The 70,052-nt window shown below is 51.8% G+C and overlaps 1 protein-coding gene across 1 annotated transcript; it reads right to left on the bottom strand.

Moving 5' to 3' along the window:
- Positions 1–9,908: 9,908 nt before the first annotated feature.
- On the bottom strand, positions 9,909–40,267 carry NAT8L (N-acetyltransferase 8 like). The gene is made up of 3 exons (XM_064151565.1): positions 39,890–40,267; positions 38,361–38,525; positions 9,909–10,304 (listed from the first exon to the last, which is right to left on the bottom strand). Exons 1-3 carry the CDS (start codon positions 40,224–40,226, stop codon positions 9,937–9,939), a joined length of 870 nt encoding a protein of 289 aa, XP_064007635.1. The 5' UTR covers positions 40,227–40,267; the 3' UTR covers positions 9,909–9,936.
- Between the last annotated feature and the right edge of the window lie 29,785 nt (positions 40,268–70,052).

Raw genomic sequence — 70,052 nt, 5'->3', positions numbered from 1 at the left:
ACCAAGGGCATTTTTGCTGCAGTTTAACGTGCCCAAGTGCCAGCCATGCAAGATTCTGCTGCACAAAACAGCTGCTGGAAGTTTTCACACCATGGCATTCACAGAAATCAGTTTTCAGTGTGGTGTTCTTTCCCTCTTTCCTCTCCTTCCCCCTCTCCCCGTCTCTGTTTTCCTCTCATCTCCCCATCTCTTCCCCTCAAGGCTCTTCAGTTTTACATTTGCTCACCCTTTTCTCAGCTCTCCACCCTTCCCTAGACACTGGCATCCCCCTTAGCCGACTCAACTAGAACCTGATGAACAGTGCTGACTGTTTGGGTGGTTTGTTCTGTAGCTCTATGGAACAGCTACCAAACTTAGGAGGAATCACTGAAAGTAGGTTTGTTTTGTCCTCTGCTCCAACAGGACATCTCTGAGTCTCTCAGGTGGCATTCTGGGTGCAAGTTCTCACTAGGCAAACAGAGACAAGTGGCCTCCGACAGAACTGTGCTGGGTGGGCAGGGTCTCATCATGAGCAAGATGGTCTAGGGGGAGGTGTCCCTGCCCATGGCAGAGGGGCTGGAGCTGGATGACTTTTAAGGGCCCTTCCAACCCAAACCATTCTATGAATGAATGGCTCCGCATCTGCTGCAGACACTCTGAGTGTGTCAGCATTAGTCAGAGTGCTGGAACAGTGCAATCCAGGGACAGGCATGACACAGCCCTAAGGACATGCCAGTTCATCCATGAGAAGAGGAAGGGTGGTGCCTGCCTGTGCTGAGTGGGAGCCAGGGGGAGATGTGGCAGCGTCTGGCAGCAGAAACTTGACAGCGATGCAGGTTAGCAAAAAAAGGACATAAGTTTGAGATTTTATTGGTACATTATTTACAGCAGTTGCTCTCATATTACAATTCTCTTTCATCTTTTCAGTTTTCACTTATAAAAAATTAACCAAATAAACCTTATATAACCAAATTTATCACAGCAGGTCTGGTTAGTTTTCACAGTTACAGCGGCCATCAGGAACAGAACCGAAGTACCTACAAGTCAGTTGTCCTCGCCTGACCCACCCTGCCTGGGGACACCCTGCCGTTCCTCAGGAGCTGGCTGGCTCCTGATGGAAGCTGGAGAGACCACGTTGCAGCAGGATACACCCTCCAGGCTGGAGCTCACCTGCCTCAAGCACGCCAAGGGCCATCTCACACACGACCTGCCAAGCTGGAGGAACTGCTTTGTTCCGTGATGGCACCCATCAGCTTTCCACCAGAGCTGGCTCCTGCTTCCCTCCCTAAGAAAATTCCTCCTTTCTTTTACTTTCCACCACTGCTGAGCCCCAGTGGGGGTGAGCCCCGGGGGGGTGAGAGTGCAGCAGTGAGCAGGCACCTTCCTGGGCGATGCTGACAGCTCCTCTGCTGTCTCTCTCCCACTAAGAACAATTTCACTCACCCTTCAAACTGCAGCGAGAAACCTGCACTGCCTGAGCACCTACAGTGCCCAGGAGGGACTCAGGCAGAAGCATCCTGCACGGGCAAGTCTCTGCCAAGGTGAAGTCCAGTCCCAGAGCCCAGTGGCCTTTCCTAGCACTTAATTCTGCTGCCCAGGCGCGGCAGCGGCACTGACACCAGCGTGTTCCTGATGGGATCATCTTCAGTCCCTCCCTCCAGGCGCTCATCTCTTTACAGTGGTTAATTATTGCTGTTTTAGAATAGGATGGGTTTGCTTTGAGGACTTGTAGCCACTTCCCATGACAGAGTACAGTACACACTGTGCTGAACACAGAAAACACAAGACTCATCTCACATTGGTCTTGTACAAGGGTGAAGAGATGCAGAGCAAGAGGCTGTCTGGGGGAATCCAAGTTTATTCTAACCCACGATCTAAAAAGCCACTGCCTTGAACGTGAGCAGTTCTGGTGAGCAATTTAGCCCCAAGTTCTTGTTTTGTTGTTGTTGTTCAACTGACACTGGACATTTTCCAAATGCATTCCACACATCTGCTTAGCACTACCAAAAAAAAATAGTGTTGGTTTTGTTTCTTTCTTCCCCCCCTCCCCCCCATTACCTCATTTGTCTCAAGATTATATTTCTTTGCTTTAATAAAACAACACAAGCACACAAACTGCTTCAAGCTAACAGCCCAGCAACCCTCACAAGTACAGCTCACAAAGCACCAGAGGCTTTGTTAAACCTAATTGTAGTTTCTTTTTTTAATGCCAAAAAAAAAAAACAAACCCAAAACCCAAACCCAAAACAACAAAAGAAGGAGATAAAAAAAGAGCAAAGATAACTATTACAAGTCAAAAGGACTAAACTCTGGAGGGAAAGAATCTGAAAGCAAGGTTAGCTCTATGCTTGTCACACTTAGCTGTAGCTGCTTCTGCACCCAGCCATGGTACTTGTAAAGGAGTTTACAGCTGCACCATGGATTTGTTATGCCCTTGGTCTCAACCAGTCCATCTTCTACCATGTAGGTGTAGCTGCTCTGCACCCAGACATGGTACTTGTAAAGGAGTTTACAGCTGCACCATGGATTTGTTATGCCCTTGGTCTCAACAAGTCTATCTTCTACTATGTAGATGTAGCTGCTCTGCACCCAGACATGGTATTTGTAAAGGAGTTTACAGCTGCACCATGGATTTGTTATGCCCTTGGTCTCAACGAGTCCATCTTCTACTATGTAGGTGTAGCTGCTCTGCACCCAGATATGGTACTTGTAAAGGAGTTTACAGCTGCACCATGGATTTGTTATGCCCTTGGTCTCAACAAGTCCATCTTCTACTATGTAGGTGTAGCTGCTCTGCACCCAGACATGGTACTTGTAAAGGAGTTTACAGCTGCACCATGGATTTGTTATGCCCTTGGTCTCAACAAGTCCATCTTCTACTATGTAGGTGTAGCTGCTCTGCACCCAGACATGGTACTTGTAAAGGAGTTTACAGCTGCACTATGGATTTGTTATGCCCTTGGTCTCAACAAGTCCATCTTCTACTATGTAGATGCTGGAAGCATCTTCTCTCCCACCGCTCACCCTTGTCTCGTAGCATCGTAACACAGAATGGGTTGGGTTGGAAAAGACTTTCAAGATCATGCAGTTGCAACTCCCCTGCCATAGGTAGGGTCACCTCCTGCTAGAGCAGCTTGCTCAAGGTCTCATCCAACCTGGCTTTGAACACTGCCAGGCTTGAAGCCTCCACAGCTTCTCTGGGCAACCTGTTGCAGTGCCTCACTGCAAAGAACCTCCTCCCAAAGTCCACTCTAAACCTATCCTGCTCCAGGCATACAAAGCCAGCACTGAGCAGTGCTGGGAACAGTGACCAAGCTCCAGATGCTGGCTCGCAGCTTGTTGGTCTAACTGAGCTTTCACTAAACAACCTGTCCCAGTTAGTCTTTTGTGCTATTTTGCAGTGCCAGGCTCTCCAAATGACCACTTAGGCAGCAGCATTTGGATGAGAGAGAAGCAAGAGCTCTGTGCAGAGTCTCTGTTACAGAGGCATGCAGGAGCAGAGTTACTCTATTTTTCAAGGTTCTGGGTGGATCTATTTTGAGGGAAGAGGGGAAAAAAGGAGAGAAAACTTTCTTCCTGCATTTTAAAGCTTATTTAATAGTTGCACCCCTCTGCTTTCTTCACATGGTACAACACAGATCATCGCTTCCAACCTTCCACCCAACATCTCCATGACCACTAGACCAAGTGCCACATCTACTTGTTTCTTGAACACCTCCAGGGATGGTGACTCTGCCACCTCTCCCTGGGCACCCTGTTCCAGTGTCTGACTGCTCTTTCTGTAAATAAATTGTTCCTAACATCCAACCTGATCCTCTCCTGGAACAATTTCAGGCCATTTCTTCTTGTCCTGTCATTGATTACTTGGGAGAAGGGGCCAAGACTGGCCTCACTCCAACCCCCTTTCAGGTAGCTGTAGAGAGCAATAAGGTCTCCTCTGAGCCTTCTCTTTTTCAGGATAAACAACCTCAGCTCCCTCAGCATCCATGGGGATGCACACAGGGGGGAAAATGGCCATCCAGGTCCCAGCCCTGGGGACAGATGTCCCTAGGGTTCTTTACTCTCTACAACTGCTGATGGATGGAGCCGTCCCTTGAGATGTTAGGAATTTAGGTGCTTCCATCTTGCCTGTAGTAGAACAACCTTTGCCTTGCAAGCTGCAGCTCTGGCTTTGGGTCTTCAACTACCTCTGCAGCATGGCCAACGCTGCTCCTGCTTCTGTACCTCAGGCCATCCCCCTGCCTGCTGCCAACCAGCTCAGCCTTGCCATGCTGCTGCACCTCAGGCCCACAGGGCACAGATCATCCTTATAGCCTCCTTGTCACACCATTAAACTCATCCTGCTTTCAACAAAGCTCTAAACCAGGCCTGCTTCTCCCTGACAAGGTTGACTACCATGCCAGCTATCTCCTTCCATGATGGCCAAGCCTAAAGAGTCCCTCAGCCAAGGTCCCCCATAGCCATGCATCTCTGCTGCAGCAGCCCCTGGCAGCTCCCCGAGCCAAATGTGCCACAGAGATGGGAATGGATGGACCATGGAGAGGAGAGTCCAGCTCCTGATGCTCAGTCCAGTGCACAAGGTCAGCCTGCAGGGAGAGCTCAGGGCTTAGACATCACCCCACACATTGCCCCAAGACCTTCTGCATCTCCCAGCAGAGATGAATGATGGCTGCTGCCATTTCTAAGCATCTTGCTCTCCAGAGAGCAAACACAGTATAAATCTACAACAAATACCAGTTTGAGGGTTTCAAGTATGATTAGAAACCAGTTTCTGTGCTGGTTTGATTGCTCAGCATCGCTGGTCTGGAGCCATTCAAGGGCCATAGAGCTTACTGCCGAATATGAGACGTGCTGGAGATGCTCAGGATGCACCCAGTGTGCCCACTCACTCCAGAGGGAATGGCCCATCCCCTTTCTTTTGTTCATTTTCTTTATTTTTGACCTTTTAAAACGTTTGGACTTCAGACCTGGTGCCCTGCCCAGGAGGGCACTCCAGCAGTGCCCACTGCACAGCACTTATCAGAAGCCACAACACTAAGGAGAGGGCTGCTAGGGGAGGAAACTGCATCTAGTTAGGCAAAACAAATACAGGGAAGATCCTTCACATCTCCAGCACCCTCTCCACCTACATCTGAAGCAGCCTTACCATCACATTTACCAGCTGAGGCTAAACCCCAAGAGATGCTCCACTCTTCCCCACAGCCCAGCTAGAAGTGTCCTTGGAAAAAGAAACCATCAGAATAAATCAGGAGCATCCCTTCCCACCTCACACTGCTGCTGGAATTAAGAGTCAGCAACTGGCAGAAAGATCTGCCAGATCACCAGCTCTTAGGCTCAGGACCAAACCAAGAACCATCTCATGCTGCTCTGCACCCACCCAGGCCCTCTCCTAGGATGGGAAGAGTCAGGAGAGGATATTCAAGCAAGGTAACGGCATGGCCCCAACTGACCATGGCTATGTGGTGCAGGAGAAGCAAGAAGCTCCCAGAGGGAGTCTACAAAGCCACTGCTGAGGGGGCACAAGCAAGGAGCTGTGAGATCTTTTCCATGCAACATTGCTTAAACCAGCAGGCCCTGAAGAGACAGAGCAGACTCGTGGGTCTGCCCAAGGCTGTCCAACCTCAGCATGAGCTGCACCATGCTCTACCAGCACACTGGCCCAGGCAGTAGGGGCAAGACAAACTGGACCCCAAGGAGTGTGCCTGGTGTGGTCCAGAGGCCTTGCACAGCAGTGACCTTCTGGCCTGAGCCATCACATTTAAGGGACACTTTCCATCAGTGCAGATGAAAGAACAGCATCACTTGATGCTTTTAAGCCTGACCTTATCTAATCCTATTCACAACAGCTTGTGCAGGGAAGCAGCAGTGCCAGAGGTCCTGTACCCCCACTGCAGCTACCAGGCACGAAGCTCTGGCCACCACATGAGCTGCCCCCTGAAATGCAGGCTGGCATCTGCGGTGCTTCACCCTGCCCAGCCCTCTCCTTCCTCCTCCTGAGGAATGCAAGATGCAGCCGTTTTGGCAGGCAGCCCTTTCCTCCAGAAACGAGCTGTCCTGGCTGGAGAGCCGGGAGCAACCAGCTGGGTGCTTTCCAAGGAGCCTGGGCACAAAGCAGCCGGCAGCAGGCTTCGGGGAAGGAATTCGCTCAGCAGCTAGCGGCCGAGCGGCAATGACTCCATCCTTACTGGTGCACCGCCAGCACCCGGCGTGCCAGGGGGGGAACACAGACAGCACCCCACAAGCTGCACTCCTCCTGCCCAGGGTCTCAACAGGCACCACAAGCAGACACTGCAACAGCAGCACTTGAGGTTTACACATAGCATAGAAAGTCAAATCCTGGCGACCTGATGGTACCTCTGCAGCTGTGGGGTCTGGTGGGCTTGATTCCAGGTTTAGGCTTTCCTGACAGGATGTGGAGTTCTGATTACAAAGGCACAGGTTGCAAATAAAACCAACAACATTCTGTTACATTAAATACCCTAATAATAATAACAATAATAAAAGAAAAGAAAATTAATGCTCTGTTTAGGCTTTAGAATCATAGAATCACCCAGGTTGGAAGAGATCTCCAAGATCACCCAGTCCAACCTGTCATCCAGCCCTAGCCAATCAACCAGACCATGGCACTAAGTGCCAGGCTTTGATTGAACACTTCCAGGGAGATGGCAACTCCACCACCTCCCTGGGCAGCCCATTCCAATGCCAATCACTCTCTCTGCCAACAACTTCCTCCTAACATCCAGCCTAGACCTCCCCTGGAACAACTTGAGACTGTGTCCCCTTGTTCTGTTGCTGGTTGCCTGGCAGAAGAGACCAACCCCACCTGGCTACAGCCTCCCTTCAGGTAGTTGTAGACAGCAATGAGGTCCCCCCTGAGCCTCCTCTTCTGCAGGCTGCACACTCCCAGCTCCCTCAGCCTCTCCTCACAGGGCTCTGCTCCAGGCCCCTCACCAGCTTTGTTGCCCTTCTCTGGACACCTTCCAGCACCTCAACATCTCTCTTGAATTGAGGAGCCCAGAACTGGACACAGCACTCAAGGTGTGGCCTGACCAGTGCTGAGCACAGGGGCAGAATAACCTCCCTTGTCCTACTGGCCACACTGTTCCTGATCCAGACTAGGCTGGCACTGGCTCTGCTGGCCCCCTGGTCACACTGCCCATTCCTAGTTTTTGTGGTTTGTTGTTTGTTTTTTTTTTAAGTTTTGTTTGTATTTTTGTTTGCTTGGTTGTTTGTTGTTTTTTTTTACCCCCCCTCTGGAAAGATTTTAGTGCAGCGATTTTATAGCAAGAGAAAAACAAACAAACAAACAAACAAACAAACCCACAACAAAACCAAACTGGGAAAAAAAAAAAAAAAAGGCACAAACTGTTTGGTGTTTTTTTTTTGTTTGTTTGTTTTTGTTTTGTTTTTTTCTTTCCTTTTTTTTTTCCCCCCCTTTTAACCTTTTGCTAACACTTTATAGTTTTGTCTATTTTTCCTTCGGTTCATTAATAAATCACTGAACGCAGCAAGAAAATAATCTGCCAATTTCTGTACACTATACAAACCACCCCCAGCAGGACCCTCTCCCCTCCCTCCCCACCCCCCACCTCTCCCCTTCCCCTCCCAACAGTACATGGTTTCAGCTTCAGGACAAATGTACAGCATAGAAAGACTTTGAAAAATAGAGTGCCCCCATACACAAATTCTGTTAATTAAACCCAAGGTCTCTTGCTACAGTGCCCTTCACCATCCTCGTATCCCTCCCCCACCCTGCCCCTTATTGCTGGGACGTGCACTGGGATTCTGCCCTTCCTGCTCCTAAAAGCTTGGATCGAGGCTTAGCCCAGCACTGAGAGACCTACTGGAGTTGTGCCAAGTGGCTCCTCCATTCCTGGCTTCAGCGCCTGCTCTGTGGCCCTGGCAGGGATGAGGTGACCCCCTCCCTGCTGCGCTCATTCAGCAGCGCCACAGCTCAGTGCTGGGAAAGCTTTAGGCTGGACAGAAAGAGGATATCTCAGTACCAGTGAGACACAGGTGGGTCCATGCCATCTGCCCCCAATCCAGCCCACAGCTCCCTCTCTGGGACTCTCCCATTGCGTTAGGTTAACACACGCTCTACCCTTCCATCCAGTGAGACAGGTGGTGCTTGTCACCTCCCCCCCACCCCCATATAATACTTCATAAAATAGTAACTTTCCCCCCCACACACCCCCACCCCAGGAACTAAAGGAGTTTTCCCTATCAACGTATGAACAGAGCTGAACCCCTCCACCCACCCCCAATTAAGTGCAGCCAGAAACGGTTCTCTCTATACCTCCGATACCAAGCTTGACAAATTCAAACCTACCAATCTTCTGTTTGTTTGTTTGTTTGTTGCCTTTTTCGCTCCCCCCCCGAGACTTAATTCATGCAGAGTTGCTATTTTGTTTAAGTAAGTTATAAAAGTTGATATCTCAGGCTAGAAGAAGCTGTAGTCTTGGTTATTCTTTAGTTGGCAGGCACTGTACATACATACCGGGTACAGACACATGCCGAATCTGCTTTGCATTGCTTTTTGCATTGTACAATTCACAAATCTGACATCATTAAAGCAGTTAATTACCTTTGATGGCAGGCTGCAGTGAGGCCATCTACACTGATCGAACAAGCAGCTGGTTAAGATAGTGAGTACGCCCCCGCCCCGAACCCCTCGGAGCTCCCTCCCCCCTGCCCCCCAGAATGCGAGTATCTGTCACAGGTTGCTTCTCTGAAGCGGTTGGGGTTTGGTGTGCACAGGAATTCAGTGCAAAATGTGTTGCCATAGGAACTGCAGCCTCCATTACGCCTCAACGACACCACCCAGCAAAAGCCCGAACTAAAAATAATGACAGCGGCGGCGGCGGCGGCGGCGACAACAAAAAGCCCTTCAAAGATAAAACAGAAAACAAGCAAACAGGAAGGGAAAAAAAAAAACCCAACCAACCCAAAACCAAAACAAACAACCAACCACCTCCCCAAAACCAACCAACAACAACAACAACAACAAAAAAAAAGGAAAAAAAAACCCCAAACCCCAAAAAAAGGCAGCAAAGTCCCAACGCACATGCGGAGTCTGGCCCAGGACTGCGGGTCACAGGTGGCTACGGAACAGCGCAGGGGGAGATGGTTGGCTTTGACCTCACACCATGGTGCGACGGGGCTCAGAGTTTGGAGGCTGTGCTGGCTTCAGGAAGGAGGTGGAGACGAGGGGATGGAGTCGTGGTTAACTTGGATGCACCCAGGGTGCCTCAGAGGTTTGGGCAGAATGAAGCACACCCCTCCCCATCCCTCCCTCCCTCCCCCCGGGAAAAACAACCCCAACCCAGAAGAAAGTGCAAGGCCGGGTGCCGCGGCGGCGGAGCGGCGAGTCGGAGGGCGTGCAGCGCGCTGTCCTCTTCATGCAGCGGAGCAAGCAGGCTGGGGAGGAGGAGGTCTGTCCTCCCCCACACACACCCCTCTTCTTTGAAGACTACTGACCAGTAAATGACGGTGAGACGAGTGTGAATTCTACGTCACTGGCGCGTGGAACACTGCAGACTGCATTCAAGTAAGGTTTCTGCGCTATGGTGGATGCGTCGCTACGTTACCTCACACCTGGAGAAGGAGAGGACTATGTACACCAGAGCAGTGGCACTGCGACTTTGCGGTGAGGTCTCTGTGCTTTACGGAGGAGGTACCTGGGATGGAGAGGTCACCGCGGGTCGCAGGCAGGACTCCCAGCACCACCACCTGCAGCATGCGAGGAAGGAGCCGCTGCTGGGCCGCTGCAGCCAGCCGACCGAGACAGGACGTCAGGGAACCAAGGGGAAAGGAAACCTCAGCCCTACATTGGCAAAATCAGCAGTGGTGAGAAGGGGGGGGGGAGGGCGTTCATTATTTTTGAAGGGGACAAGGATGGGGAGGGGGAAGGAAATTAACAGAAAAATCAATTTTTGTGGCTGTTTGGTCGGGTTTCTTTTATTCTTCCCGCAGCTGCAGGCGGTAGCGGTGGTAGCGGACCTGGAAAAACATTCTCTCCAGCAAGGAGCGTGTCATCCCCGGCAGGGCGTAATGTTCAACCACCCCCATGTGCTTGAAGCCCAAGGACTCGTAGAGCTTGTGGGCTGCCATCTTGACAGCCGTGGTTCCCAGCACCACCGAGGAGTAGTTGTTGAGCACAGCAAACTCCAGCACTTTGCGGCCCAGGGCCTTGGCGATGCCTTTGCCGCGGTAGTTGGAGTCGACGGACATGCGGCGCAGCTCCACGGTGTTGTCTTCTTCGTTGCCTCGCGCTGCCACGATCCCCACCACGTTGCCATCCAGGACAGCGACCCAGAAGCAGGAGCCTGCAGGAGAGAAAGCAGCAGATGTAGCCAGTGGCCACCTCAGAAGGACAAGGCAGGCAAAGCAGCCACTGAAGAACACACTGATGGGAGCCATGCTTGGGGTCAAGAACCACCTCTCTGCCACAGCCTCTATGAACCAAACTCTCTTTCCCTCTGACATTGTGAAGGGGATGTTCTTCTCCCAGGGAAGACAGGCAGGAAACTCACTACAAACTGTAAGGGTGGTGAGACACTGGAGCAGGTTGCCCAGGGAGGCTGTGGATGCCCCCTCCCTGGAGGTGTTCAAGGCTAGGTTGGATGAGACCTTGATCACAATCTGGGCTAGGGGGAGGTGACCCTGCCCATGGCAGGGGGGTTGGAACTGGATGATCTTTAAGGTCCCTTCCAAGCCAAGCCTTTCTGAATCTCTGACCATGCTGGAGAGAGACACCAAGACCCTCCCACCCCACTGCTTACACTGTCCAAACATTAAAGCTTTAATGGTGCAGTTAGCAACTGCTGGAACTCTGGAGTAGCACAGCAGCACCTTATGACTTGGCAAAGTCATCAGGAAGAGGTAACCAAGGCCTTCTGTGCTTCTCTATGGCACAGCCCAGCTGCAGAGGTTGGAAAGGACCTCTGAAGATCGAGTCCAGCCTCCCTGCCAAGGCAGGCTCATCTACAGAAGGTCCCACAAGAACACGTCCAGGTGGGTTGTGAATGTCTCTAGAGAGGGAGACTTCACTGCCAGGTACAAAGTGCAGGGAACCAGCCCAGGTTCAGCCCAGCACATCAGGCTCACCCCCACTGTCAGTGACGTGCAGCTCAGTGATGCTCACTGTGGTCCCCACTGCAAGTCACACTCCACTGGCACTATCTAGGCCAACAGCTAATTTCTAAAACACTGAGACCTGCCTTGACCCACTTCTCAGGAGCAGTTTAGATGTCTCTCCTCTGCTGCCATGCTGACAGTGACTGCATTCACCTGGATCTCAAAACATCAGTTGTTCAGACATGACCCCAGACGAAGACCTGCAAGAGCTGGAACCCAGCAGCCACCCTCTCTCTGCACATGAGTGGCAGGGCTGAGCTCACTGCTCTCTATGCTCACTTTAAACAGCTCATTGAGTCAGGGCTCTGCTCAACATTCCTCAGCTCCTGTAGTGTGGCCCAAAAATGGGGTTCCTGAGTCTCCTCCATGTTTGAAGACCAGCGGTGGGATGGTCCCACAAGGGTATGCACTCCCATCTGCCCAGCCCAGTCCTTAAGCAACCCCCAAAAATGCCACAAAGCAGGCATCAACTGGCTGCTGCTGGGCTGCAGCTGGTGGCATGGCCACCACATCCTTCTCAGGTAGCCCTACCTGCAGAAACTCCTCCCGGAGCTGCTTCTCCAGCAAGTCTGTCTCATTTTCCTCAAACCACAGATACCAACCAAGGGTTTCCCCGCAGAGGTGGTTGAATCCCCATCCCTGGAGGTGTTTCAAAGGGGCAGGGATATGGTGCTGAGGGCCATGGTTTAGCACCAGCCTTGGCAGAGTTAGAGAATGGTTGGACTGGGTGATCTGAAAGGGCTTTTCCAACCAAAATGACTCTGAGTCTGCTCAGCCCCAGATTCCTGATTCCCCAATCTTAGCAAGCATGGACCCACCAAACCCAGCACAGGCTGCTGAAGCTCACTCAGACACACTGCCCACATCTATAAAACGAGGACAAATTCTAGTATTTTGGGATTTGATGCCTACTTCAGACCCAAATCTGGGCACGACCTTCAGAAAAGAGCCCACAAGGCCCTTCTTACTTCCAACCCTTTCTGACCACCCACCAGGCCAAGAGCTTCACATTCATCCAGCCCAACAGGGACCGGCCACAGCTGTAAGCAACCTCCCCACTCCTCCTTAGCTTTCACTTACAATGGTTTTGAGTTCAGTGTGAACAGAAATCGCAGCTGGCACATCTGCCAGCGCCTGTTGTGCACACAGCGCTCGCGGTTAGCAGCAGACAGGGTACAGCTGCTCAGACGGTCCCAGGTGTACCCAGCTCTCACACCAGCACCACCAACCCCCAGCACCTTCACCCTGAGCCCCACCTTCTGTCTGCATCTGCTCTCAGTATGGCCAGTACTCACTTCTGCCTCCTAATGACATCTCAAGCTTCTAAAGGTGGCCAGATCCCTCAGCCTCCTAATGACACCTCAAACCTCCAAAGGTGGTCAGATCCCTCAGCCTCCTAAAGACACCTCAAACCTCCAAAGGTGGTCAGATCCCTCAGCCTCCTAAAGACACCTCAAACCTCCAAAGGTGGTCAGATCCCTCAGCCTCCTAATGACACCTCAAACCTCCAAAGGTGGCCAGATCCCTCAGCCTCCTAAAGACACCTCAAACCTCCAAAGGTGGTCAGATCCCTCAGCCTCCTAATGACACCTCAAACCTCCAAAGGGGGTCAGATGCCTCAGCCTCCTAAAGACACCTCAAACCTCCAAAGGTGGTCAGATCCCTCAGCCTCCTAATGACACCTCAAACCTCCAAAGGGGGTCAGATGCCTCAGCCTCCTAATGACACCTCAAACCTCCAAAGGGGGTCAGATGCCTCAGCCTCCTAATGACACCTCAAACCTCCAAAGGTGGCCAGATGCCTCAGCCTCCTAATGACACCTCAAACCTCCAAAGGGGGTCAGATCCCTCAGCCTCCTAATGACACCTCAAACCTCCAAAGGTGGCCAGATCCCTCAGCCTCCAAATGACACCTCAAACCTCCAAAGGGGGTCAGATGCCTCAGCCTCCTAATGACACCTCAAACCTCCAAAGGTGGCCAGATGCCTCAGCCTCCTAATGACACCTCAAACCTCCAAAGGGGGTCAGATCCCTCAGCCTCCTAAAGACACCTCAAACCTCCAAAGGTGATCAGATCCCTCAGCCTCCTAATGACACCTCAAACCTCCAAAGGTGGTCAGATCCCTCAGCCTCCTAATGACACCTCAAACCTCCAAAGGTGGCCAGATCCCTCAGCCTCCTAATGACACCTCAAACCTCCAAAGGTGGCCAGACCCCTCAGCCTCCTAATGACACCTCAAACCTCCAAAGGTGGTCAGACCCCTCAGCCTCCTAATGACACCGCAAACCTCCAAAGGGGGTCAGATGCCTCAGCCTCCTAAAGACACCACACAGAGCCTCAGCTTCAGAAACTCACAGGCAAAAGTGACAACAAAGGAAGGGTATTTCTTTGTGATGAGGGTGTTGTGAGAGACTGGAACAGGTTTCCCAGACAAGTTGTGGATGCTGAGGAGAGGGACTTGGGGGTGCTGGTGGCTAAGAAGCTCAATATGCCATCAGTGCACTCTTGCAGGCCAGAAAGCCAACCAGAGCCTGGGCTGCAGCAAGAGAAGTGTGGCAAGCAGGGTGAGGGAAGTGATCCTCCCCCTCTACTCTGCACTGGTGAGACCCCACCTGGAGTACTGCAGCCAGTTCTGGAGTCCCTATTACAAGATGTGCTGGAAGGTGTCCAGGGAAGGGCCATGAGGATGATCAGAGGGCTGGAGCTTCTCTCCTGTGAGGAGAGATTGAGGGAGTTGGGGCTGTTCAGTCTGCAGAGAAGGTTCTGATGTCTCTGCAGGTGGCACAGGGGCTGGACAAGATGCTCCTTCAAGGTCTCTTGCAACTCAAAGCATTCTATGAAAACAGCCACCTGGGATGCAGGCACTGATGAAAAAGGCATAAGGCAGCTGGGATGTGCACGGTGAGGAATGGGCTGCCCAGAGAGGTGGTGGAGACACCGTCCCTGGAGGTGTTCAAGCAAAGCCTGGATGAGGCACTTAGTGCCATGGTCTGGTTGACTGGATAGGGCTGGGGGATAGGTTGGACTGGATGATCTTGGAGGTCTCTTCCAACCTGGTTGATTCTATGCTTCCCAGCGAGGTCAGACACGGCTCCTGAGCTGATGGCACTCAGGACCTGAAGGCACACGTGATGGCAGTGTCTTTCTGCTCTAAATTTAAGGATGACTCTCAGCTTTTGAGACCCAAAAGAGAGCATTCATCTAATCCACCCACTCCTCTCCTGCCCTCAGGCTCCACACACCACTGCCAGCCCCATGCCTTGAGGACTTCCCTGGAGCACCATGCTGATGGCTCATTCTCCACCCAAAGCAGCCGGCAGCCCTGCCCAAGGGGGACACGCTGTGTGAGCCCCTGGCTGTGCTCGCAAGCCCCCCCTCTCCTTCTCCCCACCAGCACCATGAGCCGCACAGCTCTCCCCCGCACAGCCGACGGGGCTGGTGGGTGAAAATAAATGCATTTATTTTTGCTGCAAACTCTTCTCCAGCCTTTGGTGAATAGAAGGCTGGTGGGTGGATGGGTGGAACGGCTGCAGCCAAAAGCAAGAGCGGAGTACTGCTAGAGAAGAGGGGGGGAAATGAGATGCCAGCCCTCCCCACCGGCACGAGTCCTGCGTGACTGACTACAGCAGCTTCTCACAGCCTTCCCAAGTCCTCCAGCACCTCAGGAATGCTGCTCAAACTCCACAATTGCTCACAAAAAGCAAAGCTTTGTCTGCCAGGTCCTTCTAAAAGCCATTGTTTTCTAGTAAATTCCAGCACTTCCACTGGAGCTGGCAAAGCTCTGCCTCCCCAAAGCACGCTGAAGTCACACTTGGGTCCAGCACTCACAGAGCCTGATGATCTCAGAGATCTTTTCCAACAATTCTACAAGTCTGTGACTCATGAACTAAAGCATGAAGGGTTGAGCCAGGCAGAAGCTAATCCCTGCTTCCCACAGGGCTGGAGAGAGGACAGAGCAGCTCCTGTGGGCAACACTGACTGCTGGTGCTAATTTTGCCTGGGTGGGGTTGGCCCCTGTGGGAAGAGCTTTCTGTGGCAGCTCAGCACAGGGCAAGGATGCAAACCTTGCCCAGAGAAGGTCTTCTCCCTCTTTCTTCATGGGTAGCACTGTTACCTCCCACAGCTGAGCTCTTCCCAACTCCCTGAGAGTTATTTGTGGAACACAATTTCCAGGCATGCAACTTCAAGGCAGTGCCTCTTATGGGTTGTGACCTTCAGTTCTGCTCTAGCATGTCACAGGCATGCAAACATGAACAATTCCCCTCCTGGCTCAAAGCTGTCCCAAGGGACATCCTCAGGGCACTATCCAGAGGAGGGGACCAGCAAAGCCACTCAGCAGCTGCCACCACCACCACTGCTGGGAACCCACCAGGTGAACACTGGCTCCTCTGCACTAAGCTGAGCCAGGAAAGCATTTGAGGACTGGCCACCAGAAGAGAAGGGAGCTGATATTGAGAGAGCCTTCTGGCCAGGCTCTAAATGAGAGTGAGGAAGCTGCAGAGATGTGATGTGCAGGTGTGAGCTCTGGGAGCGGGGATGCTGCCCACAGCCTGAGGGAGAGGCAGCTCCCTCCCACCCTGGCTAGCTGAGCAGCTGCAGTCAGCAGCAGGTACAGCTGTTGCTGTCCTTGGTCAGTCCCTGTGCCCAAGCTGGCCGTGGCTGTGGCCAAGTGGCAGCTGATGTGCCCTGAACTCCTCCTGAGGCACCGTTTCTGTCAGCTGTCCCTAGAAGAGCCTCGTTTCTCCCTTGACATTAATGTGACTCGGATGGGCTGCCCCGTGCTTTACCCAGGGTGGAGGAGGAGGAGGAGGAGGGAGAGTTGCCTGGAGTGCTGAGTCCCTCTGCTCGTTTCCAGAGCCAGATAGGGATAAGGGCAGGGACTGAAAAGGCATCAGCAGTGCCCAGCTGTGGCACAGCCAACTCCAGGCTGGAGATTGTCCCCTTGCTGCCATGCAAGACCTGTCTCACTTGAAGGGACAGGTACAGACAGTGCTGGCTGGAGAAGAGGTGAGACACTGAAGGCAAAGAAGGCCACCAGCATCCTGGTCTAGATCAGCAACAGTGTGACCAGCAGGAGCAGGAAAGGGATTGTGCCTCTGCACTCAGCATTGCTCAAGCCACACCTTGAGAGGGCAACAACTGGATGATGTTGGGCTGGATGATCTTGGGAGTCTCTTCCAACCTGGTTGATTCTATGAAAGCTGGTGAAGGGTCTGGAGAACAGGGCTGGTGAGAAGCAGCTGAGGGATTTGGGGTTGTTTGGTCTTGACAAATCCTCCCACTCTACAATTCCCTTAAAAGAGGTTGAGGCCAGGTGAGGATTGATCTCTTCTCTCCAGTAACTAGCAATAGGGCAAGAGGAAGTGGCCTCAAGTTGCACCAGGGGAGGTTTAGGCTGGATGTTAGGAAAAAAATTCTTTCCTGCAAGAGTGGTCAGACACCAGAACAGGCTGCCCAGGGAGGTGGTGGAGTCACCATCCCCAAAGAGGTTCAAGCAAGCTGTGGCCATGGCTCTTGGGGACATGGTTTAATGGCCACAGTGGTGGTGGTTGATGGTTAGACTGGATGACCTTAGGGGTCTTTTCACAACCTTAATCCTTCTCCCTTCCACCCTTCCGAGTCCCCCTTGGCTTCCAACAGGGCTGCGTAGCAGCTGCCACAGCTTGTGCTGGTAACACTGCACCTGACCTCAGTTAAAAGGCATTCCCACAAATTAAATGGCACTGCAGAGTAGTTTATGGCTATGGAAACTTGGTTAGATGTGAGAGACCCTGACTTGGCACACCCCTGACAATGCCTCTACACCAGACAAAGCTCAGGCACGGAGGAAACAAAAACGGCAGGGACACACAAGAATTATTCACACATGAAATTAGAGATGCTGGTGGACCTCTTCCTCCCCATAAATAACTCCACAGAAGCTACCAGCACAAGATTCACTGCCCTGTGATAAATAATTCCCTGCTGGAAGAGCACAGGGCAGCAAATCCATATGCCAAGGGTGGGTGACACCTCTTGATGCATGGGACACCTGGGCAGCAGGCGATGAGATCACCCCCAGAGCATGAAAAGAGATGGATGATTTGCTTGGGACCAACCAGCTCAGCCATCTCTCCGTCTGCCTTCTTTTCCAGCATTGCTACCTTTCACCTTGGTTGTTTAGGGAGGGCTGAAGCTACTCTCAGTTACCTCTGAGCTCATGCAAAGCCTGCAGAGCTGCAGTCAGCTTTGGCTGTCACTGTGGGGTGAGTGACACCCAGCATCTGACCTGCAGCACGGCCAGGGCGCTGCTCCATGCGTGCTTACCGCCAGAAACGTTGTCACTGTCACCCCCAAACTGACTCAGGAGACAGGAACTCAGAGGTGGCCTCTACAGCTGATAATCCTGAGCATAAAGTGAGGTGTGAGGGGTGATGGGGTTTGGATTGCAGGCAACAGCTGGCCTAAACATCTGTGCAACCCCAAAAGGTCGTTTGGATTCGGGCTGCAATATACCCTGACATGCCTCTGCTGATAGAGCTGGACAGCTGATGGGCTCACCAGGAGGCTGTGCTGCAGCCCAGCTGTACCTCCAGCAGGGAATGGAAAGGCTGGTGGGCTGGCAACTTACAGTACCAGCACAAGAACTGCCTTTCATCCGTGTCTGCTCCATGCCTGCTGATGCAGCTGGTCCATCACAGAACCACAGAACCAAGCAGGTTGGAAGAGACCTCCAAGATCACCCAGTCCAGCCTATCCCCCAGCCCTGTCCAGTCAACTAGACCATGGCACTAAGTGCCCCATCCAGGCTTTTCTTGAACACCTCCAGGGACGGTGCCTCCATCACCTCCCTGGGCAGCCCTCAGCTACTTCCCTCAGAGGATTTTAGGGTCTGCCAGAGCCCCTGAGAAACCCCCCAGGATGTTGCCAGCCAGCTACAGTATACTTCATGTCTTGAGTGGAGAGAAGAAAAACACATTCTGCAGCAAGTGGACCACAGAACACAGCCAGACCTGGTCTTAAACAGCATCTCCTGTCTCTGTCACTGCTGGGCATGTAACTCTGCAGGCAGTTCTGAGCTCAAAGCCTTTGCTTTAAAGATGCCTCCTGCCCTGAAACACCCAAAGACAGCTCCTACCCTTGCTCTTTGCTCCTCCAAAGATTCAGCAGGACGCAGCCTGAATGTCTGGATCAACACAAGCTGTTAGCAGCCATAGCCCACATCAGCACTTCACAGGAGGGTTTTGTCAAGCAGGCTGCAGTCCCACAGGACCCAGGCTGTCACCAGGCGTGACAGCACCCGAGGAGCTCATCAAAGCCCCGGGAAGTGCTCGGCACATCTCAGGAACAGGCTTTTGATGAGACAGCTAGAAATGTGCCACCAGCAGGGCACAGAGAGCCCTTCGTGCACAGTTCAGAGGGTGCTATATTAAGAACTGCAACAGCAGGACTTGAAAATCTTCTCTCTAGCTGTTTCTGTTGGCTGTGATGCACTCTGCAAAGCAGAGACCGTAACAAAGCCAACGTGCAACAACTGGTCAAGGAAAGGCTGCAGGAGCAATGGTGGGGGATTAGCAGCACCCTGGCTCTCAGAGAACATTTACCCTGCCCCACTGCTCTGCTCCCTGCTGCTGAAAGGACATGCTACAGAGAAAGGAGAGACAAACCTACCCATGGGGGTCTGCCTGCTGGGCCAGCAAGAGAAAGCACAGCTGAGAAACGAGGCCCTGCCAGGGAGGTTTGCACGCAAGCAGTTGTCATCGATGAGCAAAGTATTAATCAGCTTAAAGGAGTGGATGAAGCCTGGAGGGTGTGATTTTGGCCTGGCATTGTCCTCGGGGCTAGCTGGGTGAGGAGTCCCAGCTCAGTGGAGCTGGCTCTGCAGAACGGACAGGTCTGCACAAATGGGCAAGCAGAGGAAAAAGTATTTAAAGTCCTTTCACAGAGGAGGCTCCCTGTTCAGCCCAAATCCACAGTAAGCTCATCAACTGCAGAGCCAGAGCTTCAGCAAAGAAAAAGCTAATCTTCAGAAGAGGAGGCTGAGGGGAGACCTCAGTGCCCTCCACAACTCCCTGTAAGGAGGCTGGAGCCAGGTGGGGATAAGTCTCTTCTCACACGCAACAAACGACAGGACAAGAAGTGGCCTCAAGTTGTACCAGAGGGGGTTCAGGTTAGAGATTAGGAAAAATTTCTTCACAGGAAGGGTTCTGAGGCACTGGAACAGGCTGCCTGGGTAGGTGGTGCAGTCACCATCCACAGAGGTGCTTAAAGGACACAGGGATGTGGTGCTGAGGGACATCATTGCTGTCTAGAACTACCTGAAAGGAGGTTGTAGCCAGGTGGGGTTGGGCTCTCCTGCCAGGCAACCAGCAACAGAACAAGGGGACACAGTCTCAAGTTGTGCCAGGGGAGGTTCAGGATGGATGTCAGGAGGAAGCTCTTCACAGAGAGTGATTGGCATTGGAATGGGCTGCCCAGGGAGGTGGCAGAGTTGCCGTCCCTGGAGGTGTTCAAGCAAAGCCTGGATGAGGCACTTAGTGCCATGGTCTGGTTGATTGGACAGGGCTGGGTGCTAGGCTGGCCTGGATGATCTTGGAGTTCTCTTCCAACCTGGTTGGTTCTATGATTCTATGTCTTAGCAGCAGGATTGTGAGCTCAAGGCAAGTGGTTGGACTTGATCTCAAAAGGTCTCTTCCAACCTCAACACTTCCACGTTTTTAAACCAACACTTCAGAATTCAGACTGCTTCTTAGCATTTTTAAGGGGGAAAAGAAAAACCCAAACCACCACCAAAACCCACCAACAAGGAATCAAACCCTTCTAGCAGCTTTGCTGGCCTGTGTCCTCCCAGCAGCTGCTGCAAAAGACTGATGTGACAATTAGCTCCTTGTTAGTTAAATTAGTTTACAAGATTAAATGTGCTGCTGCTGGTGTTTTCAGCCAGTGCCTTAAAAGGACATCGTTAAGGCTCAGTCTCCTTACTCCACATCAATCTCCCACTACACGGCTTGACTGCTTTCAGGAAGGCACTAAATTGACTGTGGCAACACTTTCCACCTCCAAACACTGGGGGGGGGGGAGAGGAGGGGAGGAAAAATAATTCACAATTACTAGGTGTTTTTAGACTCCTTTGCTGGCTGCCTTCTGCTTCATATGCACTGCTGCAAGAAGGCACCCAGCAATCACCACCACTGAACGACTTCCTCTTAGCAGCTGGCCCAGCCATAAATCACAGAGGGAAACTGGAGAGAACTGATCTTATGTTCACCATCCATTGTTACTTTTATGGTCTATATTTAGCCCAAATCCCCTTTATTTCCACAGGAGTGTCTGGATCTACGCAGGTACCGCACCAAACGTTGCAGCAAAGAGAGAAACTAAGGCATCAGTCCAGGCTGAGGGCTGATCTGTTGCAGAGCAGCTCTGGGAGGAAGGACCTGGGAGTGCTGCTGGACCACAGGATGGCCATGGGGAAGCAATGTGCCATTGTGGGTGTGATGGGTTTGGATGTTCCCTGCCCCCCCACACTTTGGAAATCACCCAGACTAGACTCAGCCAGCTCTGGAGACTGGAATGAAGCTTATTTTTACAGCTTAGCTCAATATACAAGCAGATAGTTACAGTATATACAGTTATAGACAGAAACAGACAAGGGAAAAGGTAACACAGAAACACAACAGCCCTCCCAGAAACCTGAGTCCCCAGGAGGGGCTCCCAACTGCCCTTCCACCTTCTCCCACCTCTCTCAACCTCACTCCAGTCCCAAGGAAGAATGGAGGTTCAGCCAGGGGGTTAGGAAGCTCAGAGAGAGGCTGGAGAGAGAAATGCAGCCCAGAGCTCCCAAGCAGAAGTGCCTTATCTATGTTTGGATTCTTGTTCTTATACCCCTCAGCAAGCCTGTAAGTGAAGTAGGCATCACCCTTGTTTCTCTTTGACAGCCTGTAATCTAGTTCTTCTCACCAAAACATTTGAGCTAGCTTCAAACTAGCACACTGGGCAAGAAGGCCAAGGGCATATCATAGGGTGCCTCAAGAAGAGTGTGATCAGCAGGTCAAGGGAGGTTCTCCTCCCCCTCTACTCTGCCCTAGTGACTCCCCATCTGGAGTATTGTGTCCAGTTTTGGGCTCCCCAGTTCAAGAAGGAGAGGGATTTCTGGAGAGGGTATAGAAAAGGGCTACAAAGATGCTGAGGGGACTGAAACACAGAACCATAAAGGTTGGAAAGGACCTTTAAGAACATTATCTTATGAGGAAAACGTGGTTCAGGGCACAGATTTGGTCCAAACTGCAGGCTGAAATCAGATGGTACCTGGATTGGTCTCCTTGAAGCTATTCCAAGGCATAGACATTTTTCTCTTTCTAGCACAGCATCTTGCACTGGTGCTGCACACACAACGTTCCCAGAGCTCAGGTAGCCAACAAGGACACCAGGTGTAACCAGCTGAGACCAACCCACACTCCTCTCACATCACAGCATGTGAACAGTCACCATCTGCCACACCGAGGACAGCCCTGAAATCCACTGCAATGGAATGGGGAGAGCTCAGGAGGTGAGCAGTGAGGGTGGCACTGAAGCACAGCTTCATTATTCTGTCCTCCAGACCTCTGTCCTCCCCAGCTGCTCACTAAGGCTGTTTCTTTGGGTGCTCCTCACCAGGACCAGTCATGTCTGACCTGTCAGTAAAAGTTCCTCCACCAATGGGGCAAAGCTGTTCCCCTAAGCTCTGGGTAAGGAGTAGATCACTGAGCAACAGGAAAACTGAAAATGATAAAGCTGTTTAAGGATAATCAGGCTTGGGTCAACCAGGCAAACCTACTACCACTCTGCCTCGCTGCCATGGAAGTGGCAGACCATCTTCATGGAGATGTTCACCCTGGCATGGGAGGTGATCATCATAGAATCATAGAATCATCATAGAATCAACCAGGTTGGAAGAGACCTCCAAGCTCATCCAGTCCAACCTAGCACCCAGCCCTAACCAATCAACTAGACCATGGCACTAAGTGCCTCATCCAGGCTTTTCTTGAAGACCCCCAGGGACGGTGCCTCCACCACCTCCCTGGGCAGCCCATTCCAATGGGAAATCACTCTCTCTGTGAAGAACTTCTTCCTAATATCCAGCCTATACCTACCCTGGCACAACTTGAGATGGAACCACCCAAGCAGTTTGTATCTGCAGCACACCAAGAAACAAGACCTTCTCCTTGGGAAGGGTTCTCCTGGGGGCTTGTAACATCCAAGGCCAGAGGGAGCAACGGGAGTAGCCCTTTGGTTTGTAGAGATGCACCTTGGGTGTAGAATCATAGAAGGATTTCAGGCCTTTTCACAGGGAGTCCAACCATTATCTGCCTCTGCAACTAGTGGAATTCCACTGAACTCCACTACAGCAGCCTGCAAGTAGCCCATTCATTGAACGTGGCAGCCCAAGAAAGCTCATCAATACATCAGCATCTGTGGGTCTGGGCACAGACAGTAGACCTCTGGCGGTTGATGCACTAAGAGGAAAACTACATCTGTACATTTCTGCCATCTCTAAAATTACTTTGCCACAAGTTCAGACTAATCAGCCCAAAGAAGTCCCTGCAAAAGCCTAATCCAGGGATTCCCAGCTCTCCTCTGGTCACCACCACCTTACAGCCTTCCCCCATCCATGTAAGTGGGGTTCCCTTGAGCCTCAATCTCAAAACCAGAGCAGGGGATTTGAAAGAGATTTGCTACATTGTGGTGGGTTAAGAACTTCTCTCCCCCCCACTGCTGGAATTCACCAGACTAGCTCAGGTGGCTTGGAAGCAAGATGAAGCTGTATTTACAGCAAAGCTGTATTCACAAGCATGCCAGATGCTTTCAGAGCAGGCTCCATCAACCTTTGGCATGCCAGATGCCTTCAGAGCAGGCTCCATCAACCTGTGGCATGCCAGATGCCTTCAGAGCAGGCTCCATCAACCTGTGGCATGCCAGATGCCTTCAGAGCAGGCACCATTAACCTGTGGCATGCCAGATGCTTTAAAAGCAGGCTCCATCAACCTCTGGCATGCCAGATGCCTTCAGAGCAGGCTCCATCAACCTGTGGCATGCCAGATGCTTTAAAAGCAGGCTCCATCAACCTGTGGCATGCCAGATGCCTTCAGATCAGGCTCCATCAACCTGTGGTATGCCAGATGCCTTCAGATCAGGCTCCATCAACCTGTGGTATGCCAGATGCTTTCAGAGCAGGCTCCATCAACCTCTGGCATGCCAGATGCCTTCAGATCAGACTCCATCAACCTGTGGCATGCCAGATGCTTTAAAAGCAGGCTCCATCAACCTGTGGCATTCCAGATGCTTTCAGAGCAGGCTCCATCAACCTGTGGCATACCAGATGCTTTCAGAGCAGGTTCCATCAACCTCTGGCATGCCAGATGCTTTCAGAGCAGGCTCCATCAACCTGTGGCATGCCAGATGCTTTAAAAGCAGGCTCCATCAACCTCTGGCATGCCAGATGCCTTCAGAGCAGGCACCATCAACCTGTGGCACACTCCTTGGCTTCACCAAGTGCCTGCAAAAAGTGGACCAAGATAAAAACATGGACAGCACCTACAGCAATCAGAGCCAGGATCAGACAGCTTGGGAAAGACCTTTGAGATTGAGTCCAAGCTACTACTCTGCTACTCTAACCAACTAAACTATGGTACCAAGTGCCACATCCAGTCTCTTTTTAAACACCTCCAGGGCTGGTGACTCCACCACTTCCCTGGGCAGCCCATTCCAGTGGCAAATCACTCTTTCTGCAAAGAACTTTTCCCTAACATCGAGGAAACTCCAGACAAACCTGAGCAGAAATGCAGAAATATGAGGAGCTGTTGCGTCTTGCCAACCACTCAACACTGAGCCCCCTACACCCAATGCTGAGAGAGAGCAGAGTATCACAGAATCACTGACTGGCAGGGGATGGAAGGGACCTCTAGAGATCATCTCAGTCCACCCCCACTGCTAAATCAGGCTCCTCTAGATCATCTCACTCAGGATCACAATGTCCAGGTGGCTTTGGGATCTCCTCAGAGAAAGACTCCACAGCTTCTCTGGGCAGCCTGCTCCAGAGCTGCAGCACCCTCACAACTAAGAAGTTTCTCTTCGTGTTTAGGTGGAACCTTCTGAGTTCTGGTTTGTGTTCAGTGCCCCTTGTTCTGCCACTGGGCACCACTGAGAAGAGCCCAGTCCCGTTCTCTTGTTTGGTTTTAGGGTTTGGTTTCCTCTTTTTCGCTTGCTTGGTTTCCTTTTATTTTGGTTTTGGTTTGGGAGGGGGGTTGGAGGTTTGGGTTGAGCTATTTTTGGATGCTTTGTTTGTTTTTCTGTCTAGTTGGGTTTTTGTTTGTTTGGGGTTTGTTTGGAGAGTTGATTTTTTTTCTTGGCTAAGTTTGGAGGTTTCTTAGGATCCTCTTTAGCTGCTTATATTCTCCATGGTGGTGGTGGGGTGGTAAAAACAAACGTTTCCACTCCTGAAGGAATCCTTGCAGATGCTTTGATGCTTTTCAGACTACTGATAGCCCAAAATAAAGCTCCATAAAACCTGCTGATGGCTTATTCCCAAAGGAGGGAGAAAAAAAACCAAGGGGGAAATAAATCACTGCCCGAGAGGCACAGCTTGATGTTATCCTCTCAACACTTGCAGGTCCCAAAAAATCACACCAGATGTATATTTTCATAGCCATTAAGTGAATCTAATTGACTTTACAGACAGCAAAAGCTTGAAGAGGTGTCTTACAAATCCTGCCTTTTAAACAGCTAGGATGCAAAAACCATCTCACAGCAGCAGCACTTCCCTACAGTAACCTCCCCACCCCAGCTCCTTTTCCCTCTTTTATAACAGATCCCCCCCAGCTGAGGATGGAACTCTCTCAAAGAGGACTTCACCGAGATGCCCACTGGTAAGTGGGCAGCAGCTGGGCACCTGCCCTGCTTTTACTGCTCTGCCTTCAACTCGCCACCAGCCAAAAACTGCTTACACATGGCAGGGGCTCCAGACCAGACTATTCCCAAAAGCTTCTCGTTGCAGTTCTACTATTTAACATCATTTTCAGCTGAAAGACTCCAGATTTAGGTCTCCCCTGGCTTCCCACTAGGAAGTGTTACACAGTGTTTCTGATGCCGTTAGCTAGTTCCAGAGAGGATGAACAGATTTGGCACCTCCAAAAAAAGAACAAGAAGCCCTGATCTCAGCAAAGGAAATGTTGATTTGGTGGGGGTGGATTTTCTTTTTTCAGTTGATTATTGTTGTGGCTTTTTTTTTCCCCCTCCCTCTTTGCCTTTTTTTCCCCCCCCTGCACTCTGACTGCAATAACGATTTTGTACATCCTATTAAAACGGGAAGAGAAAGGTTTGTAGGGAAGAAAAATAACTGGAGAGATCAATAGGCTGTGCCCAGCTACATCTGGGAGAGAGGCATGTCAGATGCTCTCAAGAAGGTGTAAGAAATCCTGTTGTTGGAAGTTGATTTGCCTTTAGGCAAAACGTTCTCTCCCCACCAGGGCTGACACATGGGTTTGGGCACCAACAAGCTCTGCTTTCAGCTTCACAGTCACAACCTCCTCCTGCTGCTGACTTCTATTTATTTGCTCATCTTATTCTCAGTGTGCTACTAAAAAACAAAAACAAGAATTACCAACCCAAAACTTGTGCTCACCACACAAAACAGGTGAAGGTCAAACTAAGGAGAAGCAAGGGCTCACAGTGTGAAAATAACGCAAGGAGCATGAAGTGTAAAGGGAGGAAAAGGAAGGGTAGAAGGACACAAAGAGGGGTGCTGCGTGTGGGATCATCATTCCTGGGAGATACCAGAAGTGCTGAGTGAAGAACCAGACCAAAGCAGGAAGTTCTTGCCAGAGAGAGTGGTTTGGCATTGGAATGGGAGGTGGTGGAGTCGCCATCCCTGGAGGTGTTGAAGCAAAGCCTGGCTGAGGCACTTAGTGCCATGGTCTGGTTGACTGGCTAGGGCTGGGTGCTAGGTTGGACTGGATGATCTTGGAGGTCTCTTCCAACCTGCCTGATTCTATGAAAATTGAGTCTCCCCCTCTGGAGATATTCAAGACTTGCCTAGATGTATTGGTATGTGATATGGTATAGGTGATCCTGCTCTGGCAGGGGTGCGGTTTGGGCTGGATGAGCTTTCAAAGTCCCTTCCAACCCCTAACCTTCTGTGATTCTGTGAAAAATTCAATACAGGGATGATTTAGCACCAGACTTGGTAGAGCTAGAGAAAGGTTGGACTCTGATCTTAAAAGATCTTTGGCCTTAAAGGTCTTTTCCAAGCAAAACAATTGTGGGATGCTAAGTTTTGGGGTAAGATGCTAGGTTTCGGGGTAAGATGCTAGATTTTGGGGTAAGATATAAAACAGAGGTAAGATGTAAAGTGGGGTGAGGTGCTAAATTGATGTCACATGTAAATTGATATAAGATGTGTCCCTGCCCATGGCAGGAGGGTTGGAACTAGACGATCCCTGTGGTCCCTTCCAACCCTGACTGATTCTATGATTCATTTTATGGACAAGAAAGCCAAGCAGAATTCAAAGGATGAAAAAAAAATCAAGCAATACTGCAGTGTGACACAAGTGCAGAAAGCACAGAACTGCTGTGGCAGGAGAAGGAAGAGGACCAAAAAAACAAACCAGGAGGAAAAAAATGATTCAAAGAGCCAGTACTGGCTGCCAATAGTAGATGTTATTATCTGGGAGGCGCTGAAATGGGTGCTGTGTGTGAGGTGCACTGAGGAGCCATTCATGGCTGGACAGCTGGTCCATCACCACCCCACGCCCTCCCCCATTTCAATTAGCTGCAACTGCTCAAAGCAAATAAACTTGGGGCTCTGGTGCTGGTTTCCAAGTCAGGATGCAAGCACCCTGGCAAGAGAGAGCGGGAGCAGCTTGCGCCGCCGCTCCTGGCAACCCAGGGCGAACGCAGGCGAGCAGCTCGCTTACAAGTGTGCTCTTCTGTCAGCTCAGAACCCTTTGCCACGTCTGACCTGAATCCGCCAAGGATCTTCAGCTGGCAAAGAGGAGGCAGAGGAAAGTCAGGCTGGCACTAACCCTAGCACAGCTCACCCCCAGCGCTGCTGCCCCAGGCACCTGCACACCCTCCCAGGGATCGCAGAGGATGCCCTGGCTGCTGAGACCTCAGAGATGGTCTCTCTCAACAGCACCTCTTTGACTGCTGCCTAAACAGGTAATTGAAAGAGGACCTGGGAGCCAGGCAATCCCAGCACTGGCTCAGTAGAGAGTTCATAGTGCCATGCAACCAAAAACACAGGGACCTTCCTGGGAGGCAGCCAACATTGAGCCTCTCACAGCTCTACCACAATCAGGACTTTTAAAAGCACCATAGAATGGCGTGGGTTGGAAGGGACCTCCAAAAGTCACCTAGTCCAACCCCCCCTGCAGTCAGCAGGGACATCCTCCACTAGATCAGGCTGCTCAGAGCCTTGCCCAGCCTCCTCTTGAGTATCTCCAGGAATGGAGCCTCAACTACCTCCCTGGGCAAACTCTTCCAGGGTTCCACCACCCTCATGGTGCAGAACTTTGTTCCTAGCATCCAAGACTGTTCCTAACATCCAATCTAAATCTCTTCCCTGATTTCAAACTATTGCCCTTGTCCTGTCACTGTAGGTCTTTGCAAACAGTCCCTCTGCAGCCTTCTTGTAGCCCTCTTCAGGTACTGGAAGGCTGCCCTAAGGTTTCCCTGGAGCCTTCTCCCAGCTCTCTTAGCCTGTCCTCACTGTTCCAGCCTCCCAGTCATCTTCAGAGCCTCCTCTGGACCTGCTCCACCCGATCAATGTGTTGAGGGCTCCAGAGCTAGATGCAATACTGCAGGTGATGTCTCACCAGAGCAAGGTCAAGTGGCAGAACCAAGGTGATCAAAACTACCCTCCCTTTTATCTTCCAGTTCCTGAACTGAAAAGAATAATTGTTTCATAAAGCCTCCAGGCTTTCAGTTTTGCCACCTGGATAAATCCTAGAAGCAGCAGATGAATTTCAGAGTGACAACTACTACTCAGAAGTCATCTTTTCAAGCAGCACCCACTAACCTGCAGCTAATGGGTTTTTCACTCCTCTATTAGCTGCAACTCCTATTTTAAAGAGCCATAAATATCTCACATGGCCACTCAAAAACACCCCTGGAATTGGTGCTTCCTGTTTACCTATTTCAAACAGCCTCCTTTTTGTTCACAGAATCCCATTTTAAAGCAGAATCCCAGCTGGGTGCTAAACCAGGCAAGCCTCAGGTCTGAATTTTAGAATTCTCCTGGAAGAAATAAATTCTTGGAAGAAAGAAGCAGCTACAGAGGACAATGAGCAACATCAGCTCTAAGTAGTTCAATGATTGCTGGGGCTCCAATGGGTCAAGAGACGACTCCAAAGGATGGCTCAAAGCCATCTGTAACAGATTACCATGGCTTGCACTTACTCTAACCAGACCACTACAAATTGATTTTTGAGGCAACCCTGCCAAAATGCATGAGGTTTCTCGGTGATTTCACTTGGCCCTTGGAAAAGAACACCACAAAAACAACCCAACTCCCAAAGGGAAAAGCAAACCCCAAACTTCATTATTTGGTTACAAGTAAATAGAACCTTAATAGAACCTTACAAGTAAATAGAACCTTACAAGTAAATAGAACCTTACAAGTAAATAGAACCTTACAAGTAAATAGAACCTTACAAGTAAATAGAACCTTACAAGGGGCTTGGAACACAAACCCTATAAGGAGAGGCTGAGGGAGCTGGGGTTGTTTAGCCTGCAGAAGAGGAGGCTCAGGGCAGACCTCATTGCTGTCTACAACTACCTGAAGGGAGGCTGTAGCCAGGTGGGGGTTGGGCTCTTCTGCCAGGCAACCAGCAATAGAACAAGGGGACACAGTCTCAAGTTGTGCTGGGGGAAGTATAGGCTGGATGTTAGGAGGAAGTTCTTGCTAGAGAGAGTGATTGGCATTGGAATGGGCTGCCCGGGGAGGTGGTAGAGTTGCCATCCCTGGAGGTGTTCAAGCAAAGCCTGGATGAGGCACTTGGTGCCATGGTCTGGTTGATTGGCTAGGGCTGGGTGCTAGGTTGGCCTGGGTGATCTTGGAGGTCTCTTCCAACCTGGTTGATTCTATGATTCTAAGTAAATAGAACCTTACAAGTAAACAGAACCTAAACCACACTGCTGTCTCTAGATTCAGTAGCTGAAGGGGGGCTACAAAAAAGCTGGGGAGGGACTTTTTAGGCTCTCAGGGAGTGACAGGTCTAGGGGGAATGAAGCGATGCTGGAGTTGGGTAGGTTCAGCCTAGACGTGAGGAGGAAGTTGTTGAGCATGAGAGTGGTGAGAGGCTGGAATGGGTTGCCCAGGGAGCTAGTTGAGGCCCCATCCCTGGAGGTGTTTAAGGCCAGGCTGGCTGAGGCTGTGGCCAGTGTGATCTAGGGTAGGGTGTCCCTGCCTGTGGCAGGGGGGTTGGTACTAGATGATCCTTGTGGTCCCTCCCAACCCTAACTGATTCTATGAATCTCTTGCAGACTGCTTTCATTAGCTACCTGTCAGGAAAAAAAAGAAATGATTCCTCAGCTTCCTACAAGGCAAGGGAAAAATGAAAGGGAGAAAAAAAAATACCCTTTGAAGCTCCCTGTTTCACTGATGCAGAAAGCAACAACAAAGAGCAGCGCATCCCTCAGCTCCTCGCAGAACGAGATACCAGCAAAACACTCCAGGTCTCTCTTTTTGCTTTAGCCTGGAAGGCAGCAGCACCAAATGTGATTATTTGTAACAGATTCCCAGCACTGCATCACCAAAATAAACATGTATGCTCTGCAACATACAGGTAACCCAACACACAAGGGGCTGCTGCCCACCTGGGGTCCTCACCAGCCATTCCCATCCCAGGTCACTAAACAGAACCTGCCTGAATAAAGATTTAAGCTACAGAAGGAATTTCAGCAACTCACCCAAATTAGGAGACATTTGGAATGGTTGATCTTATGGGAAAGAAAAGCAGGCTTTTAGATAAAATTGCCTTTTTGGATGTGTTTAGAGATCTTAAGATAGAGCAATGCCTAAAGTGTTTGGGTCTCTGGTTGTGCGCACTGGGAAGAACCAACCTAAGCACAGTTGGTCTCAGATAGTCCTAAAGAGCTGAACAAAATGCTCAGTAATAAATAAACCTCAATAATAAATAAGCCTAATATTATAATGTGCTTAAAGAGTAAGAGTTTTTTCACCTCAGGTTCCTATACAGGAGGTGGTGGAGGCAAGAAACATGTGGACATGGCACTTTGGGATGTGGCTTAGCAGCCACGGTGGTGATGGGCTGATGGTTGGACTTGATGATCTTAGAGGGCTTCTCCCACCAAAACAATTCTCTGATCTGAAATTCAGCATCATCAGGGACTCAGAGCTCTGTACTTTTAACCTCTTGGCTGCTAGAGAGCTGACAGGGAGCCTAAATTTAACCTATCACAAAAATCTTAACCTGAAGCAGACTTTAGGGGAGTTGTTTCACATCTGGTCCACGCCTCAGAAAGCAAGAGGAGGAAGAAGAGAAGTGACTGAAGCCCCATTGTAAGAGTAATTCTTTTTAAACTTGAGGCAAACTCTGTGGCCCTTAGTAGGTTTGCTCACTGCAAGTCATGAGAACTTGCATAGAGCTATGGCAGAGATTACTCAACATGACAGACAACACTAAAAAAACCCCAAACAACCCAAATGCTGAAAGGCAGGAAAAAAAGCACCAGAACAGCTGAAGTTTCTGCACCCTTCATGTTCATGGTCATAAAGGTTGAGAAAGGCCTCCAAGATCATCAGATAAAGGTTGAGAAAAGCCTCCATGATCATCAAATAAAGGTTGAGAAAGGCCTCCAAGATCATCAAATCCAACCATCAGCTAACACCACCATGACCATTAAACCATGTCCCAAGGTGCTGTGGCCATAGGTTTCTTGAACGCCTTCAGGAATGGTGACTCCACCTCTCTGGGCAGCTCCTTCCAATGCCTGATCAATCAGGAAAGATGTTTTAACCCTAACATCCAACCTAGACCTCCCCTGGCACAATTTCAGGCCATTTCCTCTCCTCCTGTCCTTGAGAGAAGAGGCCAACCCCCACCTCACTCCAACCTCCTTTCCAGGGAGTTGCAGAGAGCAACGAGGTCTCCCCTCAGCCTCCTTTCCTGCAGGCTAAACCCCAGCTCCCTCAGCTGCCCCTCCTCAGACCTGCTCTCCAGATCCCCATGCATGCATTTGACAGCCACAAGGAGTTAACTGTGCCTAAAAACAATAATGATGCTCCATTTACACAGCTTATTACTTCTTGCATTGAAGATGAATGAACAGCACTTGCTTGTACCAGGGGTATTCACACCTGCAGGCAGAACACACTTACACAACCATCACAGGAGGGTTTAAGCTGGAAAGGACCTTAAAGATCATCCAGCTCCCACCCCATCACAACCATCCAGCTGTGGCTACAAGTCAGATACTGCTGCAACAACTGATGGCCATGACAGAATTTTACCTACAGGGAGGATTTTTGAATGCACAGAGGGGAGAAGGAAAACAAACAAAAAAAAAGAGTGGAGGAAAGTCATGCTGCTCTGCAAAATTTACTATAAAATCTATTTTCATCTAATTTTGACATGGGAGTGTGGCTAAGCTGGTGGATCTGAAGGAAAAGCTATTTTTGTCTTACAGAGATGCACGTGGAGGAATGGGTCTGGGCATATGTTGCTACTCCAGTGATAAATAAATCTGGGGTGGAGGAGGCTGCAGCAGCTCGCCCATGGATGTGTTTGTCCCATCTTCTACCCCCCTCTAACCACCAAACTTCAGTTCTCCCATGTGCCAGCCCCTGGTGACTGCACTGCCAGGACCTCTCAGAAGTGGCAAAAAGAAATCTTTGAATGATAAAGATTTTGTAGGGTAGAAAAACCCTGCAGACCCTCGGGTGGGTTGAGCAGAGCCGACCCGTGTGGCATGGCACTGCAAAGGATGCAGGCTGTCACCTCCAGAGCTATCCAGAGCTTATCAGCAGGGCTGCAGGGTAGGGCTGGGGCCCAGCAGAGCTGCCTTCAAATCATCCTTGCTGGTGGAGCCCAGCAAAGTTGTCTTCAGGCTTGCCCTTGCTGCTGGGGCCAGGAAAAGCCCTTGGTCAGCTCCGGGAGGGCAAGGTGGAGGTTAGGAACTCTGGTGCAGGCTGGTGCCTTGCTCGCTGTGCCCATGCTGAGTGCCTGCAGGATGGAGCTGCCTTCAGATGCAAAAGCCAAGGCTCCTCCATGGCAAGGTGGGTTTTAGGAGAGGCACCCTGACTTTAAAGGTGTTATCTGTGATTTGGTCAACCCCAAAACATTTCAGTCCACTACTAATGGTGGACAAAGCACATCCCTCACACTTGGAAACAGGGGTTGTCTTTCCTACTGCTTCCCAACAAACTCCACCCTGGAGATGACAAAAACGCCAAAGCAGTTCCAGTGCTGCTAAAGTGCAGAAACCCAAAAGCAACGATGGGAATTGTTTCAGCAGCAGCATCCCTGGCTGTCCCCTTCCCAAGGGGTCTCGGCTTTCAGATGTAATCCCTCCCACTACAGAATACACTGAAGGTCTCTAATCCTAATCTGGTAAGATCTCTCTGATATGGAGATGCATCCCCTGAAGCACCCTCATTGAATTGCAGTGAGATGCCAGCAGTGAAAGGCTCACTGGGCAAGGCCCTCCATTGCCCGAGGACAAGACCTGAGCTCAGTTTCCAGGAGCAGAGCTGGGGAAGCAGGGAGGCAGAGATAAGGACACAGCCTCTCCCTTGGGTTTTGCATCTCCAAGCCCCACACTGGTCTCCTCAGAGAGCTGTGAGGAGAGGCACACCTCAACACCCCCATGCAGGACACCCAGCTCAGGGCACAGCCCAAGGTAGCAAGAAATGCTTAGGATAGGGATGCTTCAGATTCCAGCTGCCTCTGGGGCACCTCACAGGGTAGGGCTCTCCAAAACTAGGCTCCTCCACCGGGAAGCAGCAGCCCTGAGCCCTTGCCCTGTGTCAGCTAACTGAGCCCCTCTTTGCAAAGCAAGAGCTGCTCTGTTCTTGACAAACAATGTTATCACCTGGCAGTGGAGCTCCTGCTTATCTGGCAGCTTGAGCATTAGCCAGAATGTGGAGGAGCTGGGCTCCAGGGTTGCCCCTCTGCCCTGGGGGCTCTGGTCAGGAGAAGCTCCTGTGCTGGCTTGCAAAGGGTCTGGGCATGGCAGAGCAATCACAGCATCCAAGGTGAGGATCTCCTCTCAAGGTGGCCTGTGTGTTTTCCCTGCATCTCAAACTCCCTGCTGCCCACCCCACAGACCCCCAAGGCTCAGCACCTGCTGAGCAGGGTTAGCAGGAACCACACTGCTCGAACCCTACTGCTTTCCCCTTTGCAAACAGGTGGGCTCACCTCCCCTGGCATCAGCTCTGTCCCTCAACATCAAACCCACTGTGAACAGGCCTGATCCTAGAGCACAAGTGAAATACTTGATGTTTCCCAAACATCTCACTGAAGGTGAGGAACAAATAGCAAACAGGATCCTGATTCCCCTCAAGAGGAGCAAACAGCAAGCAGGGTCTCACCTCCTCACAGTCCAACTCTGGCCCCACTTCAACTGGTGTCCTTCTGGCAGAAGGACACGATCCCAAAACCTCTGCCAAGAAGGGCAGGACATCCCCTCTGAGTTCACCCGAGGAGTGCACCACCCAAGAGCTGTAGAAACTGAGCCCTAAGGAACTGCTTCCCTGTGACCTCTCTTCCTTAGCGCCCTGTCCTCCGCGGAGGTTGGGATATCACTGCAAGCTCTTCCTTTGCACCCTCCCGTACCAGGGGACAAAGGGCAGCAGGACAGGGAGGCTCTGCTGACCCCTGGATGGATGGAGGCAGGGGAGCAGAGGCACACTTCCCTCCCAGCATGAGGGAGCCAGAGGCACCAGTCTGCCCGAGAGCCGCAGATGTGCCGCCTGCCACTGGGCACAGCTGCCAGCCTGGCGTGGCTAATGCGACCCGACACCTCCTGCAGCAGCCACTCCAGCTTCATCTGCTGTGTTATGCAAGGCAGATGCCCTCAAGACTCCACTTGGTCCTGCGGCCAACAGTTCTCCAGGCTGCCCCCTCCATGCTGCCTGCCCGTCCTGCCCTGCGGCACCGAGCACTGCAATGCAGCCGCCCGGCTCATCGCTGGCGCCCAACACCACTGGCAGAGGCCAGCTCCCACCACCACCAGCTCTTTGCACCACCACCACACACATGCATGCCCCTCAGCAGACCCTGCCAGGGGAGCCAGCAGCAGGAGAGAACCCTTCAAACCACCACAGAAACGACATCCTAGCTCCCAAGCCCAATTTGGAGAGCAGAAGTTTTAGCACTGGAGGCAAAGAGTCCTGGTTTCCATCAGGTCTCAACCTTACAAGAATCACTCCAACACACCAACCACTGCAAAAAAAAACCAAACCCACAAAACCACAAATGACCAAAATCAACACCAAAAAAAAACCCAACCCACAACATGAGCAGTGGGGACAGAAGCTTGAAGAGACACTGTAAAACTGATTAGTTGTCAAAATCATCAGACCATAAAAGCAGCTCCAGCTGTGCTCCTCTTATTTGCGTAGGGAAGGAGGCAGAGTTCTATTTTAAATCAATTCCTGCTTTTTCTGTCATTTACTAGAGCCTGAGTTACTCTGGTTGACAATTAAGCTCATTATCCAACCCCCTTCTTACCCACCACCCCGGTGGCTTTTTTCATACCCTATGAAGGAGGAGGGGAGGTAAAAAAAGAGGCAGTAAGTGCTAATTTAAAATGAAAAAGACAAGTTTACAAATGGCTCTGGAAGGTGTAGGAACCATTCAGCCTTCTGCTTTAAGACCCCAGTACAGGACTTGACACAATTCCCCTCCAATCAGCAGCAAATTCAAGTCTCCCCACTTGGAATGAGCTCCAAGCATGAGCTTCTCCCTAGGATCAGGTGATAGGACAAGAAGAAATGGGCTCAAATTGTGCTAGGGGAGGTTTAGGAAGGATTTCTCTGCTGCAAGAGCAGTCAGGCACTGGAACAGGCTGCCCAGAGTGGTGGCAGAGTCACTGTCCTTGGAGGTGTCCCAGAAACAGGGCACTTGAGGACATGGTTTAAGGGCCATGGTGGGTCTTAGGTTAATGGTTGGACTGGATGATCTTAGAGGTCTTTTTCAACCAAAACAATTCCATGATTCCACGCCAAGTGCTGGCCCAAACGTTCTGCCAGATCCCTGGCATAAGTGTGGGAGGGGCAAGAGAAAGCAAAGATTGAAATTCTGGCTGCTCAACTTCTGCACAAAGTATTTCTCAGCTCACACAAAAACCAGCTGAGGAAACTTCAACAACAAGCAATTCAGAGGTGAGTGGTTCAGGAAAACTGCAGAGGAAAACCCACAGCACGATGTAAAGGATGGAACTGTCCCACACTGATCATTCAGCTGGGTGCTTACGAGGCATCCCGCTGCAGACTGGGTCCTTTTGGTTCCATTTTCACAGCTGCTTTGGCAAAACCACCAGGAATGATCTGTTGTGACAGTTAAAATACTCCCTCGCTGCAGACCCTTGCCTTGTCAAAGGCTGTTTGCTGGAGACTCTGCTACAGCATCCCCAACCCCAGACACCATACAGAGCCCACTGCCAACAATAGCTTTTTATGGCTGGCTACCAGGGATGCCAAGAGCAAAACTTCAGCAAAGCCACAACCACCATCATGGTCTGAGACCTTTAAGACCACATTCCAGTCCCACTTCTGCCTTTGTCACACTAAGAAGCAAGAATTCATGAACCCACCACAAGAGCACTCCACTTTCTCTATTTTCCACACTGGGGAGAAATAACCTAAAACACTGAAGTCAGTAAACAAGGATTCCTCAAGGAGGAGCCAAAAGTTGCTTGGTCATACTCCCATCCAAAGCCAGGCTAACCTGCAGTTACATCAGGTTGGGTCTTTTTAACTCATCTAGTCAAGCTCTGACCACTTCCAGCCACTCTGGGCAGCTGTTCTCATGCCTGCTACCCTCCTTGCGTTCATTTCTTCTCTAACACCTCAATAAGGACCTCCCCCTAACTGCCCAGCTGGAGCAATGCAGAAGACAAGGAGCCCTTTTTCTCACTGCAGTCATTTCTGCCTGGGTGCTAAGCTGCAAAGTAGCCAAAGAGAAGACAATCTCGGAGCTGGAAGTTGTTTTACTGTCATTTTTCTGTCCTTTGGGTGGGCTGGGCAGCACCAACACGGTGATGTGCCTTTCCCCATACCTTCCAGCAGACAAAGTGGTTCAGACAGATGGCCTCTGAAGCCCACAAAGCTCTGGGCTTTTCCCAGGTGATTAGTTATACTGCTATCCTACAGGGAAGAGATCCAGCAACTCTTATTTTGGGAGGAAACAGGAGCAAAACACAGGATTCACATCCTGCACATGGTGCCACCAAATAGCATCAGACAGCACATGGACAGGTACCACTGGTGGTCAGCCTCAATCCATGGACACTTCTCCTCTCCAGTTTCCAAAGCCTCTTTGGTCTTTACCTAATTACAGTTCCAATCAATCTGCTTAACACCCCTATCATCATCATCATCAAGGAACTCCAACAAGCACCAACGATCCCATAAATCTGCTTTTTCATGGTGTGGCAGAAGCCTAATTACACAATAAATCCTGCCAGAAAGCAAAGCCCCCACGCTTGCTCTGTCACCAAATAACAGCAGTGTGAATGCTCCAAAGCCATGGCGGCCACACAGCTGAAGCAGACAACATTGCTGACCCCAAACAAATCCAGGGCATTCCTCTGAGCCCCTGCCCTTTGTTTTCTCTGTTAGCATGATCAAAACAGGCACTCTGATCCATGTCATGAATCCCAACCATGAGTGATGCAGCTCAAGCGTTCTGCTGGAGTCTCCTGCTGCTTTCTCCAGCACAGCACTACAGCTGAACATCAGCAGAGAGGTTCAGAAAGAGTTCTGCCACCAGTCCTTTTATTTTTGTGACACCACCTTTAATGAAGATTGAGGGTTTTTTTAAACACCAGGCACACATTACTTCATTGTTGCAAAAGCAAGGACAAGGAGGAAGTGCAGCACAACCTGTGTGTAAGGTGGGATAAGATCTGGAGGAGATCCACACTATGACGGGAAACAAAATCCAAAGCAAACACATGTGAGGTGTTTGGGGGGGGATTCTTATTAGAGGAGCAGCATCATTTTAGCAGTACTATTGTGCATTGGAAGTCAAAGAAAGTTTGTGGCTGTGGTAGCTCCTATGAGTCTCCTCATAGCACCCGAGAAAGGGTTTGTCACACCTGAGGGACTGCAATGATACAGCAAAAACTCAGAGATAAACAACCCTGAGAAGATGAAGCTATGGTGGGGTACTGGCATTGCCTTGCTCTCCCACCTCACCACCAGTACTAAGCAACCACCAAAAGCACACCTCAGACCCCCAACAACTGCCCAGACAACCCCTTGCTTTGGTCCCCAGTGTGCATGTCTGCCTACAAAAAGGGAAACAGCAGCTGACTAGTTCTAAAGGCTCTTTTAAACAATCACATCTGACATCTTTAAGAGCTCTGGCAAGGAAATGTTATCACCAGCTACTCTGTTTTTAATTACAGGCATGTTTGTCATAAATGGAGGAAGGCATCACATCAAAGCCAGGCAGCATCTCTTTGCATACCTGATCTGTGCCTTTTCCAAAGCATTAAGTAATGCTGCTCTTGAATAATACAAAAAGTTGGAGCAACTAAACAGGTTCCTTGATGTGTTTGGGGCTAAGATCTTTTCTCTCTCACTCCTCCTGCTCTCAGAGCGAATGCCAAGTCAAGAAGCAAAGAACTAACAAGCTCAAGAAGTAAGGGCTGGAGTGGACTGTGCTTGCAATAAATAACCCCCAACATCCAGTCCCTGTGTCCCCAGGCACTCGACACCTCAGTCAGCAGACAGACCATGGGACTCAGGACTGCTGCACTCAGGGGGTGGATGGAGGCTGCCTTGGATGACTAGACATTTTAGGGAGGAAAAAAGGGAGAAAAACTACCAAAACCTACAAAAACCCTCCAGAAAAACCTAATTAAAAGCAAACCAGAGATGGCTTAGTGCCTGAGATGGCTAAAAGAGCTGCATTCTGGTGACTGGAGCTTGCGGAGTGCTGCTGACAGGAGGGAAAAGGCTCCAGGAGCAAGGAGCAGGGAGCAGCCATGTTCCCCGAGCAGGGCTGGAGGGAGGCTGCCTCTGGGGAGTGGACACTCACCTGGTGGTTTCATGTAATATTGCTCAATATCAGACATGTCCGTGCGCAGGGCGCAATCGAGATAGTGGAGGATAACTTTTCTACTGAAGTAGTACCTCATGCCCATCAGAAAGATGGGCAAGCAGCAGGTCAGCAGGAAGGACTTGGTCACAACAAAGCATATTACTATGGAGATAAGGAAGAGAAATAAACGACACCTGTCAGAAAAGAGAATTTAGTGTTGATTTCGGAATGCAAACTCATTAAAAATCAGCTGAAAACAAACAAATCAACCCCCCCCCCCAGGCAGAACAAACAGGCAAAACGCACGTTTGCAGCAGGCACACGATTCACCCTCTCGAGATGACCACACCGAGACAACCCCGGAGGAAGTTTATGGGCTGCTTGGAGACAGCCACTGGAGAAGCCGCGGCAGAGCCCACCGAACTGCCCAGGAAAGAGGCTGGTGGGGACAGGCGCTCCCCTCACGGACCTGCTTTGCTTTCCATGGTGGAGCCAGAAGGCAGGCAGGGCGGAAAAGCCACGCTGCAGGCACGGCGCTCCGCAGCCACGCGTGTGGCACTGCGGCATTGCTGCTCCCATCACGGGGAGCACCCGCTCCCGGGGGGGATACCCTGCCTGCTGCGATGCTGCTGGTGGCCTAGGGGGCTTCTACAGATGCCCCCCGCGATGACAGCTTCCCCCAGCATGTCTCCAACCTCCCAGAGCAGGCCAAATGTCTACTTGGGGAGCGAGGGATGACTCTCCTCCAGCACAGGGCCCCGTCCTCCTTCCTTGCTGGGGCACGGTGGGGACAACCTGCTTGCATCCACCAGAGGTATGAGAAACCAGCCCAGATCTTGCTCCAAGGGGTGGTGGGCACATAGCCGGGGAAGGGGATGCACATTACCAGTAACGTGGGACTCAGTTGTGTGCAATTATTTGCACCCTGGTGCGTGATTATTCGCACCGCGAAGAGGACACCTTGCGGGTGCTGCTTGGAGGGCGAAACTCTAGGAGGTGACCCCCCCCGGCCCGGCCCTGCTGCAGGGGTCACCCTCCCTCTCCATAGCTCTGGGGGAGCTTAAAGGCAGGGACGCTCTGCTGGCGGCTCTGGCCGTCTCCAGGCAACGCCGAAACGCAGCAGTCCCCCCTCAAATCACCGTGCTGCGCGGGGGCAGCGCGGTTCCCCTTCATCGCAACTCCCCCCGCACCCCCTCCCAGGGCTGCGGGAACAGAAGGACAGCTCCACCTTCCCCTTCCGCGTAACCTGCGCGCCAGACCCCAAACACACACAGCATTCCTCTCCCTCAAAACCCGCGCAGGGTCGCGCATCCACCACACACAGCCCCGGCGCTCCGGGCTGCCCCCGCCTGCCGCCGCAGCGCTGCGGCTCCGCACCGCACGATGCCGTGGCGAGCCCGGGGCGGCGGGGCCGCGGCTGCTCTCGCTTCTCCGACCATTTTGCGAAGACCCAGGGGACGGAGGCCGGGGAGGGGGGTAAAGGAGATCAGCCCATCGTCCCCCCCGAAAAGAGAGCAGGTACTCACCGGCCAGCAGCCCGTAGAGCAGCTGGGTGCGGGGCTGCTGCCGCAGCCCCCTGAAGGCCGTGTTGGGGATCCGCTCCATGATCCCCTCGTAAAAGATGCGGCGCACAACCTCCTGCTCCGAGGGGTGGAACTCGCGGATATAGACATTGTCGCGCCTAGGGTCCTCTTTTGGGGGAGTGAGGGGAGGTGGGGGGGATGATGAAGGAGAACCCGCCAAAGACGGCCACATTTGGGAGGAGGAAACAATGATCGTGTCCTTTTTAGAGCCCGGGATTGATTCATGATCTTCTGCCACAATCTTGGTCTCACAAACCATCTTGGGAGACAGACAATGCATGCAAACCGAACACGGGGAGGGGAGCAGGAGAAAAACGGGAAGGGGGGGGGAGGGTGGGGGGAAAAAATATATTTAAAAAAAAATTAAAAAAAAAAAAAAAAAAAGGAAAGGGGGAGGGGAAGGAGCGGGGCGCGGAGCAGGGACGGAGACCCGCCGGGCAGCGGCTACGCGGGGTGCGGAGCAGCGCGGCCGGGCGGGAAGGGAGAAAGGACTCTCTCTGCATTTTGGAGAAGCATTTATAGTGCGGGGGGGAGGCCGGCCCGCAAGTCCCCCGGGTCCTAGAGCCCCCCGCATTGGCTGCGCAGGGTCGCCATGTGATCGGAGCGGGGACGGCTCCCTGTTCTCCACCCACCCTCCCACCGTCCCTGCACCGCCCCTTGCAAATTACTACGGCGCGTCCCTAGGCGGTGGGTTCCTACCGGGGCGATCGTACATCGTTACCGCATACACCCGTGCGTGGCCCGTGTGTGTGATTTATTTATATACAGTCAAAGCACCCTACGGTTTCTGGAACAGTCGCTGCGGGAGCCTGCAGACCATCGTAGCGAGTTTTGGGAGGTGGGTGGCGTCCCGGCAGCGTTGGCCCCGCGCTAGTCTCCGCATCCCGGGGAGCTGCGACGTAGGCTGCTCCGCAGGGAGTCATCCACTGCCCTCGGCGAGCCGTGGAGGAGCACCCCTAGCCCACCCTGCGAGGGAACACTACGAGAGGGGTACGGGTGAATGTGTGCAGCCGTGGTGCTCCCCAGACACAAATAAAGCCCCCTCCCCACCGATCAGCTCTCCCCGGCCGGTAGCTTTTTTTTTCCGTGGCCGGCTCAGCACCGCTGCGTGAGGTGGAGAGAAGAGGCGGAGGGATGCGCAGAGGAAGAGGATCGGCTCATCCTCACACCACCCGAAAAGCTTCGGCCTCTCCCGGTTGGAACCGGCCGGCATCTGCCCGAGGCATGCGCCGTGCACGGCCGGTGCGGGGACGGGGCGGAGCGGGGGGATGCTCCAGACCACCCCCACCCCACTCAATCCTCTTCCCTCCGCCGGACAGGTCTGAAGAGCTGTGCTGACCTCCCACTTTCTGCTAGTTGCGTCCCCCGAAAGCTTTATGCGTGCTTCGTCCTGGAGAGTGCAGCCGTGACTCCGCACACACACTTCACCTGTGCCTCTGCCTGCAAGGTGCAACCCTGCACCCCCCGGAAAGTTTCATCTATGTCTCTTCCTCCTGCAAGGTGCATCCCCCTGCCAGTAGGCGCCCTGGCTCCCACCCTTCTTTGAGTTACATCCCTGAACCACCCTGCAAGGTGTAACGCCGCACCTCTCTGTCGGCTCCATTCCTGCTCCCCTCCAGAAGCTGCTCGCACTCCTCTGTCAGCTCCATTGCTGCTCCCCTCCAGAAGCTGCTCGCACTCCTCTGTCAGCTCCATTCCTGCTCCCTTCCAGAAGCTGCTCGCTCCTGGCACCTCGCAGGACTTGCTGTCCCCGAGGAGCTCACAGGGGACATTTCGGTCCTTCAGAGAAGACACAGCGAGCAACTGGGTCTTTGCTTCAAGCTGAAGCTTGATGTCACTGCATTGATTTAATTGTGGTTATTTTGCTTCGCTTTGCTATTAAAAATCGTTCAGGAGTACAAGAGATGGGAGAGGGGGAAGCACTAGATAAAGGCTTGGAAAGCTTCACACTTGGAGCAGTGATGCCAGCACCCCACAGGCTTCTGCTGCATCGGGTGTCCCTGGTGAGAAGCTGCTTTTGGGCAGCTGTGGGATCTAGCCATGGTCAGAAGCTGCAGTACTGCCAGGCTGCTTGGAGGGGCAAGCACAGCATGGACTTGGTAGCAGCAGAGTTTGCGTTTCCAATCCACATCTCCTGCAGCTGCAGCCAGAGCAACCTCCAGCTCCTAAAACCTGCAACTCCAGAGAGCAAAATGTAGGGCTAGAAAAGATGGCACAGTGTGGGTATGATGGAGGTCTTGCTGCTTTGTTGATGGGTTAGCCAACAGAGTAACACAGAATGGTAGGGGTTGGAAAAGACCTCTGGAGATCACCAAGCCCACCCTCCCCCCGCCAAACCAATATCACTTAGGACATACAGGAACACGTCTGGGTGGGTCTTGAAAGTCTCCAGAGGAGACTCCACAACCTCTCTGGTCAGCCTGCTCCAGTGCTCCATCACTCTTGCAGTGAAGTTTTCCCTCTTGTTCAAGAATGAAGCACAGCAAGGAGATCCCTCCATGGCATCCTTGTGTGCCCCTGACACTTTTCAGTTTGGTGAGGATCAGCTGGACTCTGTACTCAGAAGATGCCTGGCAGCCCCAAATTCACCAGCACGAGGGTGAAGAGTCTGTGGATGGGGGAAATAAATACTCAAATCAGGGTGGTGCTTGGCTTTGAATATCGAAAGCTCAGGGCCAAAGATAGGAGGTTGCTGTTTCAAAAATATCATTCAAATGCTGCTTAGTTTCCATGTGCCTGAGTTAAGCAGGCAGTTATTTTGGTTTGATCCTTTCTAGTTAGATGTGTTGCTTATTGATGAAATAACCACAGAAATAAAAATCAGCCCATTCCTTAAACAAAACCCCAACCCACTGCAGTTACATAACAGCCAGGGGAGCTCCCCAGTCCCAGGCTATAGACTTGAGTGCTTGCAGAGGGTTCTCTTTAGAAAGGCACTAAATCCTTGTTTACTATTTATGCTGCTGCATATGAGCATCTCCTGAGCAGCAAGGAGCAGCTCCTGCTCCTCCAAGGTGAGCAGGTACCATCAACCCCATCACAGTGAGGGACCCGAGGCGCAGAGGGATGTGGTGATTTATGCACCATCATGCGGTGACTCGAAGAAGAAGACACAAGCACTGGACCAGACTTCCTGAGTCCCTGCTGGCTGTCTGAATGCCAAATTTTGCCTTTCTCCTTGCAAAGCCAAGATTTCAGCTTTCTCTGTAAACTGGAGCTGGTGAGGAGGCTCTGGGGGTGTTGCTGTGTGATGAGGAAGAGGGATTGGTGATGAGCAGGTGGCTGTGACTGAGCGAAGCAAATGTCAGTGAGAATAGAGGGCCTGGCTGAAATCAATTGCAGAAGCCAGTCAGGTTTGCAGAGGGCAGGTTTGGGCCCCTGGAATGAAAAGGACATTGTTAGCAGCCTGCTGGCACAGCAACTGCTCTGCCAGGAGCTCTCAGTCTTCACACAGTTGTCATCCCAAGTTGCAGAGGATTTTGATCCTGGGGTTACTCCTGTTCCTCCAGGACCTAAGGGGAGATCTCACACATGCCCTGACCGACCACTGAACCCTATGGATAGAACTAATGTAATTAAGATGGACAGGTTAGAGCTGGAATGTTGTGCCAGTGAGCTCAGCAGCTCTTGCTGTTGGGTGTAAAGAAGGGGCTTGTATAGATGCTCCCTTGTTGATATGGCTGGGAAAGAGCCCTGGGGTAAGCAGGGCAGATCGTGTGGCTCTGGGGGCTGGGGTTGTTTGAATATTTCAGTGAGAACCATGCTTTGCCTTCAGCAGGTCTGCTTTAGGCTGACTTTGCTTTGGATTAGCACATCAAACCAGTAAGCCTCAGAAATGACATTATTCATCCTTCCCAAAGCAGCAGCTCTCTTCTTGGGTCTAGAGAACTCCTCCTGCTGAAGTGTTGTAGGGAGCACCCAGCAGCTTCCTCTGCTGGGAAGCTCACAGTGCTCTTGATCTGAAACTTTTGGGCTTCTTTCCAGCTCTGGACTTTGACTCGAAACATCTTCTTCCAGCTAGATTTTGCTGTTCCTCTTGAAGTAATGAGAACCATATGTCTGCAAGTGTGGTGGAATTGCAAGCTCTAAGCAAGTGGTTGGATTGGATGATCTCAAAGGTCTCTTCCAACCTCAGCAGTTCTGTGATTCTGTGATTCTAAACAAAGCAAACTGTTTGGGCTGAGCAGTTACTCCTGCAGAGCACCTACACTTAAGGACCTGGGAACAGCAAGGCAGGTCCCCTGCAGAGCTCCTTGGCCCACTGCTCACTGTCTGCTGGGCAAGGAGAGACGTGCTGCTCTGCTCTTTCTTCTGTGAAAGCCTCAAGCAGCTACAAGCCATTGCTGATCAGGAGCTGTTATCAATCAACCCCAGCAATTAACTAGTTGACAGCAATAGCTGCCCCAGGTTATGTGAATGCAGTGGTTCCAGAACAGCTCATCCAAGTGGCATGAGGCTGTCTGGCAGGGATGGCTCCCACCCTGGCCTTTCCAAACTCTCCATCACTGAGTAAGTAAGGAAAGTGTCCAGGTTTAAAGCTTTTCTTCTGGACAACCTCCAGTTCTCCTCCAAGCTGGACCTTGGTCATTGGACCTGAGACACCCAGCACAGGCTAAGTTCCCCCAGTGCTGCCAGATGTCAGGCCTCAGCAGCCTCCCACCTCCTGCTCTGCTGGGTTGGGAGAAAGTAAAAGCCTCTCTGTTGGCTGCAGATGTGCATATGAATGTGAGGCGTTTGCCTAATAAATGTCTTCCTGAAGGGGGATTAATTAGCATCCCTAGATTTGCTCTCACAGTGCTCCCTCTGACGGCAGCAGCTTCTCTGAGGGCCATTTCTTTCCTGCTGGGAGCTGCTGGCCCCTTTCCCAACACAGAGACCCTCGAGGATTTGCTGCAGATTTGCAAATCCTTTGCTCAGGAGCTGTCACCATGTCCCAGCACCCATGCTGTGGGAGCACTAACTGTGCACACATCCCAGTTTCCCCAGCCCTGCGGTAAGCTGCAACCCATTGCAGTGGTGATCATGGAATCATAGAATCCTAGAATGGTTTGGGTTAGAAGAGACCTTAAAGATCATCCAGTTCCAACCCCCTGCCATGGGCAGGGACACCTTCCACTGGCCCAGTTTGCTCAAGGCCTCATCCCACTTGGTCTTGAGCACCTCCAGAGAGGGGGCATCCACGACCTCCTTGGTCAACCTGTTCCAATGTCTTACCACCCTCACTGGAAAGAATTTCTTCCTAATCTCCTGTCTCAATCTCCCCTCTTCCAGCTCAAAGCCTTTGTCCTCATCCCATCGCTGCAAACCCTTTACAAAAGTCTCTCCACAGCCTTCCTGTAGTCCCCCCTCAGGTACGCCAGCACCTTCTCTTCTCCAGGCTGACCAGCCCCAACTCTCTCAGCGTGTCCCCATAGAGGAGCTTCTCCTCTGATCATCTTTGTGGCCTCCTCTGGACCCACTCCAACAGCGCAATGTCCTTCTTGTGTTGGGACCCCCAGAGCTGATGCAGGCTCCTTCTTTCTGCTGTTTCCCTGGTGCCATGAATAACGAGGAGCCCCTGTGTGCCATGTTATTGCCAACTCGTAAAACTCCATGGATTGGTAACCAGAGGTGAGATCTGCTTGGCCTTGGAGCTGGCAGATGGGGGGGGGGGGGGGGGAGGCATGGAGCCTCCTGATCCAGTGTGGACCTCTAAAACAGATGGTATGATGACTCATGTGCAGAAAGTGGTTGGGTTTGTCTCCAAAGGAAGTGCAGGGTGACCAGCTTAGCTCTGGAAGTCTGCCCTGAGGGATGTCTGAAGATGAATATCTTCCTACGACTCTTTTTCAGGTTGAAAGAATTCTGTGGGTTGTGAATAAAAGACAAATGTTTCCCAGACTGTGTCCCAGTAGCCAGTTGTCTTTATCCTCTTCCCAACAGGGATTTTGGGACTGCATGTGCCTTTAATGGACAGTAACATCTAGGGTGAAGGAACACCACTCTGGATCACAGCACCAGGAAACACAGGGATGCTGCTCAGGGAGGTGGTGGAGTCACCATCCATGGGAGGTGTAGGCATGGCACTTCAGGACGTGGTCTGGTGGTCATAGATGTGTTGGGTAGAAGGCTGGACTTGATGATCTTAGAGGTCTTTTCCAGTCTTAATGATCCTATGGCTCTATGATTCTATGACATTACAATCTGAGCTCTCCAGCAACTATTTGGAGGTTCATCTAGAGCAGCTTGGTGCAAGTGTGAGGAATACTTTCAGACAAGGAGAGCTTCTCTAGAGATTTAAAGCATCTTCAGCTAAGGAGTAGTTTGCTTACAAATTTTTAAGGGCTAGGTGTCAGGAAGATGGAGTCAGACTCTTCCTCATTGGTCCCCAGTGAAAGACCAAGAGGTAATGGGCACAAACTTGAAGAGAGGAAGTTTCATCTCAACAGAAGGAGGAATTTCTTTACTTCGAGGGTGCCAGAGCACTGGAGCAGGCTGCCCAGAGATGCTATGGAGTCTCCATCTCAGGAGGCATTCAAAACCCTCCTGGAGACGTTGCTGGGTGATTTACTCTGGGTGATCCTGCTGTAGCAGGTGAGGTGGACTGGATGATCTTCAGAGGTCCCCTCCAACCCCTACCGTTCTGTGAGTCTGTGTGTGAACATTTCCAGCTGAGCAGAGCTGCTGTGGAGATTTGAAGCATCTATCCTAGTTAAGGAGCAGTATTCTGTGGTGAGGGGTGTGATGGGAGGTGGTGGAGGCACCGTCCTTGGGGGTCTTCAAGAAAAGACTGGATGAGGCACTTAGTGCCATGGTCTAGTTGATTGGATAGGGCTGGGTGCTAGGTTGGACTGGATGATCTTGGAGGTCTCTTCCAACCTGGTTGAGTCTATGAGTCTATGGCTTGAGGAGACCACACAGCTTTCCTCCTGCTAACGTCACTGCTGCAAGCTGAGATTTTTGGGGCAGATTCTACCTCAGATTTTTCACTTCAGGCAGCTGCAAGAGACAGAGCTGAGCATGCACAGCACAGGACAGGCTGGGTGGGAGATGTGTTGGGAGCGCAGGAAGGACCAGGGCTATGTCTGACCTGAGAGTGAAGAGCACAAGAGCTCTTACACACGTGGGAAGAACACAGGTGGTAGGAGGAGCTGGGGAATGCTCATTTCTGGGGGTTTCAGTGCAGGACTTTGCACTTTCCTTGTAAATTAGCAACAGTGCTGTGGAAAAATACCTGCCTCCATGGCCAGGTCCTTCTCTTGCTGTAAATAACCTCCAGCCACCCGAATTTTGGCTACCTGCTTGGGTCAGCAGGGTAAGGCTGCCACAAAATTTGCTGTATCATGAGCAGCTCTGTCAATGTGTATCCATCTTTCCTAAGGAAGGAGAGAAGAACATAAGGTTAATGGCTGTACTTTCGACCAGCAGCTCTTTTGCTGGCATTTCTAACAGCCACCAAAGTCTGGCTGTAGCCTCTTCTGATCTTCTAAGGAGCCTGAGGAGACTTGAACAAGCAGCATCTTATTTACCCCTCTGCGCAGCAGGCACTGCAGCCTGACAGCAGACAGAGGGAAAGGAGTTTGGAAAGGACCCAGGGGAGGTAAAAGGAGGAAAGCAGGCAGAAAATTGCATCAGAGATGAGGATAGTCTGTAGCAAGCAGAGGGAAATGAGATGTCAAACCAGCCACAGGTGGGAAAAAAACAACCCTCCAAGTACCACTAAACAAATGCCCCTGTCCAAGGATGAGCACTGCGATGAGAAGGCAGGAAAAGATGTGAAGAGGTTATTTGGGGATTTTTTGGCTGCATGTGGGAGTTGGTTCTGCTGCTAAGCAAAGGGAAGTCACATTTCCAGCCCGGGCTGCAAGGCTGGGCAGTGATGGCTCCCAGGGGCCAGCCAGTGCCCTCAGCTCCTCCGGCAGCCACGTCTGGTTGCCTCGGGGGAGGCGATGTATGTATCACCCCCTGGAGGGGCTGGGCTCATGCCAGAGCTGATTTTACCCTGCTGTTTCCAGCCCTTGATCCAGTCTGGGATTTTCCTTTCCTTGCAGCACGCCTTGCAGCAAGGAGCTGAGGCCAGTTTTCAGGTATTTCCAGTTTCCCTGCTCAGGGATGCCTCCAGGCCCCGGTGCTGCAGGACGAGGGCTCCAGCTCCCCTTCCCTCTGCTTGCTGGGGGTGCCACAGAGACCGGAGAAGCCAAATCTACAGCAGAGAGAGGTTTGCCTTTCTCTTCTTGGGCAGGGCCACCAGAAGGCAGCGAGGGGCACTGTGATCCCGAGGTGCCAACGCTTTACAGAAGCACCCCCCGTGGGGGCTGGGGCTGAGCTGGGGTGGGGGCAGCGAGCGGGGACTGTGCTGCGCTGTGCAGGGAGCAGGAGAAAGCAAAGGCACACAGACCTCCAGTGGTCCTCCCCAGTACTGCACTGCACTGCCACTGCCACCCCGGGAGCGCCTCATCCCTTCTTCTCCCTCACCACTGCGAGTGGGCAAGCAAGAACCCGCGTACAGAGTGAGGGGTCCTGTAGAGAAGCAGAGACGCTTGGAAGACATCCTCATCTCCTCCCGATGGGACGAGGGGAGATAGCCTCAAGTTGTGCCAGGAGAGGTTTGGGTTAGATATCATAGAATCATAGAATCAGAGAATCAACCAGGTTGGAAGAGACCTCCAAGCTCATCCAGTCCAACCTATCACCCAGCCCTATCCAATCAACCAGACCATGGCACTAAGTGCCTCATCCAGGCTTTTCTTGAAGACCCCCAGGGACGGTGCCTCCACCACCTCCCTGGGCAGCCCATTCCAATGCCAATCACTCTCTCTGTGAAGAACTTCTTCCTAACATCCAGCCTATACCTACCCTGGCACAACTTGAGACTGTGTCCCCTTGTTCTACTGCTGGTTGTCTGGGAGAAGAGGCCACCCCCCACCTGGCTACAATGCCCCTTCAGGTAGAAGACACTTCTTCTCTGACAGGGTTCTCAAAGACTGGAAAGAGGCTGCCCAGGGAGGGAGTGGAATCTCCACGCCTGGAGGTGTTTCAAAGAGGCAGAGCTGTGGTGCTGAGGGCCATGGTTTAGCACCAGCCTCGGTAGAGTTAGAGAATAGTTGGACTCAATGATGCTAAAGGGCTTTTCTAACCCAAATGATTCTTTGATTCCTCCCTGCTTCAGTGGCCAATGCCTCAAGCATGAGGCTGGCTGGGGCTCCAGGCTGTGCTTTGGGCCAGCTGGTGTGCTGCCCACAAAGTGAAGCTGTCCTGTGGCAGTACTGAGCTGCCTTTCCAGGGCTTGGCTTGACTTTTGGGGCCCAGAGCCTGCAGCTTGAGCAGGGATGTGCTTGCAGCCATCAATCCCTGGAAGTGCAGCTGAACCTGCACAATCCTGATGTGGGTCTGGAACCTGGCACATGGCTCAGCCTGACTGCTTCCAGCCCCCTCTGGGTGTTGCGACATGGAGCTTGAGTCCAGGTGAGACTCTTATGGATTTCATTTCCCAAACCTGGTATTTGGCTTCCACATGACAAAGGACCAACACTCAGGAATGCTTGTTGGAGCACATTCTGAAGGGACAGGAAAGCTCTAGCTCAGGGGCTATTGCCATATTGCCATGCATTGCCAGGACAAGCTCCACACAACCTACTGCCCACGGGAAAGGGCTTGGCATGGAAACTGCACCTGCTCCTTCCCTCTCTCCCACTCTGAGACACACTTGGGCTTTCCCACACCATCCTCCCTCCTGGTGTTCACCTCTAGGCAAGCACAGGGATGAATTCATCAGCTTCATGTGAGCTCAGCAAAGCCCTCCTAAGAGGCAGCTCTCCTCCACGTGCCTCTGTTGTAAATACCCTGTAAGAACTGGTTACTCATTTACAGGGCAGTGCTCTACGTGCCAGCCTGCTGCTCCTGGGGTGGGGGGCAGGCAGCAAAAGAAATCCCTGCTTTTTGGTGATGGTTCCCCAGGTTTAACAATGACCAGGGGATTAGGTTTGGTGTGCTTTCTTCTTGCACTTGTGACCTCTGGCCACTGCATGCAAAAGCTCTTTCTCCCTACCATGGTTTCTTAGCCCTTGCCTCCTGCATTGCCTGGCTTCTTCTGACTGCCCCAGTGTCCACCACCTTGTCATGCCCTCTGCAAGAGGCTGAATCACCTCAAAACTCAGGACAAATACCTCAGAGCCTACCTCCTGGGGAGGTGTCTTGTGTGACTTTGACAAGCAGGTTTGATATCAGGAGCAGTGCTGAATGCAAGAGGGGAGATCAGAGGATTTGAGCTCAAAGCTTGCTCTCTAATTTCAGCATGGCCAAGTGAGGGTTGAAGCCTGGGAAAGAAAACCTGTTTCCTGCTGTCCCCATCCAGCCATGGGTGATCCCTGGGGAATTGCTGTTGACTGCTTCAAGATTCCAAACTGAATGTCTGCAGCAGCAGTGGCAGGTTAGTTCTGGCAGCAGTTTCTTTGCCAGATGGCCAGATGCTCGTTACTGCCAGGGTGTTGTGGGGCTGGCACAGTGCTGGGACAGTGTCATAGGTCATGAGCCTTCAAGAAGCCCTATGCTTGTGGGCTAAAATCCCCCTGCACTCTGCTGTACCCCATGAACAGCACACTAAGGCCCAGGGCTCAGTGTTCTGCCCAGAAACAGGGTGATTTTGCTGAGAGCTGGAGCCAGGACCAATCTGCAGCACTGAACCTATCACCTTCCTCATCCTACCCCATCCCATCCCATGCCCTCTCAGTTCCTGCTGCTCCCAGTGTGTGCTGGGGTGTCTAGCCTAGCAGGAGGTCTTTTGGAGGACCACAGGCTCCTGTGCTGCTGCTGACCTGCTGCAGCTCCTGACCACCAGAAGACAGCTCACTCCCCTCCACACAACTGGCTCTCCACCACGGGGAGTAGACTCAGCAGTTTACCAGAGGGATTCTGATTCTTATTTTAGACTCCTACTTTAGTCTTCTTTTTTTTGCTTTTTAGATTTAAGCTAATCCCTTTCTACAGCTTTGGGAGTGAGGTGCTGCCAGTGCAGCATTGCAGTGCCCACAGGTAGGCTTAACTGGCTTCATAGCCTTTCTCCACCTCACCCCCATATCTCTCCTTTACTTTGGGCAACCCAGAATGCTTTAAGATAAGTAGGTGGGTTTTGAGGAGTGAGGGGGTGGTGTTTCTACCTCTGAGCACCACCATCTCATTGATGACAGCAGAGAAGGTGAAATGGCAAGTCTGGGTTTTCAGCACCCCCTGGTCTAGGTTGGCAACAGTGAAGTCCTAAGACAAATTCAAACTGGGGATTACATCCACTACTTTGTGGTCAGCTCCATCTCCACATCCCTCATTGCAAACAGCCCTTCCCAGGGTCGTGTCCTGCTGTGAGATCTGCCCAGTATCAGCCACGTGCAGGGACCTGGTCACAGGAGATCTGTGTGTAACATCTGTGGGTCATCTCAGTTTCAGTGGAAGGGAAGTGGGTGATAAACTGTGGTCATCCAAGTCTCTTTTCAGTTGCTTCAGTACATCACCACACTGCCACAACCAGCCCAGACTACATCTGCTATTCCTGCAATGCCAACTATGTACCATCCTGACTCGTTTTCTGTTGGATCCAGCTGTTCTGGCTGATATGCTCCTGACCTTTTCAGCTGGTTTCAGCTGGTTCAGCTGCCAGGAGGTCACTGGATGCTGCTTTCACACAGGATGAACATTTCCATCTACTCTGCTGGGGTGAGGAAGGATTTCATCCACCTGTTTTGAGCAGGAGCACCTCTGAAGAGCAGCTGGCCATTGCTCACCAACAGGAGGTCAGCGCTGTGTCTGCAGGCTCCAGAGAGCATCAATAAATCAGTCTGGCCCTGAAGTTTCAGTAATCTGGGCAAACTGGGAAGCACAGCTCAGCAGCTCGCATCCCGGCTCTGGGCAACCACAGGGTCACATCGCAGCAGGGCCAGGTCCCGCCCTCAGCTTTGTTAGGCGGCAGGAGATGCCCTAGTGATGCACATGCCGCACTTTAACCGTGATGTGGCAGCCCTGAGCCCAGGGGAAGCACAGCCAGGGCTTGGGAGAGGGGAGAGGACGGCCAGGCAGGGTGAGGGACTGAGCACTGCACGCTGCCTGGCCAGTGGAGGTAGCTGCAGTACAGAGATGGGTAGCAAGGAGAGCATACCGCGTCGGGATGCCGTGTTTTGTGGAGTGCCTTGTTCTTGTGGGCAGTGGTCTCTCAGAGCAGCTTTATCTTGGAGTTTTGCCCATCTGTTTGCTCGTGTTCATCCCCTAAAACAGAATCTCATGGTGAGATGGGGCCAGAAGTTATCCAGATGTCCCTCACCAGGGAAGAAACAAGTGTTGCCAACCCGTTCCCAGTCACAGTTAGTGTCATCTGTCATAAAAACCCTGCAGAGGTGAGGAACCTGCAGCTCTCTGCACTGACTTAATCTCAGGTTTTATTGCCTGGTGTTTACATCCCCTTTCAGTCACTCCTCACATCCAGCCTGAGTCACTTCTGCTGGGTATCGCTCCAATTAGCTCTTGTCCTCCTGCCAGAGGCTGAGGGACAACGACTGACCCCCTCCTGCTTTACAGCAGCTTTTCCATGCTGGAAGGTCATTATCTTATGGCATATTAGCTTCCTTTTGTAGACTAAACAAGGCTAATTCCTCCAACTTCACCCACAAGCCTTGTTTTGATTTTATTTTTCCTGCCATTTGGACTTAATTTAGAGCCTTAGGCTTGGCTGGTGTGCCTAGATTAAGGCTGTGAGCAAAAAGTCCCTTTTCTCCTGACTGCACTTGTGCCAGCAGAATCACCCAGGCAGATGCAGCCACAGACATTGTGTTGGCTTTGGTTGGAGCTGCTTGTGGTTGCAGCACCGTGGGGGAAGCTGAGTCAGTATGGCCCTTCTGAGGGAACCTTCTAGCCAAGACTCAGCTGAATCTCTGAAATTCCTCTCCCTTGCAACCACAGTGGTTTGCAGCATGTTTCTGCCTTGGTTTGCAGTGACATTGCCCTTTCCTAACTCCTCCAGAAGGCTTTGCTTTGTCTCTGAACTTGCTTATGCTTTTGGCTGCTTCTGGTGCTATGGACAGGGTAGGAAGTGGAGCAGAACCTGTCCTGCAAGGCTCTTGCTTTGTCTTTGCTCAGTGCAAAAGCCCAAGCTCCTGGAGCAAGGCAGCCTAGGCTGGTACTCCAGTTTGCTGCAGGGGACACCCAGCCCATGCTTCGTGTACCCTCATCTGGACCTGCTCTGCGTTAGAGCAGGTCTCTGAGGGATGCCATGGACTGCTACAGTCCTGCACTGGATACCCTTCTCCTGCATGAATTAAGTTCTATATGTGCAGGGAGAAGATGGAAATCTGCTCTCCTTGGGTTCTCCTCACAGAATTCCTTTCCTCCTTGTGGGTGGGATCTCGTGTGACTGATGTGCTGTCATGGAAGGGTACCTGTGCCAGATGTCCTGCACCTTCTAGGAAAGGGAGGACTAGAGAAAGAGCAAAGCCAGGAGAGCACAGCCATACCATGGTGAGATCTGATTTCACAGAATCATGGTGTGGTGGGGGATCAAAGGGACCTCTGGGGATCATCTAATCCAAGTCTCCTGCTGAAGCAGGTTCTCCTAGATCAGATTGCACAGGAGCATGCCCAGGCAGGTTTAGAAAGTCTCCACAACCTCTCTGTGCAGCCTGGTCCAGTCCTCTGTCACCCTCACAGGGAAGAGGTTTCTCCTTCTGTTCATGTGAAACCTCCTGGATTCTGGGTTGTATCCTTATGGCTGGGTTTGCACTGAAGCCTGCTCGGGTCTCAAGTGCCGAGGATGAGTTTTGCTTTTGGCAATCCTCTGCTGTCCCAGAGGCCCCACAGGGGGTGGTGGGGGGGATGTCTGCATCCTGGCCAGGGACTTCCCTGGGTGGTGGAAGGCGTGAGGCTGGAGGGACATGCTGGGAACAGCACGTTTAGCTGGTTGTGCTATCTCAGCAGGACTGAGTGTGGGGAGCAGCTGGCTCAGCCAGCAGAGGTGTGATAGCAAGATGCCAGATGAGAAAGACTAAACAGAGCAGTCCTCACTCGCCTCTCTCTTCCAGCAGATCAAACCAAAACCGACCCCAAGCCAGTCACCTAGGGGTGAGGCAAACAAAAGCCAGTCCTTTCCTTTCCAAAAGGCACCTGACCCCTCAGGAGAGGACCTGTCCAAAGGACCCAGCACCCTGGCCCTTTGTGCCCAACCTGGATGCTCAGAGGCCCCCAGGGATTTTAACTGCGTCAGTAATGAAGTTCTGCGTTCCTACCAGGGCCAGTCCCCGATGGAAATCTCAGTTGTCAATCCTTGTGAAAATCATGCTGGGTACAGGTCCCACTGCTTCCTGCAGGGACCACCCCCACCTCCTCACCCCGGGGGGGGGCTGTGGTCATTGCTGGTGCTGCTCACCTCAAGGCACTTTGCAGACCTCTCTCTGCCTTTTCTGAGCCAGCCTTGGATCACTGTCAGAGGGAAGAGCAAGCTGTCAGCCTGCAAACCTCCTGTCAGAGCTTTGGGGCTGGGGTGAAAAATACCAGCGTCCTGCAAGGACTTGGGGCTGAATTGAGAGGTCTTACCTTAAGTGTCTGGTTTAATAGTGATGCCTAAAGTCAGGAAAAAGATGAGATCCACCCACCAGACCTGACTACCTCAGCAGTGGGGAGAAGCTCTGTAGAAAGGGCATGAACACAACCACAATCTCAGTCCCTCAGTAATATTCAGGTAGTGAAGAGCCTTCTCTTCAAGCAGGACAATGCAGTGTTGCCTAAACAGAGGTGAGTGATGGTATTTTATAGCCTACCTGGTGTCCAGCTGCTCTGAGGAGGCAGGAATATGCCTCAGGCCCCCTGGCACAGCCACCCCAAGTGCTGCTGTGTGCCTCTGGATGGGCAAATAAATATGGGCCCTGCTGGCTCTGCTTTGCAAAAAAAGCAGCAGGTCCAGACCTGGGTGCAGGTAGGTAGTGCTGGGTGGGGACCCTTCCCTCCAGGCTGCAGTATGTCATTGCTGGGGATTCAAGAATAATAGAATGGTTTGGTCTGGAAAGGACCTTCAAGATCACCTAGTTCCAAGCAGGAGAAGGTCCTGCTTGAGCAGCCTGCTCAAGACCCCATCCACCCTGGCCTTGGACACTGACAGACTTGGAGCCTCCATATCTCTGGGCAACCTGTTCCAGTTCCTCACCACTCTTATGGGGAAAAAAAATTCTTCCTCATACCTCATCTCACTCAAACTCCTTCCAATTTGAGGCTATCGCCCCTTGTCCTGTCACTCGTAAGAAGCCTCTAGAGCTGGTTTGACTTGCTGGCTATTAACACTGCTGTTTGGGTTAAACAACCAGTTGCACAACTGGGGCTGGGGTAGCCCTCGTTTTAATTGTCCACACTGGAGCCTTCCCTGCAAAACAATGCCTGGCTCCAAAGAGTGAGCAGCCCAGGCTCGGGCAGAGAGTGGATTTCTTTCCCTGTGCAATTTGTTAGGGCATCAAAGGAAAGAATAATAAATCTGTCAGGGGTTGCACTGAGAAGCCACAACCACAGCAGCGTTTTTCAACGCTGCAAACCTGAAGGAAAGATTCCAGTGAGTGCAGCTGAAGTGCTTCACTTCCACTTCAAGCACACAGCGCTGCCTGACACCACACACCAGCTGCAGAACAAGCTGTGTTCAGCAGCAGCAAGTGTGGGCCAAAAGTCCCCCACCTTTTCCAAGCTGCAGAATGCCTTGAAGCCAACCTCCCCCCCCTTTTTTTTTTCTCCCATCAGAACACATTGGTTTTGGATTGTTTTTAGCTCAGCTGATCAATGTTTCATTTCCCCATGAATCTCGTCAGCCCAGCAGCAACTCAACGTGCTCCAAGCTGCGGCTGGGCTCTGCCGCTTGTATGGGCTCTGGAGGAATGAGTGTGGCCTGTGGAGCGATTGATGCCAGCCCACTTGTGTTTCCCAGCTGTGGCTGCAGCTCCCCTGCAGCTCCCCTGCCCTCCAGGAATCGCCCTGCTCCCTGCCCTCCCCAGCGGGCTGTGTCTGGGTTTCCTGCTTGCGCTGCTGCCTCCCAGCCCACCCACGCTCTGCCACCCTGTCACTGGGACCAGCGTGGAAAACAGAGAGCCAGGAGTGGAGCTAAGCAGTGTCTACATCAGCCCACCTGCCTGCCCACCAGCGTGGGGCCACCAGCTCCACCAGCCTGCTCTTGGCTGGGGCAGCAAAATGAAGAGAAAGCTTACAAGCACAGGTTGGTTTCTTGCTGGAAAATACTGTCAGCATCATCCAGCCCAACCACGCTCGAACTCTGCCCAGCCTGGTGCTAAAACATGTCCCTCAGCACCACAGCTCTGCCTCTCTGAAACACCTCCAGGGGTGGGGATTCAACCACATGCCTGAGCAGCCTGTTCCAGTCTTTGAGAACCCTTTCAAGGAAGAAGTTTCTTTGGATATTCCACCAAAACCTCCCCTGGTACAACTTGAGGCCATTTGTTGCTGTCTTATCACTTGTTACTAGGGAGAAGAGAGCAAGAGTTACCTTACTGCAACCTTTCATGGAGCTGTAGAGAGAACATGAGGCTTAGGTCTGTCATAAGCTTTCTTTTCTGCAGACTAAATTATGTCAGTTCCAAAATCAGAGTGGACAATGAGGCTGGGGGAAGCAGTGGCAGAGAGGATTTTGGAGCTAGTGGTTCCTGCAAGTTGACTTCTGAAAGCTGTGTTTGGAGGAAGGATTGCACCTCTGTGCATGAGGAAGTTTCTGTTCAGGGCATGAGACAGAGGCACTCATCTGAAGGGACTGTTGGTTTCTGGTGAGCTCTGAGACATGCAGAGCTTCTCCTGGGCCTGGTATGTGAAGTCAAGCACGAATTGCAGGTAACACTTAGCATCACTGAAGCAGGGAGGAAAAGCAGGGAGGGAGACTGCGTGTGGCAGTCAGGGTTTGTCCTGCCAAGCCCCAGGGTCATGGAGAGTCCTGATGGAGGGTCCCTTCGGGTGGACAGCAGCAGAGATTGAGCCAAGGCAGCTGGAAAGCAGTGATCCCCAACAGATCCTTGCAAGGGGAGAAACAAAGGTGTTCCAAGCTGCTTCTTTGATCTACAGTTGCTGTTGGGGGGCATATTCAATAGCTTGAATTATGCTGCTTGCAAGGAGTCATCACCCTCCAGAGAACAGCCAAGGGGAGCTAAGAACCCAACAGGACTTTTAAATGCCCCCTGGATGCTCAGCTCTGTGAGGATGACCTAATCCCTGGACTACTTGCACATGCTGCACCGGTAAAACACCTAACCCAGACGAGCCCTGCTTCTCCTCTGGGCTTCTGTGACTGCAGCAGGAATGGGTAGCTGCACAACAGCCTCCTGGGACCCATCCTTTCTGTGGGCTCCTCTCCATCACATCAGTAGCTGTTGGCTCTTCTGCGTGGCCTCCAGCTTGTCTGTGTTTCTCCCCAAGGCTCATCAAGTTGGGGTGGCTTTGGCCAAGGACAAAGCTGCTCATCACTTTCTGTGTTGGCCAAGTGATGGCCTCAAGAGTTAACAGCCATCACCAGCTGTGGCTCCCCAGCAGGGACAGAGAGGACCTGGGCACTACGCCAGGAGGTTTGAGCGCTGCTGGGGAGGACTTGAAACCCCTTGGCTAATTTTGGGTGTTCTGTACATGACACAGAGAACTGCATTCTCAACTAGGAGACATTCCCTGGGACTAGGAAGGAAAAGGCACATTTACTGGTATAACACCATCAAGAGCAGCCCTTCATTTCAGCACACCTACCTTTCTGAAAGCCCTGCTTGAGATGGCTTCCCTCATATGAAACTTTTCCTCTAAGGAGCCCCAAGGATGCTGTAGAAGGGCTGGCAGGGTGGGGTGATCACTCCACTTCCAGGAGTCTGAAAGAACAAAAAACTATGCAGAGTATTTAAATCAGAGAGGAAATTCTGGGCAAAGGCATGCTTGCTTTCAGTGCTCTCAGCAGGACAAAAGATTTCCCCACACTGGCATGTAACTTTTTATCTACAATAAAATTAGCTGGCTCTGTGCCTGCGATAGACACAACCTTTGCTTTGAGCTAGTTAAAAGAGACCTTTAGCTGGGTTACATTTGGGACCTGATGTGTCAGGAGCAGTCCTGCTGGGATGCAAGGTCCAGGTAAGGAAACAAAAGCGTGCTCATCTCCAACCAGAGATGACACTTGGTTTAGTGCTCCTTGATTTAGGAGCTATTGTGGAGGTCCTCAAGGTGAGGAGAGCCACCCAGGACCACTGCAGTGCTCAGATATGGAGACAGCATCCCCTCTGCTGCTGTAGCAGACCAGACATGGAAACCAGCCTATCCAGGGAGGATGGTTTTCCCCATGCCTGGCCAGGGCAGTGAAAGCAGCCCTGTCTCTCTGATGGGAATGGAGACCTCTTATCAGTGAGGGGTTTTCCCAGAGGATGGTGCTGACAGGTGCTACCAATGAGGTCATGGAAGAAGGAGCAGCATCAGCTGACTGGGTCACAGGGTCTTTCTATCCTGGACACGCACCTACCCCACAGCCTGTACCTTGTAGCTCACTGTGTCTGCAGCCTCTGGACCAAGTGAGATACCTGTGGCCTGGTGACAACACCTGGTGAGGCTGCATCATGCCTTCAAGCCTTTGCCATGGTCTGTCAGCCGTGGTGGTCGTCCTGATGGTCAAGGCTGCTGGGTGCTGTTGAGAAGGTTTGGGGTGGAGGTTACTCCCTCTCTTGTCAGTTAGATGGTGAAGCATTATTTCTGGCTGCCTGGCTCCCCAGGGAGAGTGATATCTGGGCAGCCTTTTGGGGAACCTAGAGGGAGACATCTTCCCACCGCTGCTTTTGCTTTCCCTATCAGGTACATGCCACCGTGCCTCACAGGCTGGCCCTGCCTTAGGTGCTGTACACGTGGCTCTGGGGATGTCCCCGTGTCCCAGAGGGACATGTTTCCAGACAAACCTTAGAACAGGTGTGCAGGATGGGGCTGAGCAAAGGCTCTCCTGACCCAGTCCTGTTGGCTTCAGGGATGCTTCACCAAAGGGCCAAAAGGGCAGTGAAGATCTTGCTTGCCAGGGGCTCCCACTACCAGGACGCCAGTGAAGGAGTGAGTGCCACCAGCTCCGACAGCAGCCCCAAGGGTTTGGTGTCATCTTCTCCCAGCTCCAGTGTCTCCTACATGGGACTTTGTAAAACCTGGGCTTAAGGCACATCAGGGGGGCTCAGAGCTATGTGAATAAACCTCTTTCAGCCCATGAGAAAACAGGGCTGCACATACTTCTGTACTGTGCTGTAGGTTTCCCTCGTGGCTCAGGGGATGTGCATTTGAAGATCAGGTCTCTGCTGGGCCTCGGGATCACCAAGAAATCCTCAGCACCGCTGCTGTTGAGCGGAGTGGAAAAGCACAAAGGGAGCACAAGCTCCATGGTGCAGCTGGTGAACGCAGGCACCGAAAGTGCAGTGCCAGCAGCAGAGCAAGCCTCTGGCACAGACAAAACTCCCTCAGTCCCCTGCTTCGCCCTGCGCCTGCTTGCTAAGGCTGCAGAAGCCTGCAGGAGCACAGGGACGTGCCCCCCAGACCGTCCCTGCCGGCCGGGGTCACGCAGCCGCCGATGTTGCTGCCTCCGCCCGGGGTCCCCGCGGCTCTTCGGGAGCCTGCCCCTGCCTGCTGGGAGGCTCCAGCACAGATGTTCCTGCGCACAGCGAAGATGTCAGCCGTTCTGGACATCTGCTTACTCGGCAAGAGCAAGCTGCCCCAGTTGGGCTGCCTGACATTGCTACACGATGGACAAATGTGCTACAAGCTGCACACAGCAGCACGGCGGTGACCGGGAGCATGGCCCCGGAAACCCGGAGCGCTGCCTGCCCGACCCGCGGCGGTGACTCTGCGTGGGCATGTAGCAAGTGCTGCCTGCCGCTGCCTCTGATGTAGCACAGAACCACAGACCGGCGGGGGTTGGGAGGGACCGCTCTGGAGAGCGTCGCATCCAATGCCCCTGCACTGCAGGTACACCCAGAGCGGGTGGAGTGCATCCCGGTGGGTTTGGAATGTCCCCAGAGATGGAGGCTCCACAATCTCTCTGTGCAGCCTGCTCCAGGGATCCATCACCTGCACAGCAAAGAGTTTTTTTTCTGATGTTGAGGTGGAACCTTCTGTGTTCCAGTTTGTGTCTGTTGCCTCTTGTCCTGCCACAGGGCAGCTGTGAAAAGAGACTGGCTCCATCCTCTTGCCGAGCCTTGAGCAGATCACCTCTCAGGATGCTCTTGTCGAGGCTAACCAGCCCCAAGTCTCTCTCAGCCTTTCTTCATCAGACAGAGGTTCCAGTCCCTTCATCATCCTCATAGCCCCCACTGGAGTCTCTCCAGTAGTTCCCTCTCTTTCTTGAACTGAGGAGCTCAGAAGTAGACACAGCACTCCAGATGTGGTGTCACTGGATCCACCTCAGCTTACCAGACCCACTGCAGAAAATGAGATTTCCCCCTTTGCTCCCCCACTTTGGTCTGTAAATGCAGCTGGGAAGTGATCTGCATGGACTCATGACTTCGGCTCCACCATTGGCATCAAGACATCATACACAGCTGTGAAGTGCAGGGAGCAGGATGGGGAAAGAAACCCAAAACAGGGGGGAAGAGGTGTTTGGGTTTAGAAGAGGAGTAGAAAGCCAGACAAAGAAGATTCAGAGCTGGGGAAAAATTAATGAGGGAAGAGGAAAGAGCTGGGAATGAAAAAAAAAAGAAGGCTTAGAAAAGCAGAAGGCTCATTTATTGTGCAGCAGGTGCTTGCCTGCACCAGTTGAGTGTTCAGCTGGTTCCCTTGGTCCTCCCAGGCAGAGTGTCAGCATCCCTCCAGCTATGAACCACGTCTGTGCAAATAAAACCCACAGCAAACTGAGTCACTCTGAGAAGAAAAACAGGAGATTACACTACAAGCTAATTGGGCTGAGATGCTTTCAGAGACATGAAAGTTTCAGCAGGAGGCAATTTCTGCAGGCCTTCCCCTTCCCCATCTCCCTGAACCAATCTCATCCCTGCTCTGTATTTCAGCAGGCTGGAAGTATCCATCACCAGGCAGGCCTCCAAAGGACTGGCGGACCTATTGCTGAAGATGCTGCATTCATGGAATGGTTTGGGTGGGAAGGAACCTTCAAAGTCATCTAATTCCAACCTCCCTGCCATGGGCAGAGGGTGCCTTCCACTAGACCACTTTGCTTGATGGATTAGATGGAATAAAACATAGAAATCTTAGGTAGCTATGTACTTTTTGACACCCTTTTGAAACAGCTTCGAAGTCTCAGTGACTTTTGTCTTCTACTTGGATGGAATAAACTTTGTTTTTGAGAAGCAAGATGGCATTTTTCACCTGGCAGACAATCTGGAAGGGCAGCTTGTGCAAGACACCAAAGGCTTTCAAAGGAGCTGCTCCAAGTATGCTGGTGTGGGAACACCCTGTCTGGGCCCCTTTGGACCCCCAGCTTTATAATATGCTTCTAATAGGGACAGGGATCTCCTGCCCCTCTAGAGATGGATGCTGGGCTTGTTTAACTGGGCAAAAGGGTCTTAAAAGAGAAATTAAGCAGTTGTCTACAACTTCTTGATGGACTAATAAACATGAGAGAGCCAAACTCTTCTCAGGACAGTAGGGCAACATAAGGGAGGGGCAATGGCCAACCTGTAGCTGGACAGGACAGGAGGGAAAGCATGAATGTAGTGCAGCACTAGAACAGGTCGTACAGAGGCTGCTCAGCTTCAGTCTTTGGAGGTTTCAAAGTTTGGCTAGCAAAGCCACAGCTGACCTCATCCAGAGCTGGCAGTAGCCTGGCTTGGAGCAGGTAAGAAGCTTCCAGAGGTCCCGTCAACCACTGGCTTGTGGGGCTATTTCCACTTGTGCTTGAAAGATGGTTTGGTTCAGTCCTGCTGTGCCAAGCAGCCCCAAAAGATACTGCTCACTGTTAGCAAACTGCATTGGTTTGTTCTTTCAGCTCCCCAAACTCTCCTGCTCCAATTATTTCCCTTCTAAAAAGACATCCTTAGGTTGTAGCAGGTGGGACTCCTGGCAGGTTATTGAATCTGATCCTAGAAAACGTTTTTAATTGTTAAGGCTATCCAATTTGTGTCTTCTGGAGGCAGCTAAGGGCACCAATTGGATCTGAGGCTGAGCATTATTCCAGTCAGGCTGTTGGGCAGAGTATTTTATTTCAGTTTCAGTGTTGTTTTCCTTTTGTTAATAAAAGATTCAGCCTTTAATGCCACGGAGTCAAACAACAGTTGGAGAGCCTGGTGACTGATGGCTCCAGCTCTGGGAGAGCATTAGGGAACCCATAACATTTATCAGGTGCTGAAAGCCAGCACATGATGTGTTAAAGCTGTGATTTAAAACGAGCTTGATGTACAATCCCAGGGACACCAGAGCATCAAGGCTGGATAAAGTTCCTCTGTAATGCACTTAAGAAAGCTAAATTAAAACACATTTGAGGTGAGCGAGTTGGATGGAAGTTATTTCATGCTGAAGCAATTTACTTCTGACTCACAACATTCTTCCCCTTCTGTTAGTCCTCAAATTAACTACAGGCAAAGCTGTGTCTTTGCAGGGCAGAAGAGCAGTTTTGTCTTTTTGCTTTGGATGCTCTCAAGCTGAGCTGAGTAAAATCTGATGTACTCGGATTTAAGCCTAAGTCCTACACTTCCTGCAGGAAGCTCACAGTTGTGCTTTGTTTTTCCAGGTGCAGAAGAGAGTTGTAACAAAAATTTATTCATAGGATCATAGGATGGGTTGGAAGAGACCTTCACAGGTCATCTAGTCCTACCCCATAGTTGTCAGTGGGGACGTCTTCAGCTACAGCAGGTTGCTCAGAGCCCCCAGACAACCTGATCTGGGATGGTTCCAGGGATGAGGCATCTCCCACCTCTCTGGGCAACCTGTTCCAGTATCTCACCAACATCATCATTAAAAAAAAGTCTTTCTTCTGTCCAGGCTGAACTTCTCTCTTGGTTTAAAAACACCACCACTTGTCCTGTCACTACAGGACCTGCTCAGAAGTCTGTCCACAGCTTTTTTATTTGCCTTTTTAAGTATTAAGAGGCCACAGGAAAGTCTCCCTGGAGCCTTCTCTTCTGCAGGCTGAACAACACCAACTGTTGTGTATCATAGAATCAATCAGGTTGGAAGAGACCTCCAAGCTTGTCCAGTCCAACCTAGCACCCAGCCCTAGCCAGTCAACTAGACCATGGCACTAAGTGCCTCAGCCAGGCTTTGCTTCAACACCTCCAGGGATGGTGCCTCTGCCACCTCCCTGGGCAGCCCATTCCAATGCCAATCACTCTCTCTGGCAAGAACTTCCTCCCAGCCTGTCCTCACAGCAGAGGTGTTCCAGCTCCTTGACCATTTTTATGATCTCCTCTGGCCCCAACAGTTTCAAGTCTTTCTCAATGTTTAAGGAGAGGGTGTTCAGTTCCTGCATTGTGCACAAACCCTTTCCCTTTCCAGCAAGCTTTACCTACCTTTGCCCCAAGCCTCCATCAGCCAAGGCAGCTCTGCTTCACACCAGCTTCCACCCCTTGCTGGTCAATCCTTGGTGCCTGCAAGAAAGTGGAGCGGGCCACTGAATTGGCAGTCTGTCAGATTTGCTCCTTCAGTTCACACTCCTGAGCCTGTTAGAAAAGTTCAAACAGAGCACAAGGGGTTTGTTTCTAAGACCATTGCAAAAGTTCCCAGAACAAGTCCTCCCAAAACCACAGGCATTTGGTGGAGCTGACAGGAGTGTTGTATCCCCTGGTCAGAAGCAACGTTTCAGAGAGGCAAGGCAGCTGGAACATTGACATAACTAAATGTCAGGATTTAATGAAAAGCTGTCAAACCTCAGCCAGAGTGGGGAGAAGTGAGGAGGTCACCTTGCAGAGGGCACTTTCTGGTGCCCTGGCAACCATAGAATGGTTTGGGTAGGAAGGGAACTTCAAGATCGCAGGATTACAGGATGCTAGGGGTTGGAAGGGACCCAAGGAGATCACTGAGTCCAGCCCCCCTGCCGGAGCATAGAATCATAGAATCATGCAGGTTGGAAGAGACCCCCAAGATCATCCAGGCCAACCTAGCACCCAGCCCTATCCAGTCAACCAGACCATGGCACTAAGTGCCTCATCCAGGCTTTGATTGAACACCTCCAGGGATGGTGGCTCCAGCACCTCCCTGGGCAACCCCTCCCTGGGCAGGACCACACAATCACAGGATATTAGGATCCTCTAGTTCCAATCCCCCTGCTATGGCCTGGGACACCTCCTGCTAGACCAGATTGTCCCAGTCCCCATCCAACCTGCCCCTGAACACTGCTAAATTTACTTTTCCTTCAGAGCCTGCCCCTGGCCTGAGCAGTGATGTCACTGAGCTGAGCATCTCTCCTGCATTTCAGGCAGCTAATTATGTTGTCCATTGTTGTCAGCTTTGTTGTTTTGGTAACTTTGTGTGGTGTTTACATAACATCACCGTTGCTTTGGCTCCCGAACAAGACCTTTGGGGTAAAACCATCGACTCCTCCTCAGCAAGCTCTTGGCTCTCACCCAGGAAACACGTTGATGGTGTGTGCTTCTGAAGGAAGCAAAATGATCGAACAAGACATTCCCAAGGGCGGGCAGCTTGTCTCAAACCTGCCTGAAGGGTTAAAGCTTCCTTAGTGCAGCTGCCTCAGGAGAGGTGGCTGGTTCTGTGGGACTGTCACAGATCCTGCCTGAAGCTGTTTGTTTGTAAACTGCAGCCTGCTTGTGCATGAGCTGGGAATCGATTCCTCGGTGGCAGCATTTCTTCAGCCTCCTCGCTAGAAATAGCAGAACCCTCCAGAGCCTTTTGACGCCCCTAAGGATTACAAGTAGCAACTGAAAAAAAATCCTGTTATCTCTCTCTCTCTCCTTCCTTCCTCCCTCCCTTCCTCCCTCCCTCCTTCCTTCTTTCCCTCCTTCTTCCTTCCCTCCCCTTCCCTCCTCCCTTCCTCCCTTCCTCCCTCCTTCCCTCTTCTTTCCCTCCTTCCTTCCTTCCTTCCCTCCTTCTTCCTTCCCTCCCCCTTCCTTCCTTCCTCCTTCCTTCCTTCCTTCCTTCCTTCCTTCCTTCCTTCCTTCCTTCCTTCCTTCCTTCCTTCCTTCCTTCCTTCCTTCCTTCCTTCCTTCCTTCCTTCCTTCCTTCCTTCCTTCCTTCCTTCCTTCCTTCCTTCCTTCCTTCCTTCCTTCCTTCCTTCCTTCCTTCCTTCCTTCCTTCCTTCCTTCCTTCCTTCCTTCCCTCCTTCCCTCCTTCCTTCCCTCTTTCCTTCCCTCCTCCCTCCCTCCCTCCCTCCCTCCCTCCCTCCCTCCCTCCCTCCTTCCTTCCCTCCCTCCCTCCCTCCCTCCCTCCCTCCCTCCCTCCCTCCCTCCCTCCCTCCCTCCTTACTTCCCTCCTTCCTTCCTTCCTTCCTTCCTTCCTTCCTTCCTTCCTTCCTTCCTTCCTTCCTTCCTTCCTTCCTTCCTTCCTTCCTTCCTTCCTTCCTTCCTTCCTTCCTTCCCTCCTTCCCTCCTTCCTTCCCTCTTTCCTTCCCTCCTCCCTCCCTCCCTCCCTCCCTCCCTCCCTCCCTCCCTCCCTCCCTCTTTCCTTCCCTCCCTCCCTCCCTCCCTCCCTCCCTCCCTCCCTCCCTCCCTCCCTCCTTACTTCCCTCCCTCCTTCCTTCCTTCCTTCCTTCCTTCCTTCCTTCCTTCCTTCCTTCCTTCCTTCCTTCCTTCCTTCCTTCCTTCCTTCCTTCCTTCCTTCCTTCCTTCCTTCCTTCCTTCCCTCCTTCCCTCCTTCCTTCCCTCTTTCCTTCCCTCCTCCCTCCCTCCCTCCCTCCCTCCCTCCCTCCCTCCCTCCCTCCCTCCCTCCTTCCTTCCCTCCCTCCTTCCTTCCTTCCTTCCTTCCTTCCTTCCTTCCTTCCTTCCTTCCTTCCTTCCTTCCTTCCTTCCTTCCTTCCTTCCTTCCTTCCTTCCTTCCTTCCTTCCTTCCTTCCTTCCTTCCTTCCTTCCTTCCTTCCCTCCTTCCCTCCTTCCTTCCCTCTTTCCTTCCCTCCTCCCTCCCTCCCTCCCTCCCTCCCTCCCTCCCTCCCTCTTTCCTTCCCTCCCTCCCTCCCTCCCTCCCTCCCTCCCTCCCCCCTCCTTCCCTGCCCTCCTTCTCTCCCCTCCTTCCCTGCCCTCCCCTCCCTCCTTCCTTCCCTCCCTCCTTCCTTCCCTCCCTCCTTCCTTCCCTCCCTCCCTCCCTCCTTCCCTCCCTCCCTCCCCCTTCTTTCCCTCCTCTCTCCCTTCCCTCCCCTCCCTCCCTCCCTCCTTCCTTCCCTCCCTCCTCTCCCTGCCCTCCTTCCCTCCCTCCCTCCCTCCCTTTCCTCCCCTCCCTCCTTCCTGCCCTCCCTCCCTCAGTCTGGGAGCCTGAGGCTTCCTCCCGAGCCCGCAGCCGGTGCTCGCAGCTCGCGTTGCATCCCTTGTGCGGTGGCTGCGCTGATTAAAGCCAGGCTGTGGATGTATTGATGCCCCAGGTATTCTGTCTATAATTCATATATCTATACGGTTCAGCTTGGAGTAGGTAATTAAACCCAAACCAAACCAGAATTACAAAGGCAGTGGTGAAATTCTGCTTGCCTGCCCCGAAGAGCTCCTGTCCAGAGGCGCTTACAGCTGCTGTCTTCTCTTGACCTAATCGATGGTGCTGCTGGCTGAGCCCCCAGAGCGATGGATGCAGGATGCAAGGGCAGGAAAGAATCAGGGCTGTGGGGGGAATCCAGCTGGAATCCCTCGAAAGGGTTAAGGAAACCGCAGAGCAGGGAGGACTCCACCGGCTCTCAAAAGGCTTTTGATAAAAGTCCTGCACAAGAGGCTATTGAGAAACTTGGCAATCCAGGGGTGAAAGGTAAAGTCTTGTCACGGATTAAAAACTGGAGAAGAGATAAGGAGCACAGAATAGGAACAAATGGTCAATTCTTAGCGTGGAAAGAGATTAATGGTGGGTAGCTGCAAAGCCAGCTTTGCAGACTGGTGCTGGGTTTGCTTACCGCTGGCCAGCCGGGAGGTGAGAGGGACTGTGGCCTCAAAATGCTCAGGATAGCCAAGATCAGGGAGATTTAGTACAATCCCAAGGGAAATCTGACTTCAGAGACCAGTTCTGCCAGGGATTAGGATCACTCAGCATGTCCTAAGAGGCATGAAGGGAATAAAAAGGCAAGTTGGCATGAGAGGCCGAGACTTGACAGAGACAGGCAGAGAGAGGCTAATGCTGAGGAGACAGAACCACCCTTCATTAGCCCCTTGTCATGGGCAGCAGAATTAAAGCACCAGAATAAAAACCTGAAGTAGTGAAGATGGGGAAGGGAAAGTCCTGAGGGCATCACATGGCTCTGCACTTGGGTTAACTGCACCACCACCCACATAACCTGATGCACAGCTTCCAGCCTACACAGCTGTACCTATACTGCAGGAGCTCTCCAACCTGCTCCCAGAATAATCACTGCCTGGGCTCAGGACAAATACTCATCAATTTCAGCTTCATCACAGCAGAAATATTAAGTCCCACAGTCATCCTTGTACCTCTCTGGTGGACTCTCTCCAGCAGGTCCCTGTCTCTCTCGAACTGCAGAGCCCAAAACTGGACACAGTATTCCAGGTGTGGTCTCACCAGGGCAAAGGGGAAGGAGAACCTCCCTAGAACTACTGGACACACTTTTCTTGATGCACCCCAGGATAGCATTGGTCATCTTGGCCACAAGGGCACACTACTGACCAACGGAGAGCTTGCTGTCCACCAGGATTCCAGGGTCCTCCATGGAGCTGCTTTCCAGCAAAACAGCCTCTAGTCTGTACTGGTGCCTGCTGTTGTGCCTCCCCAGATGCAGGACTCTACACTTGTCCTCATTACACTTAATGAGGTTCCTCTTTGCCCAGCTCTGCAGCCTGTCCAGACCTTTCTGGATGGCAGCTCAGCATGACAGGGTGTCAGCAACCTCTCCCAGTTTGGTATCATCAGGGAACTTGCTGAGGGTGCACTCAGTCCCCTCATCCAGGCCATCGATGAAGACACTGAATAACACTGGACCCAGTACTGAGCCCTGGGGAGCACCACTGGCCACAGCTTCTGACCAGACTCTGCACTGCTGATCACAACCCTCTGAACTCTGCTGCTGAGCCAGTTACCAACCCACCTCACAGCCCAAATGTCTAATCAGAGCACTGGAATGGAGGAGTCTCCTTCTCTGGAGACTTTCAAAACCCACCTGATGTGTTCCTGAGTGACCCTAGGAGACCCTGCCCTGGCAGGGAGTTGGACTGGATAACCTCTGGAGGTCCCTTCCAACCCCTAACGTTCTGGGATTCACTTTCCTCCTGGAAATCTCTCCCCCTGGAGAAAAGATTTGTACAGCCCCATTGCTTTGTTTTCTTCTGTTGGATCAAGTTCCATTTGCTTTCCTGCACGGGGATTTAAGGAGGCCTGACATACATTAGCAGCTGAAATTTCATGGCTACCCTCACATCACACCTAACAAACCTTATTACCTCCGTTTGACACGGAGCATCAGCACAGCACAGAGGCATTGCCACAGGCAGGGCTGACCTCGGAGGTGAGTTGCTTGATTTACTTAAGCATATTTATTTGGTGTGGAATGACACATCCAGGAGCGACTCTCCCTGCTGTTTCTTGGGAATACCTGAGTCTAACTTCATCTGTTAAAAGGTCAGAGCCTTTTGGTTGAGTTCCTTCTTCTAGCAATCGGTGCCAGAGGCAGAAATAGTCCCCAAAATTCCTAAGTGCCTTTGTTATGTTCAAATACAAAAGTCCATGACTGTCCTTGAAGATGCCAAGTGGAGCTTGTTCTCTGGGCAGGTAGATTCTCAGCATGTCATGGCTAGGTAGGAGAACAACCTCAAGGAGAGAACCAGCCTCAGCAGGATGGAAAAAGGATGTGGAAATGGACAGATGCTGGCTAAATCCATCAGCTGTAATATTATGCACTGAAAGGTGGAGAGAATTTCAGTCTGCATTTCATGTGGATGCCATCTCTTTAGGACTCACCATCACTCCTTGCAGGCTCAGGAGTCCCTGGCATTTCATAGAATCATAGAATCATAGAATCAACCAGGTTGGAAGAGACCTCCAAGCTCATCCAGGCCAACCTAGCACCCAGCCCTAGCCAGTCAACCAGACCATGGCACTAAGTGCCTCAGCCAGGCTTTTCTTGAACACCCTCAGGGACAGTGACTCCACCACCTCCCTGGGCAGCCCATTCCAATGCCAATCACTCTCTCTGACAACAACTTCCTCCTAACATCCAGCCTAGACCTCCCCTGGCACAACTTGAGACTGTGTCCCCTTGTTCTATTGCTGGTTGCCTGGCAGTGGAGACCAACCCCACCTGGCTGCAGCCTCCCTTCAGGTAGTTGTAGACAGCAATGAGCTCTGCCCTGAGCCTCCTCTTCTGCAGGCTGCACACCCCCAGCTCCCTCAGCCTCTCCTCATAGGGCTCTGCTCCAGGCCCCTCACCAGCTTTGTCGCCCTCCTGTGGACACCTTCCAGTACTGCAACTGCTCTCTTGAATTGAGGGGCCCAAAACTGGACACAGTAGCTTAGGATTGTGTGCAAACATCAGCCAGCATTGGGGCAGTCCTCAATAAAGGTGTGGTCTGTGTGGACTCCTATGCTTGTACTGAAGGACAACCTCAGTATGAATGTCTGGACAATGATTGTCCATAATTAAACCACTCAAATGGCTTGGGAGGTCTGAGGGATGTCTGCAGCTGATTATTTGGACCCACTCTTCCTGACAAGGAATTGCTCCTCCAGAACACTCTAGAGAAAGGCATCTCTAAAGCTTGTCTCAACATGGCATTAGAACAATTTGTAGAGATGAAAGCATCCTTAATTGTAATTTTACAGGATGAAGTTGTTTCTTTGATTTGCTAATACCACTCAGTTCTTTTCCACAGGCCCAGGGCTATGACCCTGTCCTTACATCTCACTTCTTTGATTTTGTGATTCCAATTCTTGGGAATTTAGCAGAAGTTTCATAGAATTTGGCACTTATCTTTGAGATCTTGCTCTTCAAGCAGCTGATTACATAAGAATGGCACATTTTATTCAAAAGGAGAAGTTTCTTGGGCTCTGGGTTACAGAGGAGAATTAAAACACAGACCTGGAG

This window comes from Pogoniulus pusillus, chromosome 11 (assembly GCF_015220805.1).
Source record: "Pogoniulus pusillus isolate bPogPus1 chromosome 11, bPogPus1.pri, whole genome shotgun sequence".
NCBI classification, from domain to species: domain Eukaryota; kingdom Metazoa; phylum Chordata; class Aves; order Piciformes; family Lybiidae; genus Pogoniulus; species Pogoniulus pusillus.
This window is presented reverse-complemented; position numbering and strand designations above follow the sequence as displayed.

What these genes read in the sequence shown, in the direction of transcription:
- NAT8L (XM_064151565.1), bottom strand. Translation starts at nt 40,226, where the DNA reads ATGCATTGTCTGTCTCCCAAGATGGTTTGTGAGACCAAGATTGTGGCA. An exon ending in GCTCTACGGGCTGCTGGCCG is followed by an intron (nt 38,526 to 39,889) that starts GTGAGTACCTGC and finishes TTATCTCCATAG; the next exon opens with TAATATGCTTTGTTGTGACC. An exon ending in ATATTACATGAAACCACCAG is followed by an intron (nt 10,305 to 38,360) that starts GTGAGTGTCCAC and finishes TCTCTCCTGCAG; the next exon opens with GCTCCTGCTTCTGGGTCGCT.